Source organism: Schistocerca piceifrons, chromosome 1, assembly GCF_021461385.2.
Source record: "Schistocerca piceifrons isolate TAMUIC-IGC-003096 chromosome 1, iqSchPice1.1, whole genome shotgun sequence".
Classification (NCBI taxonomy): domain Eukaryota; kingdom Metazoa; phylum Arthropoda; class Insecta; order Orthoptera; family Acrididae; genus Schistocerca; species Schistocerca piceifrons.
In genome coordinates this window covers 749,333,106-749,405,194 of record NC_060138.1, presented here as the reverse complement: position 1 = coordinate 749,405,194, position 72,089 = coordinate 749,333,106, and the positions used below count along the sequence as shown (strand labels likewise).

Genomic DNA, 72,089 nt, shown 5'->3' with positions numbered 1-72,089 from the left:
TGCTATTCTGCCTTCAATGGTAAAGACAAATGGCGCCTCTCGAATATGAGACTGGCTTGAATGTGCTTTGGAATGCTATGACAGTATAACAGTGACTGTATAGAGGCATGCAACTTTCACCAGTGTTCGACGACGCCGGCTCGGGGACTGTGAGGGAGCACGCAGGATCCGAACTGCGGCTGCATCACATCACAGGGGTTATGGTGTGCATGGCCCTAAATGGAGGTCTGTGAGTGCTGTGACAGCTGACGGCCGTGTCGACTGTACATGCGATCGCGTCATCATCGGTGTCTAGCGGATAGGAATTTCTCAGGTGTTACATATGAATGGGGGTGCCGCCACCTCATGCTTGCGGAAGCTGAGCAGGGGCCTCTGCGCGGTTTGACATCTGACTAATGCGTCACTTATCGCTACCTCCTGTGTACTCTACTGGACAGGGGGCAGTGGACTGTGCTTGCGCGTGTTGATTGCATTATTTCACGAGCGGCTCTGTAGGCTGTGCTGTGCACTATTTGGACAGTTTACGAGTACTGAGCGTGTCTACACATCAGTGTGAAGAATTATTTAGGAGCAGTTTGCTATTGTGTACTGAAATTACGAGTTGGTTGCGTGTCTGTGGCTGTGTAACATGGCCCCAGGCACATCAGGGTGGATCTTTTGTATCAGTGTGATAGATATAGGCTATCGTTAAATAAGGTGTTTGCAGATAAATAGAGTGCAGTCCATCCTTACTCCCCCCCCCCCCCCCCAGCAGCCCAGAGCAGGCTGAGTCGTCTTGCCACCATTTTCCTTAACCATCTTGGTTTACATCAGAAAACGGACGACAGAATCCTCTGCTGGTGGTACTGAGTACTAGACCTCGTGGAGAACACACCGTTTGCCGCCATCATGGATAACCGTACTTGCGTCATCAGCTGGTGGCACGGTGGTGTCCTCTGGTGACGACGAAATATACTAAGCCAGTTGGGGTCTGAAGCTAGTGGTGAAGCCACTAGGTGGCGCTATCTTAGATTATGGGACTTGCGTCGTCACCTGACGTCACTACAGCGTCCTCTAGTGGCATCGATATGAACTAAGTCAGTTGGTCTATGGACTCAGTGACAAATACACTTGGTGGCGGTGCTAGCTGTAATTGCTTAAATAAAGAGTGGTGTATGATTTAGACAGTTGACCATTAGGAAGAGGAGTCTTTTAGATGGATTATTATTTTGACAATTTAAGAGTTGTTTGACTGTCTGGACATAAATGTATTGCATTATTTACGAGTGGTTCACTTGTCTGTAGGCTGTGCAATGCGTTATTTTTGACGGTTTAAAAATTAGCAAGCATGTGTGTAGGGCCTTATACATGAGTTATATAGTAGTTTGCAGGTCTGTATGCTGTGGGGCACGTCAGAGCGTGTGTTCTGTGATACATATACTCCATCGCTAAATAAATTGCGCCCAAATAAATAAAGTACATTCCTTCCTCTCTCCATCAGCCTAATGCGAGCTGAGTCCTTTCACCAGCGATCATAGGAAGAGGTTTCGCCCTGGAGGCTTAGGTTAGTGGTGGTGAGCTTGGTTTGCAACAGTTTTGTTAGGTTGGTGGCACAAGTGCAAGTGACCTTTCTTTACTGCCAGAATTCAAGCTCGGCGGCAGTTCCTAGGAAGAGGTGGCGGTCTGGACCTTGAAAAGTAGTCGAAACTAGGTAGTTGAAAGTATAGTAAACCCTTTTTGTTCCCTATATGAAGTCGAATGACGTGACTAATGCAGTAGCCAAAAGGACAGCAGCATTCTATTGGTGGGGGAGTGATACATCATGGAGGACCACTGCGCCCCTAGTGGGAAAAATCTGAAAATTTTAATTAGTTCATTGAATATAGATGTAGTACATTAAAATTGAAATGGAATTAAGTACTTGGGTAATTAATAAGTTATATGTACATTGTGAGTGTTAGACCATTTACGAGAGACTATGCCCAGAATGTGTACGGAGGGAGCACTCGGATGCACGCGGAGATGACTCGAGATCGTCAGCTTTCTCTCTCTCACTGCATCACAGTGGCATCCTCTGCTGGCACTGATATGAACTAAGCCAGTTGGAGTCCAGGCCCAGAGGGGAACACATCTGCTTGAAATTTGTTAAATAATAATGAAAATCCTTTTTCGTGCCATTTTCCTAGGTGTGACGCATTATCCTGCTGGAATTTGAGATTCCCGCCATTTTGTTGGTGGGAGGGGGTTAGGTTAGTGGAGATAGCCCAATTGACCTTCTTCCCACCAAAATGCGCCATCTTGATTGACATTATGACCCCCATCTGGGGTGACCTACTTTGGGGTGACGTCATGTGGCGTCACAGCCGCCTTCTTGGATGACATCATGCACTGTTGCCAAGTCTATGTGACGCCATCTTGGATGACGTCATCGCCGCCATCTTGAATACATCTGGCAACAATGGAATGTGGGGCCATACATACTTTGTTCTACCACTCACCTCACAGGGTTGCTGAAATATCACAAGAAAAAAACTGTAGCAGTCTGAGAGACAACCCATAGTAGTCAAGGGTTAAATTTCGCAATGCTTATCAAGAAAATACTTACGTGTGAACTACACATTCGCTGTAAATGATTAACAAAACTGCATTGCAAGTGTGCTCTTCCTGCAGGTAATCAACTGCATCTCACCACAACACTGCACCGCAAAGAGCTGACGGCGCCTTGAAACTGCAGACAAGACCCTCCACTAAGCTCACCAGAATACAAGTGCCTCTTCAAACATGCGACACAGAATTAAAAGCGGGGAGGGGTGTGAACTGATTGGTCAGCTCAGCAAGAACTGAAAGAATACTTCCTGAACAATTCACAGATTGTACCAAAAATAAACTACGCTATATAGTAAAAGTTGCTAATCTAACAGCCAACTTGCAAGTCCTTGCTAAATGATGGATAACGGACGGAAGAAGATAGTTTTTGATAAAAATAAAATCCTGATTTTAACAGTACAGGAGCTCCGATTTCTTGATAAAATATACCATAAACAAAAAATCACAGAATAACACCTAAACCTACGAATTGGCAAGAGCTATCTAGGCAAATTAACATTGCAGCATTCAAAAAAGAAATAAAAAGAGAGTATACTGGAATGAAGAGTATGAAAAAGCGCTAACAGCAAGGTGAGAAAGACGGAGAAAATGGAAAATTTCCGAAAATATTGCACACTGTGTGCAATTTAAACAACAAAGGAAAGAAATATGTGGAGCAATGCAGAAAATTAAAAGATCATTCGAAATATCACACCTTGGTACAATGCTACAAAACTTAACAAAAATTTCCAGAGATTTTATCAGTCCTCCAAGAATAAATTACAGGATACCAAGCACCATGGATTTGTTCCAGTAGCGAGTGAAGTAGAACTGGCTTAAATAACGCTAAAAAATTGTGAGATGCTAGCAAAATAGTTTGATAAACTCTCCAGAACAAGTCGTAAATTAGCATCCTTAGACTTTCGTTAAAACTGACAAGAAAATATGCAGCCGTTGAAGAAATCTGAGAAATAATTCAAATCGTGAAAAATTACAGTGTAACAACAGCTGAATTTCTCAAATGGTCGCTAACAAATATTATGAAACATCTGTAAATGGATTTAGAAGAAATATAGGATACAGAAAGTATTCCAGAAGCATAGTAAATTGAACTAATCAAGGGCGCCAGTACGACAGTAAGTAGATATGGGTGAGGGGAGCGGGGAAGGGGGGAGGGGCTAGTTTTGGCAGTATGAAGTAGTTTTAATATTCTAGAAGACAAATGGCGACTTGTAGGTAGCCTTGAGAAAGTTACAGTTCGTACTCCGTTAAAAACCTACGTAATACCGCCGATTATATCATTTCCTTGAAAGAGAAACAACTGACTACACTATTTTTTTTTTTCCTTTCTCTGGGAGGGAAAGGAGAGGGGGGTGGCAGGGGAGGGGGGTCAAGAGAGGCGGCGTCCTTGGCACTAATACATCCTTTTCGTAAGGAAGGTGATAAAAGACGTAAGTACCTACAGAGGAATAGTTCTTCTACCAGCTGTCTACAAAATATATTCAAAAATGCTGCTGAGCAGAATTGAAGAACTCTCGAGTGGTAATTAAACGAACATCAGTGGGTCTGCTGAATACAAATATTCAATTTGAAATGACAAACTACTGATCTCAAAACACACATTTGCAACATTTGTGGATTTCAAGAAGGCATTTGGCCCTGTTAATAGCTAATGGCCTTGCCTCGATGAATATATCGATTGCCGACGGAGCACAGAAGTTAAGCAACGTCGGGCGTAGCCGGTACTTGGATGAGTAACTGTCCTGGTAGCTCATGTTCTGTTGGCAGTTTACCCTTTGCCTGTCCGGAAAAGGGGAGGAAAAGTGTTGGCGTAAAGTTCTAGACCACCAGACTTTGTGCCAACGACCTGGATTAAGTTCCAAAGCTCTCCGCGGTGCCTCATGGAGTCAGTGCATGCGACACTGTTGATCAGGAACCGACCATCTGCTGGAGACGTTAAGCTGAGAGGCCCCTTTGGTGCTCTTCGACAGCCTTAAGCTATGTGGTGGAACCGCGTTCCAGCCTCTCCCTTCTATCTAATCATCATACAACGCAGACGTGAAACCACACTACACACACACAAGCACACACACACACATACACACGCACACACACACACACACACACACACACACACACACACACACACACACACACACTCATTACACCCATCAGATACACTGAACTCACTTCACGAAGCAAAGTTGTCAGTGCGTGTGTAAAGGACAGGAAAAACCTTTCCAATTAGGCGGCTCACCCTACCCCTCGTGGCCTCGCAGCGAGTCATGCCATACGACTTACTTTTATCCTATTAGGGAAACTCTATACGAGATAATCTGAGAATTCGCTGTCAAAACCAAGTTGGTAGATCTGACCCATGAATTGCATAGACACAGTCTCAAGAACAAAGTTAATGATCAAAATTTCTAAGCTGTGAAAATAAACACACGTATAAGACACAATGCTGGCTTATCTCCATTCCTCTGAGCGGTGTTTCAGGAGAACAATAAGAATTTGGAATGAAAAATTAAAGGATTACTAATCATGACCAATAACAATGGGAAGAAAGAAACAGAGTATTGAAATAAACTGCCTGGCTTTTGCAGACGATTTTTCTGTTCTTTCTGAAAATCTAGCAGATGCAGATATACAACTCAATTTATTGAAACAGACAGGCGGTAGAAACGACATAAAAATGTCTGCAGAGAAAACCAAATTTATCACTAACAACGCATTCCTTCAAAATTTCTACATATAGACATTAATGAAAAATTAAGTATATAAGGGAGTTAATTTAATAAAATAGCTTATAAAGGTTTGGCATAAATTAAAGGATACACAAAATTCAAAGGGCATTTGGAATAAAAAGAAAGTGCTTACCACGGCATATTAAAGTATGCTAAAATAATGCGCTACATCACGGTAGTGAAACCAGAATGCCTCTACGTAAATCAATGCCTATCAGTGATAATGAGACAATAATAAATATTAGAGAAAAGAATTATGAGGAAAAATTTAGATACAATAGGAAGCAAAGAATCCAGGAAATTAAGACGAAGTGATGAAATATTTCCAAACATTGAAAAAATAACAGAAACTACACTGAAGAGCCAAAGAAACTGGTAGACCTGCCTAATATCGCTTAGGCCCCCGCGAGAAGTGCCGCAACACGGCGTGACATGCACTCGACTAATGTCTGAAGAACTGCTAGAGGAAATTGACACCTTCAATCCAGCACGGCTGTGCATAAATCCGTAAGAGTATGAAAGGGTGGAGACCTCTTCTGAACAGCACGTTACGAAGCAATCCAGATATGCTGAATAATGTTCATGTCTGGGCAGTATTGTGGCCAGCGGAAGTGTTTAACCTGAAAAGAATATTCCGAGAGCCACTCTGCAGCAATTCTGGGGTCCCATATCACTCCAACTGCACACGCCCCACACCATTACAGAGGCTCCACCAGCTTGAACAGTTCCCTGCTGAGATGCAGGCTCCATACCCGTACTCGTCCATCAGCCCGATACAATTTGAAACGAGAGTCGTCTGACCGGGCAACATGTTTCCAGTCATCAGCAGTCCAGTGTCGGTGCTGACAGCCTCAGACGAAGCGTAAAGCTTTGTGTCGTGCAGTCATCAAGGATACACAAGTAAGCTTTCGGCTCCGAAAGCCCACACCGTTGATGTTTTGTTGAATGGTTCGCACGTTGACAACTGTTGATGGCCCAGCATTGAAACCTGCAGCTTTGCTGAAGGGTTGCACATGTGTCACGTTGAATGATTCTCTTCAATCGTCGTTGGCCCCGTTCTTGCAAGATCTTTTTCCGGCCGCAGCGATATCAGCGATTTGATGTTTTACCGTATTTCTGATATTCACGGCATACTCGTGAAATGGTCGTATGGAAAAATCCTTCTTCATCGCTACCCTGGAGATGCTGTGTCCCATCGCTCGTGCACCGACTATAAAGACCACGTTCAAACTCACTTAAATCTTGATAACCTGTCATTGTAGCAGCAGTAACCGATCTAACAGCTGCGCCAGACACTTGCTGTCTTATGTAGGCGTTGTCGACCACAGCGTCGTCTTCTGTCTGTTAACATATCTCTGTATTTGAGTACGCGTGCTTGTACTAGTTTCTTTGGCATTTTAGTGTAAAAGGAAAAGAGGACTGATATTTTTTGGACATACCTGCAGGATGAATGTCGATAGTGTGACGAAATATGCTAACATATACACTACCTGACAATAAAAACGTGATGCTCCCAGAGCACATGGGCGGATGACAATGTAACTTCGGGTATGTACACACCATCGTTGTGAATGTAGCCTGTAAATGATTACATTCGCGATTCTCTGTGACAGATAGAACAGCTAGCACAGCACAGTAGTGGGTTAGTGTTGTTAACAGGCCTGATTGGGTGTAAAAGGGACCTCAACTGCGTCAGATGTTGAACGTTCACTGCAGAACACGGAGATATAGCATACTTGAGTGAGACAACTTTAGCAGCACCTGACAGTGTTTGAAAGGGCCTCATTGTTGGCCTCAGTTTGGCCAGCTGGTCGAATCGTGCAATATCCAGATTTGTGGGACATCGAATATGACAGCGGCTCGGTGTTGGACTGGATGGGAACGTGGGGGCAGACATACTCGTCGTCAAATTTCCAGCCGACTACGTCTGACCATCACAGAAGAAGATCGGCATATTGTGCACTAAGCACATTACCTTTTCTCATCTGCGCCTGCCGTGCGAGAACAAGTAATGGACTGCCAACAACAGTCTGTGTCAGCCGCGCCGTCGGTCGGAGACCAGCAGCAGCCGGGCTGGTTTGGAGAGGTGCCGTGACCGTGGAACATGGACTTCTGATGAACGGCGTCACATTGTGTTCAACGACGTATCGCGGTTCTGGACTACCCTAGATGACCATCATCGGCGAGCATAGCAGCTACCTCGGGAGACGTAAAAATAACTCTTCCACTCTTCCAATGTTTTGGGCAAGCACAGTGGTGTTACTCCTGACGTCATGATGTTGGGAGCATCGTCAGGTCACGACTGGTAGTGATAGAGGTAACTTTGTTGGCACAACGGTACGTCGCGGACATCCTGCGCTCTTATGTCTTACCTGTCATGCGATAGTAACGAGTTGCCATTTTTAACAGGACAATGCTCTTTCGCACGTGGCACGTGTCTGTATGAACTGTCTGCGTGGGGCTCAGTGTATCCTGTGGCTAGCAAGATCCTCGGTCTGTCCCCGAGAGAACATGTGTGGACCAACTTAGACGTCAAATTCGACTCAGTGTCTGCACCCAGGATATAAAGGAAGAGTTTCAATAGTTGTGGGCCAGCTTGCCGCAGTAAAGAACAAAAAAAAATGTTCAAATGTGTGTGAATTCCTAACGAACCAAACTGCTTAGGTCATCGGTCCCATTGTCAGCTGTCGGCTGCCGTCTCAAGTGGTCTGAGCGTGTGAAACAACCTGTTGTACACCAGCGCAGGTGCGAGACACCTTCCTTCCAAAGCAAATACCTGATTGGGAATCGATCCTGAAATACTGCTGAAGTTAATAAATAATTAATTTCTGGCCACAATATCGTGATGTAGGGAATATAAGGCGGACACGGTAGCTACTTAACACACACACACAAATTGACGATGACACAAAACTAGTAGCAGGGTGACTCGAAATAACATTAAAAAAAAAAAAAGGTGGATGCATACAGAGAGAGAGAGTGAGCATTAGTTTGCTTTGCAGATGACATGGGAACTAGCATGAGATATTTCATTCCGCTATGGGCTAACTAAACTGACCCAGCTTTCCCGGCGCATTTCCTTGTCGTGCATTTCACGGACTGCTTCAGAAGTTTTTAAATCTGGTGTGGAATACACATCTTGTAGATGTGACAAATGTTGCTTCACAAGATGTGCCACAGGAAATACATATTAATTAAAACGTTCACATAATGTTTACACAATTTGCTTCATACAGTTTAAAACTACTCGAAATAAAAAAAAGGTCGACGCTGCACAGTAGTTTGCGTGCATAAAAAACAGTGTCTCGTTTTTGACGAGAAATTTCATTAAATAATACAAACCTATTACTATTTGACATCACGATTGGGAGCAGTGATGTATGAAATGACACTTGGAATTTCAAATTTCGACGTAAATTTATGTGGTCATGGTTATAGAGTTCCCAACCACTACAAGTTTGCTAAGTATATTTTCTTTTTTAAAGCGCTATAGAATTCCCTAGTTCAATGGTTGTCTCCATTACACCAGGACGAAAAAGGAGGGAGGAAAGGGTCTACCACGTGATGGGATAGTAGCAAAAACAATTACCTATCCAAGACAGAGTCCAAAAATAACGTTAAAATGTGTGTGAATTCTTAAGGGACCAAACTGCTGAGGACATCGGTCCCTAGACTTACACACTACTTTAACTTACGTTAATAACAACACACACACCCATGCCCGAGGGAGGACTCGAACCTCTGGCGGGAAGGAGAACACAATGACCACGTGACAGCCTTCCCAACCGGATCAGTGCTTGCATCCAGGTCAGAGAGGATGGAACGTCATACGAGTACTTGGGCTCATACTCCCAGATTCTTTGTAAACTTTGCTCGGTTTTGTAATCACTGAAATAACATCACATGTCCTCTCAACTAGTGAAGCTTCGTTTCATTTCCTCCTCCCATCCTGGGAGCTTTACTTTTTTGTCGGGCAGCGTATCTCTGGGAAAAAAAGTGATAGCAAGTTGGATCCGTGCAGTTAAAAAAAACTGAGAAATTCACGACATTAAGCCACAAGAAGTAGCAGAAAGATGTTTTAGAAACGAAAACCTTAAATGTGGATTACTGGATAGAGGTGTGACTACTAGTAGTAGCAGCTTTATTCATTCGTAGATCTCTTTTTACAAGGATATAGGACATGTCAAAGTATTTACAACTTTGGAACAATTTAAAATAAGCTAATTCGTATACACATACATTTACAGACTTCTAGTTAGAGAAAATCATTAGATTTGCTCCTGGTATACAACATTTTTTTACAAATATCTTATTAAATAATGTAATGCCACACTTTTCACTCATATCTCACTTTATCAGTCACTGCACACACTATATACACATTGTTTCATAACAGTGATAGCACTATACACACAGCCGGCCGCGGTGGTCTCGCGGTTCTAGGCGCGCGACTGCTACGGTCGCAGGTTCGAATCCTGCCTCGGGCATGGATGTGTGTGATGTCCTTAGGTTAGTTAGGTTTAAGTAGTTCTAAGTTCTAGGGGACTGATGACCACAGCTGTTAAGTCCCATAGTGCTCAGAGCCATTTGAACTATACACACAAACACGCACACACCGGCGATCTCTGGGCCATTTTCTGAACCGCAACTTCCCATTTGCTATCCTGAAAAGCTGAGTCAGCATCCCTCTACAATGAGTGAGATGTTGAGTTCAGAAAGAGGAAGAGGTGTTAGTGTTGAGCTATGCATAGCTTGGGGGGTAAGTTTTCTTAGAAAAGGGGAAAAGAAGGGAAAAAACATAGTGTGAATGAGTTATTTGGAATGTTGGATGTTTTATAATCATTACTATTATTTATTTGTATAAATTTTTTTACCAAACACCTACTCTGTTTTGTCTAAGTAGCCCTTCAATGTAAAAAATGTATTGCATAACAGGTACTTTTTAGCTGCGTTTCTAAATATGTGTGGTTTTGCAATTTCTTTAATCTCTTTTGGTAATTTATTGTACAGTTTTATTCCTTGGTAGAAAATGTTGTTTTGAGTTTTATGTTTATTTTTTCTTGGTAAATGTTAAGTCGAGTCTAGCTCTTGTTCTATGGTCATGGACAGAGCTGTTTGTGCAGTAATTACCAATGCTATTTTTTATGTGTACAACTGACTGGTAAATGTATTCACACGGAGCAGTTAAAATCCACAGTGTTTTGGACAGATCTTTACAATGAGCTCGACTACTATTTTTGGTTATTATTCTTATGACTCTTTTCTGGAGTTTGTTAATTGTGTTCATATTTTGTGCTTTTGTCCCCCAAAAAAGAATGCCGTAGCTAAGAACTGTGTGTACATATGAATAGTATGTAACTAAAAGACCCTGCATATTACACACTGATGATAGGATTCTAAGGGCATAAAATGCTGATGACATTCTGTTTGCAAGTACCTTTGTGTGTTCACACCACTTCAACTGAGAATCAGTATTCATTCATAGAAATTTTGCATTTGTTACACAGTCTATAGAGGTGCCATCTACATTTAATTTAACATTGTCATTTTCCCTCTTCAATCTGAAATGAATGGCATTAGTTTTCTTTGTGTCACTGTCACTTTATTGTTTATTGACCAATCGTTAACTTCCTTGGGAGTTTCATTTGCTTTCTCTGAAAGGAGCTCTCTTGTTTTCTCAGTGACTATAATATTTCTGTCATCAGCGAAGAGAATTTTTTCACCACGAGTAACACCGCTGGTTTGAAGAAAGAAATAAGCGACATGGTGGAAAAATGAAAGAACATTGGAGGAAAAGAATAGAGCAAATGAGCAGGAACTTAAATTGTCACGTGGTCCCTAGTCCACCAAAATGGAAGGGAAAAAGTTGCAAAGTCAATCGAGCATGAAAACTCCGTTCGGCTTTTTCTCTGTCATTGTGAATCTAGAGGACGCAGACATACGCTTATTCCTTGACGTCAGTTGTTAACCACCACTTGAGTTTCTGTGATGTGTAGCCCTGGTGTGCGACATGCGAGCGATGCGCTGTTCCGGAACGGCGAGGGAGCAATGCTCGCGCAAACCCAGCAGTAGCGGGTCGCGATTCTGGAAGCCTCTCCGATAACCGTGCTTGCCGCACCCGCATACAACGCCGCTCTGCGGGTCTTTGCCCTGTTGCCACCATCAGGATTCCATGATACTCTTCATTCAGCGAAGCTGGTATTCGCTTAATGGCCGGTAAATCCAAATGGCAGATGGCGACACTCATTTCTCAGACTTAACTATAGATACCTACGACCAGTCCCTGTGTTTCTTTACATCTCATATTTCGAGCTTAACCTTCCTCACGTAAGTATGACGCGCTCTTATCTGAAGACGGACGACAGTTGTTGAGCAATAAGGTGAAGCAACTGTCAACATGACCCACTGAGCAGTTACGCTTAACTGATTTTGAAGTTCCGCATCTTAGTCTGTAAAAACAGAACCGTTGCAGGATCACTTTGTTCATCGACTGCTTGCCTATCTGTCTGTCTGACTGTTAAAAACAGCCCGCATCTCGTGGTCGTGCGGTAGCGTTCTCGCTTCCCACGCCCGGGTTCCCGGCTATTGGCGGTGACAAACATTGAAGCTTCTATGTTAATGTAATCAAAAGATAAGGCTAATTATGTCGCATATTTTGACACCCGTACACTCACTCATCAAAATCTATAGGGTACTTCACGTTGGTCTAGAATGATGAAATTTGTAAGAAGCAAGTTTGACAGTAAAGGTGGAGGAAATAAATATGAAAATTGCAAATTTGTAATTAGATGCATGAAAAAAATTTGGTATGTCATTTGTTATAGCTACGACTTTAAACTTGAAATTAAAATATTCGCGAAAGTCTTGGAATTCTCGGAACCGATATCTTTTCAGTGTCTATGTCGATAACATGCAAAACTCGTCGAGATTCTCGATTCCCGAGATGAATGAACTGCCTAAGTACATATTTAAGTTTGTACTGAACCTCAGAGCGCGAACCCTACTCGCACATGGTCCATTTTTAAAGTGTGTAGTGAGTCTCATTCAGAAGATAAACAGGTATATTGTGCCGACATTAGCTTCTTTGTTTTAGGCGATTCATTGCCAGCTGAAATTTGATCGAAGTTGGTGACATGTTATTCCAACATGTCTTTCTATATCTACATCAATACTCTACAAACCGCTGTGAAAAGTTCGGCAGAGCATACATCCCTTTGTATTACTTAGACCTTCTTCGCATTAAACTTGCGCAAGAAGGGCAAAAGAATGACGTTTTTACCAGTAAATGCTCCGATGTGTGCTGTAATTAATCTAATCTTGTCTTGATGGTCCCCATGCGTGCGAAACGTAGGAGGTCGCATCATCCCTAGATTCCTCACTTAATGCTGGTTCTTCACCCTTTGTAAGTAGGCTTTCACGAGATTGTTGACTTCTTCTTAAAGCGTCAGTCAGTTTAGGTTTCTCGGCAACTTCGTATAACGGTCTCCCGTGAGTCAAATTTACGCGGTGCCCTTATTCGTGTAAGACGAATATCTCCGACGTTACTTCTCTCGAGAACGACCACGAGTGAGAATACACACTGTGGAATTGGTTGCCCGATGATTAAATAGCTCCTGCCTTGGGGCATAACAGAACAAAGAGTTAACCATGAAGGAGCGAAGTGTAAATGAACAAGAGCAAGTGCGAGAAAAAAACAGCAATTTTTACACCGTTTTAGAAATGAGTTAGAGCGGTGATATGTAGCTGTTAGTGAGACCTGGGTCCACAATATCAAGTCAGGAATGAAATAGTAGTAATTACATTACATTAACACTTGCTCCATAGATCGTCAATACGACATTTCTTAATGATGTGGAACGTGTCAGTTTGACATAAGACTTCATTACACAAAATATACATATAATTTCTTTTCTACAGTTACTACTTCATATCTAAAAATTCATCTTTTGAGTAGAAGGAGTTCTCATTCAGAAATTCTTTTAGTTTGTTTTTAAATGTCGGCTGGCTATCTGTTAGACTTTTAATGCTATTTGACAAATGACCAAAGATTTTTGTGGCAGCATAGTTCACCCTTTTCTGTACCGAATTCAGATTTAATCTAGAATACTGAAGATCATCTTTCTTCTAGTGTTGTAGCTATGCACTTCGCTATTATATTTGAACTGGGATGGGTTATTAACAACAAATTTCATAAGTGATTATATGTATTGTAAAGGTACTGCGAATATCCCGAGTTTCTTAAATAAATGTATCCAAGGTGATCTTGGGTGGCCTCCAGCTATTATTCTGATTACATGCATTTGTGCAATGAATACTTTTTCTCTTAATGATGACACCTTGTGAAACCAGTGAATGAAAATAAGCTTAGTAGGCTAATTTACTGATACGTTTATCACCTAAATTTGCAATAAAACTAATAGCATAAGTAGTTGAATCTAACCTTTTCAGCAGATCTTCAACGTGTTTCGTCCAGTTCAATTTCTCATCAATGCACACACCCACAAATTTAAAATATACCTGCCATAGCAACAGACTTCTGTTCAAAGTCTATATTTATCAATGGTGATATGCCATTTACTACACAGAATTCTATGTCTTGTATTTTTTCAAAATTTAGTGAGAGCTCGTCTGTAGAGACCCATTTAATAATTTTCTAAAGGACATTATTTACAGTTTCCTCAGCTAATTTTTGATGGTTGGGTGTGATTACTGTACTCGTATCATCAGAAGAAAGAACTAGCTTAATGATTAATGGAAAATCTCATATGAGATGTGAAACAAATACTAACAAAGAGATAGAGGGGCTGGCCAGTACTTACCTCAGCTCAGTACAGCCGATAGATACACATAAAACACATAAAGCAGAACCGAAAATTTACGTTCCTAGCTTTCGGAACAAATGTTCCTTCATCGGGGAGGAGAGAGGGGAAAGAAGGGGAAGAAGGGAAAGGAGATTCAGTTACTCACAACCCAGGTTACGAAGCAACAGGGAAAGGAAAATAGGGAGGGTAGCAAAGATGGAGGCATGGTTGTCAGAGGGAAGCCAAAGATATTCTACTGTAAGTACTGTGCCAGCTTAAAACCAAAGAGGATGCATCCAGAAGCAAATAGGTATATAGTATAAAGATAAACACAACTATGTAGGATGAAAAGATGCGTGAATGGCTAAAGAGGAAAGGGAAAGAGGAGAAGACTGAAGAGTAAATGGGATTGAGGTTGTTTAACGTAGGTTCAGTCCAGGGGGATGGCGGGATGAAAGGATGTGTTGGAGTGCAAGTTCCCATCTCCGCAGTTCAGAGGGACTGGTGTTGGGTGGGAGAAGCCAAATGGCACATACGGTGTAGCAGGTTCCCAGGTCCCTAGAATTATGCTGGAGGGCATGCTCCGCTACTGGGTATTGGGCATCTCCTAGGCGGACAGTTCGTCTGTGTCCGTTCTTGCGCTCAGCCAGTTTAGTTGTTGTCATGCTGATGTAAAAGGCTGTGCAGTGCAGGCATGTCAGTTGATAAATGACATGTGTAGTTTCACACGTGGCCCTGCCTTGAATTGTGTATGTTTTACCAGTAGCGGGGCTGGAGTAGGTGGTTGTGGGGGGATGCATGGGGCAGGTTTTGCAGCGGGGTCGGTTACAGGGGTAGGAACCGCTGGGTGGAGAAGGTAGTTTGGGAATATTGTAGGGTTTAACAAGGATGTTACGGAGGTTAGGGGGGCGACGAAAGGCAACTGTGGGTGGTGTGGGTAGAATTTTGTCAAGGGATGATCTCATTTCAGGGGTTGACTTGAGAAAGTCATATCCCTGGCGGAGTAATTTGTTGATGTTTTCGAGGCCAGGATAATATTGGGTGACAAGGGGGATGCTTCTGTGTGGTCTGGGGGTAGGAACATTGTTGTTGGATGGGGAGGAATGTATTGCTCGGGAAATCTGTTTGTGGACAAGGTCTGCAGGATAGTTGCGGGAGAGGAAAGCATTGGTCAGGTTATTGGTGTAATTGTTGAGGGATTCGTCACTGGAGCAGATACGTTTGCCACGAATACCTAGGCTGTAGGGAAGAGAGCATTTGATGTGGAAAAGATGGCAGCTATCAAAGTGAAGGTACTGTTGTTTGTTTGTGGGTTTGATATGGACAGAGGTGTGGATGTGAGCTTCAACAAGATGAAGGTCAACATCCAGGAAGGTGGCTTGGGTTTTGGAGAAGGACCAGGTGAAATTCAGATTCGAAAAGGAGTTGAGGCTATGGAGGAAATTAAGGAGTGTTTCTTCACCATGAGTCCAGACCACAAAGATATCATCTGTAAACCTATACCAGGCCAGGGGAAGCAGCTGTTGGGTCTTCAGGAAAGCCTCCTCCATGCGGCCCATGAAGAGGTTGGCATAGGACGGAGCCATCCTGGTTCCCATGGCCGTTCCCCTGATTTGTTTGTAGGTCTGGCCTTCAAAAGTGAAGTAATTATGGGTGAGGATGAAGTTGGTAAGTGTGATAAGGAACGAGGTTTTTGGAAGATCTTCAGGTGGGCGTTGGGAGAGGTAGTGCTCAAGGGCAGAGAGACCATGGGTATGTGGGAACTAGCTTTTCATCTTCATGAATATAGAGTGATAAGTCATTAACATATATTGAGAACAACAAGGAACCCAAGACTGAAACCTGTGGGACATCATTCTTGATACCTTCCCAGTTAGAGGACTATGCTGATTTTTGCAGATTATCTGTACTGTTAATTTCAACCTTCTGCATTCTTCCATTTAAATATGAATTAAACTATTTGTGCATTGTTCCACTCATACCACAATAATTAAGCTTATCTCGAAGAATTTCATGATTCACAGTCAGAAGCCTTTGAGAGATAACATAATATCACAATTGGTGATGTTCAGTTATTCAGAGCATTCAATATGTGATCATTTTCCGTTGAAAAGCCTTTCTGAAAACCAAACTGACATTTTGTTAGTACTTCATTTTTACAAATATATGAAGCTACTCTTGAATACATTACTTTTTCTAGAATTTTGGCTGTCAGAAGTGAGATAGGGTGGTAGTTGTTAGCATCAGACTTTCCCCTTTTTTATGCAATGGTTTAAAAATAGCATACTTCAGTCTATCTGGAAAAATGGCTTGTTTTAGTGAGCTACTACATATGTAGCTGAGAATCCAATTTATGTGTTGGGAACAGATTTCTAATACTCTGTTGGAAATTCCATCAGTTCCATGCAAGCTTTTACTTGCATGGAATTTCAGTAGGAGAGGTGGGCTGAATTTCAGTTTTATCAAATTGCATAGGTATTGCCTCTTCCGTGTATAGCCTTGCATTTTCTGATGAATTGCTGGATCCTACTTTATTTTCTCTATGATACTTAAAAAAGGATTATTAAAAATATTTTCTACTTCCGACTGTGTTAACAAACTTTTCATTGAGTTTGATAGAAATACAGTCTTCCTTTGATCTCATTTGCCCTGTTTCCCTTTTGACACTGTTCCAAATTGTTTTAATTTTATTATCAGGTGGGCTAATCTCAGACATAATGTACGAACTTCTGGACTTTTTAATAACTTTTCTTAATATGGTGTACTAGTTTTCATATGTTTGACTGTTCCTGGATCATTACTCTGTCTAGCTGTAAGATACATTGCCCTTTTCTGTTTACAAGATATTTTCATCCCTTTAGTATGCCATAGCTTTAATAATGGTTTCTTACAATTACATTTCACTGTCTTATAAGGCAAACTGTTTTCAAATATACTCACAAAGGTATGATGAAATAGGTTAAATTTTAAATTAGCATAAAGTTTCCTGTGTACCTCATCCCACTCTAACTGTTCCAAGCTTTCCCTAATACTTGCAATTGTTAAATCGTGAACTGAATGGAGGACTGTTTTACGTTACTGAATGGAGCTCTATCATATACTGTACTTCACTGTGCATCATGATCAGACAGACCATTCTTAACAGGAAAAGTTTTTATTTGACTAAATGTATCTTGGTCTATAAAAACAATATCTATCAGTGTGCTGCTTTCCTGTACCACCTGAATAGGAAAATCAATAACTGATGTCAAATTAAAAGAACCAAGTAATACTTCAAGGTCCAGCTTTTTATTGGACTTTTGTGGAAAATCTACATTGAAATCGCCACAAACAAAAATTTGGTTCCCTCTGTCTGACAAATAGCACAACAAAGACTCCAAGGTTTTCAAAAATAACTGAAATTTCCCAATGGCGACCTACACACAGCTACAGTTATAAAAATACCGTTATTTAGTTTAAGCTCACACATACATGCTTGTATATGTTGATCTACACAAAATGTTTTAGTTTTTAAATTTTTCACACTATGTTAAATTTTAACATATATGGCAACTCCTCCTCTCCCGTTAGCATCTCTACTTACATGTGCTGAAACCTTATATCCACCTACATTAATCTTTTCCATATCTGTGATAATGTGGTGTTCAGACAGGCATAGTACAGCTGTTCCACCCCCAGTTTCTAAATCTTCTAAACAAACAAGAAGCTCATCTACTTTGTTTTTTAATCATCTAGTATTCTGATGCAATATACTAACATTATTTTTCACTGTGTTTTTATGAGAGTCTTATGACATGCTAACATTATTTATCACTGTACTTTTATGAGAATCTTGTGATATTTACACATCTCTAGTACCTGCCTGTCTGAGTTTCTCATTAAGCTTAATTTCATTCAGTGTTGAATCATTGGACACCGTTCTTAACCTAAAAAATATGTACTCCCATCAGTTTGTGCCTCTCCTTCTTAAAGACTTTGTGATAATCCCAACCGATTTACCCTTCCCTTTCCTACTGAGATGCAGACCATTCCTTGGGAAGTTTCACCTACCAAGAGCATAAACAGGAACAAAATCTATGCCTGTGAAAGTAGCCACCCAAAGCAGCTGCTCTAGTATCATATTGACCCTTCTGACAGAGCTGTTCAATTGGGGCTAATCACACTGCATGAAAGCAGGAACCAAGCCAACATTTGTATGGTTTGTTGCAGATTCTATTTTTACCACCAGGAGTAAAAAATGCAAAGTCATTGACAACTGCAAACAGCACTCCTTGTGATGCAAAATGCATTTTTCTGATTGATTAGGCCTAACTTCCTTATGGTAAAACAGTAACTGATAACTGAAGATATGATATCTTAACAAAACTGGACCAAAATTGGTATAATGGAAGAAAACATTACCTTGGTAACAACATTCATTGTACAGTATTAATTACTGATTTTAGTCTACTGAAAAGATCATCTTCAGACACAAAGCTAAATATACTGTTACATGCTGACTCTTTCAGGGTAAGTGAGCTTTGCCACAATAAATTTAGATCTGGTCTGTTCATCAGATCAAACTCGTAATCAAAGTAGTGGATATATTAATACAGACAATGTTATCTTTCATTAAAACCATAATTACCAAATGCTTCCCAAGATTTCTGATCCAACACTGTGAAAACACATGTCAGAGTAAACATTGTCATTTATTTGTCATTTATTGGAACAGTGCGCATGCCCACAAAGATACTCCAGCAGTGGGAAATTCAAGGGATTTCAAGTAGAAAATGTTGGAACACCCACTATTTTCAAGCCTCATTATTTCCTGCGTAGCTACTGCTAATGAAATCCATTAGAATTTGCTTGCTGTAGTCAACTTCAACTACAATTTCAACACATTACCCTCCCCCTCGCCCACTGCTCCATTAACAAATGGGTGTGTCCTTTCAACTGATCTTTTCTTTTAATCGCCGGCCGCGGTGGTCTAGTGGTTCCAGGCGCGCAGTCCGGAACCGCGGGACTGCTACGGTCGCAGGTTCGAATCCTGCCTCGGGCATGGATGTATGTGACGTCCTTAGGTTGGTTAGGTTTAAGTAGTTCTAAGTTCTAGGGGACTGATGACCACAGAAGTTGAGTCCCATAGTGCTCAGAGCCATTTTTTTTTCTTTTAATCAAGCTGGGCCATAACACTTATTTCCTCCCAATTTGATTCAGTAGCTCTTTGTTTGCCTTTCAATCCACACATACAATCTTTCACATTCTTTAGTAGCACCACTTTCAAAAACTTCTGTTCTCTCCTGTCCTAACTGTTGAAACTGTTTATTTTCCATTTTTCACACCTGTACAAGGCTACATGCCACATAAATGTCTTCAGAAAAGACTTCCTTGTTTTTTTTTTTCTGTTAAGAGATTGCAAAATGTGATCAGTGAAGAAGATGAAAGCATCATCTGTGGACAGAGCTTGCTAGAAATTGAACTGACATTGACTGAAAATGGACCTTGCTGGAAATTGAACTGACATTGACTGAAAATGTGGTGGCTGTTCAGGTGATCAACAATTAAAATGTGTTAGCTTTTGGCTGGGAGACTAGACGGTAGTTTATTGCAATGATCTTTTTAAAGTGGTTCCACACTTGCATAATTTAATTGCAGTGGTATAGTTCCTTACGTAGATTCATTAAATATGTGACACTGGACTGCACTTACATATATGTGGCAGTGCCTAAGTATCCTTGTGAAGATATTATCAACCCCAGAAGAACTTTCTATTTTTGTTTCTTTGATTGTCTCCTTGATCTCATTAACTGTGATGGGGGTGACATTCATCTGACTGACTTCAGTGTTGCTAACTTTATGCAGGAGGGCTATCATGTCACTCACTGAGCTTTTAGAGCATTTTCTAAGTGGCTGTTAAAATATCTATTGAAGACAGCAATTTCCTCAGCAGTGTTTACTGTATTTTTACTATGACTTATTTCTACATCAGACATGCACTCTACTTTTTTTCTGAGGATGCCTTTTTTATAACTTGGCAGATGGGTTTTGCTTTGTTGTTGGAGTTGTCAGTCTCAGATGTAGTTCTTTTTTATGGGATCCTCAGATATCTTTAGTGCTGCTCAAGACTTCCTTTTTATTCTACAGGAAATTCTGATCCCTCTAGTAATCCAGGGGATTTTTTCCTTTTTTTCAAATGCAGCTCAAACACTGACACAAACTAATTATTCATTATAAAACTGGTTCAATTCATCTATACAATTCCTTCCCAAGAGTACAGCCATGTATACAAAGCATTAGTCAATCTGCTGCAAGTAAAGGTTGAAGGTTTCTAGGGTATAATTATTGACTGGACTCAATAATATAATGGAATGTTTATTTCACACAGGTTGTGTAATTTACTGTAAGCAGTTCTCCATCAGGATTTGACAGTCCATTGAGACTTTGGCTTACAATGATACAGTTGTCCTCACCTCTGTCAATGAATCAATGAATGTATTGTCAATTAGGCTCTTACAATTACTTCTTACTCTAGTGATAAAGTTAACTACAGCAATTAGGTTGAATGATTCCATCAGGTACTCTTATTCTTCCTACTGTCATTTTCAGTTAAGAAACTTGTGAATAAGCAAGCTGGTATATTTTTAATTCACCTTTTTTTCCATCTGCTGTCTTAAAATTCATTTTTTCATGTCTGACTAATTACCATAAATATACGTGAATATAATCTGCATTTTCATAAAAGAGAAAGATTGGCCCTCAGTTTTAAAGAATATAACACCAGATCTAATTTTGTACTTAGTTTTATGTATGTAATTGATTTTCTAATTTATTTCAACTATTCCTAGTTAATGTCTTTTGTTATAGGGTGAAATCAGTAATTGTTTTTAACATAAATTCTATTATAAACAAATATAAATTATGTACTAATTTTAAAAACACTTGGAGGAACAACTAATAGTATTCTTAAAGGATCTATTTGGCTCTATTTGAAAACACGTTAGTAAAACCAGTCCTTAATTAATTCCAAAGTAATTACCAGTTTTGTGAAAAGTATTGTTTGTATAACTATCTGTTAATTTCATTATTTAAACACATAATTCAGCTACAACCTTGTAGTAGAAGAAACTGTTAAAAATACGGAATTTTTTGATGTATTCAGTTAATTTAATGAGTATATGTATAGTTTCAGTGCCTATTATTGTGATGATATATAAAAGCCCAATTTTTTGTCCCAACACAGTCAGTCCATGCCCAAGTTTCAGACAAGAAACCTGTGTTGGTTAGAACAACAACAATGTGTCAACTTAACGGTGAAATAAATGTTGCACCAATAGGCCATGTGTTAAACCAATAACAGTGTCTGTTCAATTTATTTGAAAAACTGTGAAATTTGTAGATAGGTTTTTACTGCTCATAGATGTACAACTGTAAACTATTGTAGCAGTATGTTGATGCTTGCCTGCAAACTATTAATGAGGCTTATCGAATTTTGACCAATAGTGAACTGGTCATATTAACTATGTATTTTTGTGAACAATGGAAGTAAAGATCTGTGAAACACAACTGTGCACCTGTCGGCTACATCATTTACAGTAGTCAGTATTGAACTTCCGCCCCCCCATTTTTCAGCCAGTATCACAACTTAGTATGTCGATACGGAGGACTATCAATGAAGAAATAAAACAGGTTAATGTCATAAACTGACACTGAAATCACCCATTATATTTAAATCCTTGGTTATGAAACATGTTGGACTCAAAAGCTGTTACATCTGCTCTAGAAAAACACACATTTCCCTGCAGGAGTGCTGTTAACTGCCAACACACCATCTGACATATCACCTGTGGTGATGTCAGTTATCTGTTTCAAAATGAAAATCTACACAGTAAGTACATAAGTTTAGGTTTTTAAATATTACATAAATTGCAGTTCCATCTATCTCTTTAATAGAGTTCTATGATGGGTTGTTGCTAATACATACCCATCAATTTGAGGCATTTTAGCTCCACCCCTCACATGGTATTCCATGGAACATAATACATGGGCATGACATAAATGACCAGAATCAATAAGCCAAGATTTAAAAGCTCCAATTTCGTCTGAGATTCCAGATATTTTGATGAAACATACACAGTTTTCCATTACTCGAATTTATTATCTTCTTCTTGTTCTTTGGTGGCTTAACATCATCTAAAAACTTGAACTGTGTTTAATTCTGCTAGTAGGTACACTGATGCACAAACAATTTAACATGTTATTACTTCTCAGAACTGTGCCACTTAAATGTTACAGTAGGTTAAAGAGAAAGGGCAGCTCTTTGGGTTACTATACTGTTTCACATTCTTCTATATGGATGTTTGGTGGAATGATAGCATCTTTTGTAGCTGTTATGAATCCGGAGCAGTTACATGCAAAAATATCTGAAATAACAGAAAATGCTCTAAACAACATTGAAAATATGACATTCATCCCAGCAACAAGCAACCCCAGCTAAACTCAGTTTCACTCTTTTCTCCTTTTTCAGGATGGCATTGGAATCACTAACCATATCAACAAATTTGTCAGGGAAGAAAAATGCTTAAAAATAAATTGTGTGGGGATACAATCATTATGTTACACTCCTGTTGTATCATTCAAACAAAACATTAACACATTCAGCATATTAACACCACTTACTGCTGACAGCAACAGAAGCTGTTGTTTGTCTGCAGCTTTTGATAAACTTGCTAATGCTGACAGTGCTCTCTAATGGTAACTGCAAAATGCCAGGCAATCAAAAATACAGACTTCATCCTAAAACAAAAGTCCATATGAGAAGGAATGATCACATTGACTCAGTCATAGGTGAAGTTGGGAGTAGAACTTAGGTGAAGCTGGTGGTAGAACTTGATCCATTGGTAGGATGCCAGAAAAATGTAGTCAATTTACAATGCAGATTGTTTACAAACCACTCATGCAACCCATTATAGAGTACTGCTTAAATGTGCGATATCCAAATAGGAATAACAGGGGATATTGATAATGTACAAAGAAGAACATCATGAATAGTAACAGGTTGTTTGACTCAGGGGAGAGCATTACAGATGTGTTAAAAAACCTGAATTGGCAGACATTTGATGATAGGCATCAAATAACCTACAAAAGTCTACTTACAAAGTTTCATGAACCAATATTGAGGAATCCAAGAATGTACTATAGTCCTATGTGTATCACTACCATAACCATTCCAGAGACAACATTATACTAATTACTGTAATCACAGAGGCAATTAAGTAGTCATTCCTCCCATGTTCCATATGTGAATAAAATGAGAAAAGAAACTCTAAAATATGGAACATAGGTAAATACTGTGTACTATTCACATCACAGAGACTTACAGAATACATTTGCTTGCAGATGTAGATATATGACATATGTCTCAATGCTCCACTAGGTTCAGTATGACATGCTACATAGTGGCTGGGAATGAACAAGGACTCTGTATGATCTGTATTGGGGTTTACACAACTCTAAAGAGGAATGCAAATAGTTCTGCTCATTGTACAAATTAAAAGTAACGGTTCAAAACTCAACTGATTTTCAGTCTGCTAAAGGTAGTCTATGCACCTCTTTCTCAAATTGATCTTGATAGTGCTATTAGCACTCACCTCACAACACTGTCCTTTAGAATGACAACTTTGTATTATTTTCCAGAGTGAGAAGTCTGTCAGAGGCAGTATCTGCAGTATCAATTCACTATAAATGATGCTGCAAAAATGTTGCTTGCACTGATAAGTGTCAAAACCAGTAGCTGTCCCTTGCTTTCCTGCTAGGTGATAACTGCCAGGAACAACATACTGTTGAAATGTTCTGAAAATAACTGGTTGTGGAAGAACTTCCTAATGACACTCTTTTTCTCTCCATAATAAAGCGGAAAGGCCCAACTCCAGAGGTTTAGAAAATGGAAAACTTTATCCCACAACTGAATGTTAGCATTATGGCAAAGATGCTGCTTGATGAAGACTGGAATCATTGGATCATTATTATTTATTTGACCAAGTACTGGTCACATCACTGCTGCTTTCAAATATGTTACAGAAGACAGAGTACCACCAGGTCTAACATGTGTCATGTAAAGATACAAGAATTCATGTATATCAACCCCAGTGCAATGAATACAATGACTTTGGAGATAATAGTCCTTGTTTATCATTGATGCATTACACTATACAGTGAACTGTGTTTGACGTACACCTTCAAAATAAAATAAATGTATCCTATGGAAAAAAAGTGACATTTCATGTTAAGTATTCTTACAGCTTCTTCCACATAAAATGTCTCACAGTGTTCTTCCTTCACAGGGTAAAAAGCAGGCTGTATACAAAAATCAATACAAAAATTCCTAAAAGTTACACTAAATTTCTGTTGTACTGGACTGTAACCCTTTCAGCATCAATGTAACTTCAGAAAAAGAGAAGAAAGTGATGAGGATGAATGGAAGGAAGATGGTTAGTGACTGGGATTTTTTTTATTTTTATTTATTTATTTGTTTATTATTACAGTGACCTGAAGAAGGCAATTGTAGTGATGCAGAAACATTGCTCTTCTCAACTGAAGAAACATCTGTGGGACATATACAGAATGATGAATAGAAGTATCTTTTTCATGGTCTCATGTAGTAGCAGGTAAAGGAACATGCTGTTCTACCAGTAACACACACCTTCACTGTAACAGGATGCTCACAGGCAGTCTAGATGGGAAAGAAAGAAGAGACTGGAGAGTCCAACAAGTATGTTTACTGTCAGACAGGATCAGAGTTGTAATTGCTGATTTCAGCTTCCGAATTTTCACAGGTTTTACTAATTCAGAATCAGAATTTTAACCGTGGCGCTCAGGCTATCCACAAGTATGTTTGCTGTAATTTCAGTTATGCAGTGGGTAAGTAAACACACAACATTGCCGGCCGGTGTGGCCGTGCGGTTCTAAGCGCGTCAGTTTGGAACCGCGTGACCGCTACGGTCGCAGTTTCGAATCCTGCCTTAAGCATGGACGTGTGTGATGTCCTTAGGTTAGTTAGGTTTAAGTAGTTCTAAGTTCTAGGGGACTGATGACCTCAGTAGTTAAGTCAAATAGTGCTCAGAGCCATTTGAACCACACAACAGAAAATACTGACAGCCTAAACCAAATGCCAATAAGACTGTCTTACTTAAATTGCAGGGTTATTATTTTTTGAAGTGGAAGTATGGGGAAGGGTCATGTATCCCCCTTTTTTATAGTTGAGACAGTATGTGCACAACAGGATGATTGGCAGCACTGTTACTGAAGTGTCAGAATTAAAACAAGTCTGCACACTTTTAAGCAGTTTAGAGACAAAAAAATTCTTTGGAATGTCCTCAGAGGTACCTGTTGTCTCCATAAAGGAATGACAGTTAGTTAGTTAGTTGTATTTTCATCAATAGGTCATTTGCTGAAAGGAAATTTTCTTTAAAGTCTTATTTATGCATACAGTAATTTTATCTTATCAAAAAGTACTTCAGCAATATTCATTTGTATCATATCACTGGTCATTGCCCACAATATACACAAAATACACAAACACACACTACCCCACCCCCCACCCCCCCCCACACACACAAAGAAAGTTGTTTATTATAAAATAATGTTAATTTATATCATTCCCCTACTTTGTGTTAACTAAAAATTCCTTAACTTTGTAGTAAGAATTATTGAAAAGGTATGCTTCAACTAACTTTATAAATATTTTTATTTTAGTTGTCTCCTTGAGCAGTTTATTATATATTTATATATATTTATTATATATTTATATATTTATTTTATATATTTTATATAATATATATATATATATATATATATATATATATATATATATATATATATATATATATATATATTATACAGTTTTATACATTTGTAAAAAATGATGTTCTGTGTTTCTGTGCTTTAACTCTTAATGACCCTCTGCAGTCATAATAAGGCAAACATGAAAAACATCTTCACCTTACAAAAACGAGCTGTTAGAATAATTTCAAACAGTACTGGGCTAACACCTTTCAAATGGTTATTTCAACACCTAAATTTTCTACCATTACCATGCCTCTATATAAAAAAATGTTGTTCATATAAAAATGCACATTGATCGTTATAAAACCAACTCAGATCTTCATTCCTACAATACAAGAATGTGCAATGACATCCACATAAAAAGAGTAAACAAGGCTTTAACACAAAAACAAACCAACATTCAGGGTACCATTTTGTACAACAAACTTTTAACTTAGCTAAAAGAAATAAAAACATTGTCTACATTCAAGGAAGCAATATTTAAATGATTAATGATGAACTGCTATTATAGTATAAATGAATATCTGCAGTAACCTTGTAGTAAGCAACTACATTAATTTACTATATGTTAATAGTATCATAAATCAGATGCTTGTCACAGCCTCAAGGTTAATTTTACTGAACGGAAGTGTTAAACCAAATTTTTTACTTCTAATGTATTTCATGTGAAAGATCCTTCTCATACTTTTATATTATTACAGTAATCAAAGTTGTATTGCCCAAAAATATTGTGATGGGTACAATGAACCATTGTATTATGTAGGAAACTGTACATCTTTACCTTATTTTTGTTATACTATGTTCTTTGATGATGTACATTGTCACTGGATGAATATACTACTACTACTACTACTACTACTACTACTTGCTCTCATTCCTTGATCATGAGTGCTGCCATTTGTGAGATAACTGCTGACATTCTTCTTGATGTGCATAACATATCAGTAAATTTACTTATAAGGTGCAGTTTGAATCATCAGCTGTTTAAATATATCTTTACATGGAGCTCATTTATTATTTTTAGTTTCTGTTCTAATGGCCTCTTTTTGTAGTTTGAAGAATGTGTGCATGTTTTGTGTGTGGGACACCAAAAAATGGTTCTATAGCTAAAGATGGCGTGCATATAGGCATAGCATGAAACATAAGGCATTGACAATACCTTATATTTATGTATCATTCCTGTTATCATTATGGATAAAATGCAGTTCATGATTGTACCATGATGAGTTTTCATTTATCTCAAAATAGTTGCAGATGTGCTCAGTTTTGTCAATTTTTATTGTAAATGTAGTCATATATCTTTTTTAAAGACTATCCTGATGAAGTTTCCTGTAAGTTGTAGCAGTTATGTATATATTCTTCAGTGTACTTACACAGTTTTAATAAATGCCTTATCTGTTTAGGGCTCTTGATACAGATTCTGTGCAAACTGAATGAAAAGGTTTGTCAGAATCTGTGACTTACAGATAAATTGATGTTTCATATTCATGCCTTCTATAATTCCTTCTATAATGCCTTCAGGAATGAAAATGGTTCATTGTGCTGTCTGCATTACTAAATGTGACTTGTAATTTTGTACAAATAAAACCTGAGTTTTTTCTACACACATCAAAAAAATTTTTTGCATCACCCCAATTCCCAGAACTCCTGAAGATGGACATTGACTGTGGATATTGTATCACAGACACAGTCCCTATGACTGTTCAGAGATGTCACTAAACCTGCCCAAAAATGTAAACAACCATGCATGAGCAGCACCTATTAGATGGAGGTGGTCCGACAGCTGATCATTCCACTCATTCCATCAGGAAGGAGGTACCAGGCTCATGTTGTCTGTAGTTCAACCATGCTTAGACTGTCAATACCATCGTTTCATCATGTCTGCATTGTTACTTTGTACCACGAAGGGCTCTCAACAACGGAAGTGTTCAGGCATCTCAGTGTGAACCAAAGAAATGTTTTTGGACATGGAGGAGATACAGAGAGACAGGAAGCTGTCGATGACAATGGCTCACTCAGGCCTCCCAAGGGCTACTGCTGGAGAGGACGACTGCTACCAACAGATTATGGCTCAAAGGAACCCTGACAGCAGTGCCACCATGTTGAATAATGCTTTTTGTGCAGCCACAGGATGTCGTGTTATGACTCAAACTGTGTGCAATAGGCTACATGTGGCGCAACTTCACTCCGACGTTCATGGTGAAGTCCATCTTTGCAACCACGACACCATGCAGCACTATACAGATGGGCCCAAGAACATGCCAAATGGACTGCGCAGGATTGGCGTCACGTTCTCTTCACTGATGAATAATTAAATTGCTTCCCATCTATATATATATATATATATATATATATATATATATATATATATATATATATATATATATATATATAATAGAGGGAAACATTCCACGTGGGAAAAATATATCTAAAAAGAAAGATGATGAAACTTACCAAACAAAAGCGCTGGCAGGTCGATAGACACACAAACAAACACAAACATACACACAAAATTCTAGCTTTCGCAACCAATGGTTGCCTCGTCAGGAAAGAGGGAAGGAGAAGGAAAGACAAAAGGATATGGGTTTTAAGGGAGAGGGTAAGGAGTCATTCCAATCCCGGGAGCGGAAAGACTTACCTTAGGGGGAAAAAAGGACAGGTATACACTCGCACACACACACATATCCATCCACACATACACTTTACAAATGTCTGCTTGTGTCTGTTATACATCATTACAAGGAGTATTTAAAAAGGTTTTTTTCACTCAAAAACAAGTTCAAAGATGTTCAATATGGCCCCCTCCAGACACTCGAGCAATATCAACCCGATACTCCAACTCGTTCCACACTCTCTATAGCATATCAGGCATAACAGTTTGGATAGCTGCTGTTATTTCTCGTTTCAGATCATTAATGGTGGCTGGGAGAGGTGGCCGAAACACCATATCCTTAACATACCCCCATAAGAAAAAATCGCAGGGGGTAATATCAGGGCTTCTTGGACGCCAGTGATGAAGTGCTCTGTCACCGGCTGGCTGGCGGCCGATCCATCGCCTCGGGTAGTTGACGTTCAGGTTTCATAACTAACCTTTTTCGTAGGACTCTCCATACAGTTGATTGTGGAATTTGCAGCTCTCTGCTAGCTCTGCGAGTCGATTTTCCTGGGCTGCGAACAAATGCTTGCTGGATGCGTGCTACATTTTCATCACTCGTTCTCGGCCGTCCAGAACTTTTCCCTTTGCACAAACACCCATTCTCTGTAAACTGTTTATACCAACGTTTAATACACCACCTATCAGGAGGTTTAACACCATACTTCATTCGAAATGCACGCTGAACAACTGTCGTCGATTCACTTCTGCCGTACTCAATAACACAAAAAGCTTTCTGTTGAGCGGTCGCCATCTTAGCATCAACTGACGCTGACGCCTAGTCAACAGCGCCCCAAGCGAACAAATGTACAACTAAATGAAACTTTATAGCTCCCTTAATTCGCCGACAGATAGTGCTTAGCTCTGCCTTTTGTCGTTGCAGAGTTTTAAATTCCTAAAGTTGTGGTATTCTTTTTGAATCACCCTGTATGTATATATATATATGGTTATAATAGAGGGAAACATTCCACGTAGGAAAAATATATCTAAAAACAAAGATGTAGTGACTTACCAAATGAAAGTGCTGGCAGGTCGACAGGCACACAAACATACACACAAAATTCAAGCTTTCGCAACAGACTGTTGCCTCATCAGGAAAGAGGGAAGGAGAGGGAAAGACGAAAGGATGTGGATTTTAAGGGAGAGGGTAAGGAGTCATTCCAATCCCGGGAGCGGAAAGACTTACCTTAGGGGGAAAAAAGGACGGGTATACACTCGCACACACACACATATCCATCCACACATATACAGACACAAGCAGACATATTTAAAGACAAAGAGTTTGGGCAGAGATGTCAGTCGAGGCAGAGGTGCAGAGGCAAAGATGTTGTTGAATGACAGGTGAGGTATGCGTGGCGGCAACTTGAAATTAGCGGAGATTGAGGCCTGGTGGATAACGGGAAGAGAGGATGTATTGAAGAGCAAGTTCCCATCTCTGGAGTTCGGAATAGGTTGGTGTTGGTGGGAAGTATCCAGATAACCCGGACGGTGTAACACTGTGCCAAGATGTGCTGGCCGTGCACCAAGGCATGTTTAGCCACAGGGTGATACTCAACCACCTCTCATTGCACACAAACCCAGTCTCTCCCATCTACTCAGTCTCCCACTTCCAGCTCCACTCCCTCCAAAACCTCAAAATTCCAATCAACACAATCTGGCACCACAACACCCTAATTCAGTAGTTAACCTTTCCTCCAAACCTCTCTCCCAATCCGAAACCTCTGTCCTATCCAAAGGCCTCACCTTCAGCCCCACTCCCAGATTCAACCAAACAGCCCTCGTCAAAGATTTACTGTCCTACACTCGTACTCTCTGCTGGAAGTATCACTTTGCCACAAAGAAAAATGATCCTAATCCTACCCCTAATGATCCAACTCCCCAAGAAACTATCCAAATTGAACCCTGCCTGGAACAGTTCTGTCCTCCCTCACAGCGGGACCCAGCTCCTCTTCCTCAAAATTACCCTCTCCAAACCTTCCAGGAATTTCTGACTTCCAGCCTTGCCTCTCAATCCTTCTTAAAAAAACCTTAATCCTACTCTCAACATCACCACTGCAGAAGCCCAGGCTATCCGTGATCTGAAGGCTGACCGGTCCATCGTCATTCTTCCGGTGGACAAGGGTTCCACGACCGTGGTACTTGATCATCGGGAGTATGTGGCTGAAGGACTGCGTCAGCTTTCAGACAACACCACATACAAAGTTTGCCAAGGTAATCCCATTCCTGATGTCCAGGCGGAGCTTCAAGCAATCCTCAGAACCTTAGGCCCCCTACAAAACCTTTCACCTGACTCCATCCACCTCCTGACCCCACCGACACCCCGCACCCCTACCTTCTACCTTCTTCCTAAAATTCACAAACCCAATCATCCCGGCCGCCCCATTGTAGCTGCTTACCAAGCCCCCACAGAACGTATCTCTGCCTACGTAGACCAACACCTTCAACCCATTATGTGCAGTCTCCCATCCTTCATCAAAGACACCAACCACTTTCTCGAACGCCTGGAATCCTTACCCAGTCCGTTACCCCCAGAAACCATCCTTGTAACCATTGATGCCACTTCCTTATACACAAATATCCCGCACGTCCAGGGCCTCACTGCGATGGAGCACTTCCTTTCACGCCGATCACCTGCCACCCTACCTAAAACCTCTTTCCTCATTACCTTAGCCAGCTTCATCCTGACCCACAACTTCTTCACTTTTGAAGGCCAGACATACCAACAATTAAAGGGTACCAGGATGGCCCCTTCGTACACCAACCCATTCATGGGTCGCTTAGAGGAAGCCTTCTTAGTTACCCAGGCCTGCCAACCCAAAGTTTGGTACAGATTTATTGATGACATCTTCATGATCTGGACTCACAGTGAAGAAGAACTCCAGAATTTCCTCTCCAACCTCAACTCCTTTGGTTCCATCAGATTCACCTGGTCCTACTCCAAATCCCATGCCACTTTCCTTGATGTTGACCTTCACCTGTCCAATGGCCAGCTTCACATGTCCGTCCACATCAAACCCACCAACAAGCAACAGTACCTCCATTACGACAGCTGCCACCCATTCCACATCAAACGGTCCCTTCCCTACAGCCTAGGTCTTCGTGGCAAATGAATCTGCTCCAGTCCGGAATCCCTGAAGCATTACACCAACAACCTGACAACAGCTTTCGCATCCCACAACTACCCTCCCGACCTGGTACAGAAGCAAATAACCAGAGCCACTTCCTCATCCTCTCAAACCCAGAACCTCCCACAGAAGAACCACAAAAGTGCCCCACTTGTGACAGGATACTTTCCGGGACTGGATCAGATTCTGAATGTGGCTCTCCAGCAGGGATACAACTTCCTCAAATCCTGCCCTGAAATGAGATCCATCCTTCATGAATCCCCACTCCACCAAGAGTGTCTTTCCGCCATCCACCTAACCTTCGTAACCTGTTAGTTCATCCCTATGAAATCCTCAAACCACCTTCCCTACCCTCTGGCTCCTACCCTTGTAACCGCCCCCGGTGTAAAACCTGTCCCATGCACCCTCCCACCACCACCTACCCCAGTCCTGTAACCAGAAGGTGTACACGATCAAAGGCAGAGCCACGTGTGAAAGCACCCACGTGATCTACCAACTGACCTGCCTACACTGTGACGCATCCTATGTGGGAATGACCAGCAACAAACTGTCCATTTGCATGAATGGACACAGGCAGACAGTGTTTGTTGGTAATGAGGATCACCCTGTGGCTAAACATGCCTTGGTGCACGGCCAGCACATCTTGGCACAGTGTTACACCGTCCGGGTTATCTGGATACTTCCCACCAACACCAACCTATCCGAACTCCGGAGATGGGAACTTGCTCTTCAATACATCCTCTCTTCCCGTTATCCACCAGGCCTCAATCTCCGCTAATTTCAAGTTGCCGCCACGCATACCTCACCTGTCATTCAGCAACATCTTTGTTTCTGCACCTCTGCCTCGACTGACATCTCTGCCCAAACTCTTTGTCTTTAAATATGTCTGCTTGTGTCTGTATATGTGTGGATGGATATGTGTGTGTGTGCGAGTGTATACCCGTCCTTTTTTCCCCCTAAGGTAAGTCTTTCCACTCCCGGGACTGGAATGACTCCTTACCCTCTCCCTTAAAATCCACATCCTTTCGTCTTTCCCTCTCCTTCCCTCTTTCCTGATGAGGCAACAGTCTGTTGCGAAAGCTTGAATTTTGTGTGTATGTTTGTGTTTGTTTGTGTGTCTGTCGACCTGCCAGCACTTTCATTTGGTAAGTCACTACATCTTTGTTTTTATATATATACACCTTAGGGGGAAAAAAAGGACGGGTATACACTCCCACACACACACATATCCATCCACACATATACAGACACAAGCAGACATATTTAAAGGTAAGTCTTTCCGCTCCCGGGATTGGAATGACTCCTTACCCTCTCCCTTAAAACCCACTTCCTTTCGTCTTTCCCTCTCCTTCCCTCTTTCCTGATGAGGCAACAGTTTGTTGCGAAAGCTTGAATTTTGTGTGTATGTATGTGTCTGTTTGTGTTCCTATCGACCTGCCAGCGCTTTCGTATGGTAAGAATTTTGTGTGTATGTATGTGTCTGTTTGTGTTCCTATCGACCGCCAGCGCTTTCGTATGGTAAGAATTTTGTGTGTATGTATGTGTCTGTTTGTGTTCCTATCGACCTGCCAGCGCTTTCGTATGGTAAGTCACATCATCTTTGTTTATATATATATATATATATATATATATATATATATATATAGGGAAACATTCCACGTGAGAAAAATATATCTAAAAACACAGATGATGTGACTTACCGAACGAAAGTGCTGGCAGGTCGATAGACACACAAACAAACACAAACATACACATGAAATTCAAGCTTTCGCAACCAACTGTTGCCTCATCAGGAAAGAGGGAAGGAGAGGGAAAGACGAAAGGATGTGGAAGAGGGAAACATTCGACGTGGGAAAAATATATCTAAAAACAAAGACTGCTTGTGTCTGTATATGTGCGGATGGATATGTGTGTGTGTGTGTGTGTGTGTGTGTGTGCGAGTGTATACCTGTCCCTTTTTCCCCCTAAGGTAAGTCTTTCCGCTCCCGGGATTGGAATGACTCCTTACCCTCTCCCTTAAAACCCACATCCTTTCGTCCTTCCCTCTCCTTCCCTCTTTCCTGATGAAGCAACCATGGGTTGTGAAAGCTCGAACTTTGTGTATGTGTTTGTTAGTGTCTCTATCAACATACCAAGGCTTTCGTTTAGTAAGTTACATCATCCCTATATATAAATTTGTTATGATTTCAGAGTGTGATATAATATTGGTATGTGCTTCTGGCAGTAGTGTCTGTCAACACTGTGTAGCACTTATGTGTAGTCTGGATGCTGCTGCTATCTATAGGGAAATTTACCAATTTTGTACTTGTCTGCAAAATTCCTCATTTTCTGTATAGTGAAAGTCAAAAGCTAATACTTGATACTGAAAAATGACAAATGTGGTAGAAAATCTGAACATGGAAATACTTCACAATAATTGTTTAAAACATGTAAAATAATGTATTTGCATGAGGATCAGAATATATTATCTGTTTAAGGACACAAATTCTGTGTGCACTGTTTGGATCAGTGCCATATGTTTCTTATGGGTTCAAATGGCTCTGAGCACTATGGGACTCAACTGCTGAGGTCATTAGTCCCCTAGAACTTAGAACTAGTTAAACCTAACTAACCTAAGGACATCACAAACATCCATGCCCGAGGCAGGATTCGAACCTGCGACCGTAGCGGTCTTGCGGTTCCAGACTGCAGCACCTTTAACCGCACGGCCACTTCGGCCGGCTGTTTCTCATGGGAACGTCTGGTTAAAACCATAATAAGTGTCTCATATTAATATATAGTTTAATTATCAATTTCTTTAATACAGTGGTTACACCAAATAGAATAATGGTCACAGAATAGATAAATCTAAAGTTTGGAGCATTGCTGGCTACTGGATGCCCAATTGGCCAGCTATGTAATCATTTTGCACCTTTCCTCATTTCCTTTTCGACAATGCCGTATCTCCCATTTTCATTCAGCTCTAGACATTTTAGACTTTATGGATTCTTTACAATGTGAGCTGTCTTCTGACATGAGTTTTCTATATTTCTGAACATATTAATTATGGGTCAAGTGATATGAAATCTTTCATTATTTTGTAATTTTCAGTTTCATAACCATTTTTGCTTATATTCTGATGAATATTTTTATGTGTTTGCTTTGGGTCCTAGTAGTGTTCCGCAAGCTCATCACAGTGATACCCAAATTAATATTCTACATGCAGATCTACATCTATACTCTGCATGCTTCATTGTGGTGTGTGGCAGAGGGCCCTGTGTTTACCACTCCCACTTCTTCCTCTTTCCCATTCCCATTGCGAATGGTTCTCAAGGAAAAAAAAATTACTAGTATACCTCCATGTGGGCTTGAATCTCTCTAATCTGATCTTCACAGTCTTTTTATGAAGCAATATATCTGTTGATTCTTCTAGGAACATATGCTCTCAGAACTTTTTTAACAGTTACTCACATCATGATGTAGAATGCCCCTCATGCAGCAGCTGACACTCGATTTGGTTATCATCTCTGTGGTACCTTTGTGCTTACTAAATGAACCAGTAAAGAAATGTACACTTCAAGATCTTCACTCTTTCCTCCATCAATCCTATCTGGTATGAATCCCATACTGACGAACAATAGTGAATGAGGCTTTTGTGAGCTACCTCATTTAGTGGACTATGTTTCCTGAGTATTCTTCTATTGGATCTCACTCTGGCATCTGCCTTTCTTACAATTAATTTTATATGGTCATTCCACATTAAATTGCTCCTACACGTACTCTTAGATATTTTGTGGAAGCAACTGCTTCCAGTGATTGTACTGTAATCGTGTAGTCAACAAAATGGGTCTTTGTCATATATACACAATACATGACATTTGTTTATGTTGACTGTCAATTGCCATTCCCTGCACCAAGTGTCGATCCTCTGCTGGTCTTCTTGCATTTCACTACAATTTTGTAGCTCTGGGACTTATCTGTATACAACAGCACAACATGCACATAATGTGAAATCTGTTTCTTGTGACTCTTGCTATCTAAACAACAGTCTGCAGTGGGATGTGTAACAGAATGATGTTCTTGTGGACCTCTGAACTGCCGGCTCCCTCCAACAATTGAACTCTTCTCTATGAACTTGCAGGGCTGCAACTCCATTGAACATGATTCACCCCCTTGGAGCATAATGTGACTGCAACGTTTTGTTATGGTATACAGAGTGCAACCACTAGGGACCATTTAATACCTTTTGACAGAATCTGGACATCATCCAAAGCCAAAAAGGGTATTTATGCTTATTTATCCCTTCTTTTTCGCATTCTCCTGTGGCATGTGCATGTTGGGTGTCACGTTTACATGCACATGAATTAAATGGCAGAGGATCGCCTAACCCCCCCCCCCCCCTCCTCACTGTTTGGCAATAGCCTTGGTGCCACCTGCACTCCTTTGTTGGGCTCTTTAAAAATGTCCCTGTACAATGACACCCTTGCACCTATTCTTACATGCTAGTGGGTGGTTGGATTGGCAGTACTTTCGACACCAAGGAGATATCGCATGCAGCCAGCAACTGTTAGTGCATTGGTGTAGTGCCACTAAGCTGTTTCAATGCATGATCAAATCATTTTCAAAGCAAAGAAAGGTAGATACTCTGATTTTAATGACTATTTTAATTATTTGAATAGATTTTCAGTTACAAGTGTCACCACCTTTAACATTAATGACAGCCTGGCATCGGCGACTACAGTTGTGGCAAAGAATTGATGCAGGTTTGAGGGACATTTTTCCAGATATTTTGTAACACATTGACCAATACCTCAACTGTTCCTCACTGGGAGTTTATGCACCATAGCCTGTACCATGAAATCCCCGAACATGTTAAATCAGGTTTAAGTCAGCACTGTTGACAGGCCATTCTATCACTTGGGGAACTGATCTCAAGGGACTTGCTCAATGTGAGGCAAAGTGTTGTCCTTCATCAGTGTGAAGTGTGGTACAAACTGCAACTTCTGGAATGACATACAGCTCCACTATCTTGTCCCAGTAGTGCTAGGCATTCAATGCTGGAGGCGGCACAATGACAAGGGATGTTTTCCTGTTTAGCTTGATGCCTCCTGGAATCATGACATCCACTCCCAAAGGCATGACATCCAGAAATTCCTGGCCTCCACATTGTGATGTCAAATGGATCCTGCTATCATGGCCCACCCTAAAATTCATGACTCTTGTGTGAAGAGCACATGAGCAATGTGATGCAGTGGTTTGCACACTGGACTTGCATTCAGGAGGATGATGATTCAAACTCACATCCGGCCATCCCGGTTTACGTGTTCTGTGATTTCCCTAAATTGTTCCTCACAAATGCTGGGATGGTTCTTTGAAAGGTCACAACTGCTCTCCTTTCCCATCTTTGCCACAATCTGAGCTTATGCTGCATCTCCAATGACCTCAATGTCGATGGGACGTTAAAACGTATCTTCCTTCCTTTCTTCCTTGTGAATGGCACCTAACCTCAACACACCTTACCCCACCGCACATTGTTCCTGTCTAACTGCAGCCTTGCCATCTGAGTGCATTTGTCAAGTTGGGACACCTTCAATGACTTGTGTGAATGAATCTGCAGCTCTTGATACCATCACCGAAAAACTTTTCTGTGCCAGATTTGTCTCAATCCTATGTGTGAAGTAACTGTTATTCAGATTGTAAGAGGCTACCTTGGAATTCTTATATTTAAGGAACAATATATTAAAGTTTTTACCACATCTGACTCCTGATCTGTAGTATTCCTCTGTTGCCTCATAGAGAGCTCAGTTAAGCTACCTGAAACACCTGCCAGAATAAATGGAGCCCAGTGTCGCAACAGTGCATTAATGGGTCAGACTTTTCTATTCTAGCTAACAGAGATTCAGGAGCAGACAACCTAATGAATTCCATCACCATATTTCTTATGTACAGGGTTACTACAAATGACTGAATCGATTTCACAGCTCTACAATAACTTTATTATTTGAGATATTTTCACAATGCTTTGCACGCACATACAAAAACTCAAAAAGTTTTTTTAGGCATTCACAAATGTTCAATATGTGCCCCTTTAGTGATTCGGCAGACATCAAGCCGATAATCAAGTTCCTGCCACACTCGGCGCAGCATGTCCCCATCAATGAGTTCGAAAGCATCGTTGATGCAAGCTCGCAGTTCTGGCACGTTTCTTGGTAGAGGAGGTTTGAACACTGAATCTTTCACATAACCCCACAGAAAGAAATCACGTGGGGTTAAGTCGGGAGAGCGTGGAGGCCATGACATGAATTGCTTATCATGATCTCCGCCACGACCAATCCATCGGTTTTCCATTCTCCTGTTTAAGAAATGGCGAACATCATGATGGAAGTGCGGTGGAGCACCATCCTATGGTACGTTTAGCTCCCTGCTTGCTTTATTCGTCGACTTCCGCGGGCTACGCGTGAAATTTGCCCGCACGCGTTCAACCGTTTCTTCGCTCACTGCAGGCCGACCCGTTGATTTCCCCTTACAAAGGCATCCAGAAGCTTTAAACTGCGCGTACCACCGCCGAATGGAGTTAGCAGTTGGTGGATCTTTGTTGAACTTCGTCCTGAAGTGTCGTTGCACTGTTATGACTGACTGATGTGAGTGCATTTCAAGCACGACATATGCTTTCTCGGCTCCTGTCGCCATTTTGTCTCATTGCGCTCTCGAGCGCTCTGGCGGCAGAAACCTGAAGTGCGGCTTCAGCTGAACAAAACTTTATGAGTTTTTCTACATATCTGTAGTGTGTCGTGACCATATGTCAATGAATGGAGCAACAGGGAATTTATGAAATCGCTTCAATCATTTGTAATAGCCCTGTATATATGTTTATCTTCATTTCATTTGAAAACTTAAGTCTCTGGTTTTTGAATTGCTTTGGAGAAAATTGATTATCATATGTGCCTAATTGTATTCTCATTTATCAGTCACCAAGAGACAATTTTGATCTTAACAACATATAAAACTGTTTAAAAAATATTATAATTCATTGTTTTCAAAACTAATTGATTGTCCAAATTTTAAAAAAAGTGCAATATTATTCAATGTAAACTATTCTACATATATGCATCTGTGAACAAATGCCAATATTTACCATATTCTATGAGTCATCATTGTAAAACTTTTGTATCTTTGGTTTATGTTACCCTTTTCTGTATGGAGTTGATAGTGTGCTGCTGAGATGGGTCAAAATGTAATTAATTTGCATTATACTCCTGTGGGATATATTGTCAATGAATCAAGAAATGTGGAAACAGTGTTTGTAGTTATTTGAAAGTGAAGAATAGGTACATATTATAATTACTTCAACTGGTGTTTCAGTTTAAAGTGGTTACATTTATGTCTGATTAGATAATTTTGAGAATGCAACTGATCTGCATTACTGATATTTTGTTGGAGGAATTATGACCGAACCTTGAGAACAAGAGAAAGATTAACATATTGCTCTTAAACACTTTCAAGATCCAGGCACCCTCTCAGCAACATCATACCCCATTATTTTCAAGAGAACAAGAAGCAACAATAACCACAGTAGCAACTACTACTACAAATACAGTAAGAATCAAAGTATGAATATTACTTTCAGCTACTGACTTTTCAAAATGTTCAGTGTTAATGAAGTAGTTTTTGCATACTCACCCTGCAGTCTATCTTAGTCAATTATGTGTCTGGTGTCCACTAACAGAATTGTTACTGTTATTTCATCACATCAGTTACTCAACACTATTTCAGTTATAGGCAGGACAAGGTAGCATTAGACTCTCATAGCTCCAAGTGAGTAGCTGAACTGAATGTCACCCTTGGGAACAATGGATAAGCATTAGGACAGTCACATACAAAATGAATCTTTCATTTTGCAGCAGAGTGTGCACTGTTGTGGAACATCCAGTTGCAGGTCTGGATTTACATGCAGTCTACCTACACTGCAGCCTAGTGGAGTGCACCACAAACATTTAAAACAAAGAGCTCCTAGTTTTACTACTGCAACATAGGCCCACTTATAATCGTAAAGTACATGGAAGTAGGTAATAACTTTGCTTATTTGTCTGATAATGCTGGGTGCCCAACAGTGCCAGATGCTGCCAGTCATGTGATGGACTGGGGTTCACTTCCTGGATGTTTATGTACCCATCACCTGCCACAGCTGGGATAGGCTGGCATCCATCCCGCACTCGAGCTGGTTGTGACAGTCTGAGGCATCAGCTCCTAACATAGCTCAGCCACCATCCAGGACTGTCCATCTCCCAAGGTCACACTATGATTGAACTGCACTGGGCATAGCAGCTGCAGACGTCTTCATTATAACACTTCACCACCAAGGTCCATATATCCATGACCACTGTCCCATACTCGCCAGATATGAGTTTGAGCTAATAATACAAAATTTTGGAAAATAATAAAGGGATCTAGCAACGTTTGACTCATTCCAACACATCATCATCCACTAAAGCACATCCTCATCTCTACCTTCAGTACTGAAAGTGATATTTTACAACAAAATTGTAAATATATTATTAGTATGTTCATTAGTATGAACTATACACACAAACCATTTATCCAATATGATTATTTAAAACATTAATTTTAGTGATGATTTTTTGGGAAAGTATTTTTTTTAATTAAATGCAGGTACAATTATCTCCTCTTATTATCTTTTATTTCCCAAATAAACGTATTTGCTCATAGTTACATTATTTTTAAAACTGAAATACTAACTTTTAGAGAGACTTGACACTCAACTTCTTCTTGTTCTTTGAGGAAAGTATAGTTTTTCGTAATAGCATTAACAAACGGTGTTGTATCCCTAAATGATTTCAATTCTTTTCATGTTTTTAATCTCATCAGTTCATTTAATTATGAATCATATATTAAAATTTTATACAGTTAAATAATGAACCTTACATGCTGCGTTGCAAGCCTTTATTTCGAAAATTCCTCTTAAATATTATTTTTGTGAGTTGGTTATCATAAAATTTTCCCAGGTATGGCCCACATTAGAGTTTTGTCCAAAGTATCTACATATATTAAATAATACTGCCCTGATCCAGCGTGTTCCCAGTAGGAGCACTCCCTGTGAAAGGATTTATGAAAGGAGAGGTTACTGGGATTTTACCTATGTCGTTATAAAAGGTCTAGTGCCCTTTCCACCGGATTTGATTTTTATGAGTCATTTGTCTTCTCACTGGTTTGATGTCTCCTGCGGTAACCTCTTCATCTTAGAGTACCAGTTGCATCATATGCCCTCAGTTATTTGTTGGATGTATTACAGACTCTGTCTACCCCTACAGTTTTCCCCCCACAGCTCCCTCTAATACCATGGATATTATTCCCTGATGTCTTAACACATATCTTATCATCCTGTCCCTATTTCTTGTCAGTGTTTTCCATATGTTCCTTTCTTCACCAATTCTGTGAAAAACCACCACATTCCTTATCTTATCAGTCCACCTAATATTTAAAATTCTTTTGTAGCACCACTTCTCAAATGCTTCGATTCTCTTCTGTTCCGGTTTTCCCACTGTGCATGATTCGCTACCATACAATGCTGTGCTCCAAACGTACTTTCTCGGAAATCAAGGCCTATGTTGGATACCAGTAGACTTCTCTTGGCCAGTAATGCCCTCACCGCCTGTCCTAGTCTAGTTTTTGTATCTTTGCTTCATCCATCATGGGTTATTCTGCTTCCAAGGTAGCAGAATCCCTTAACTTTGTCTGTTTTGAAGGTGGAGCTGTTCTGGGCACGCCATCTTTCACCACTCAATTACGTAGTCCCTCTAGCAGCACTGCAGCTATCTCAGCTACTGGCGAGCATCAGGACGAGTAACTGTGAGTATGACAGGGAATGACAGAGTTTGTTTGCTACTAACAATAATAGTTGTGGCACTAGAGTTTTTCTGTGTCAGCAAGGATGGCAGGCAGACGTGATCAGGGCGGCAGAAGTCAAAGAAACAGTCGTAGGCTCTTCCAGGTAAGCATCTGTGCTTCCACAAACGAGTGGGAGCAGGCGGTGGCCTCTTGTCATGAAGTAGGCCCACAAGGGCAGCCCACTCTTCAACAGGACAATGGCCAGCGACCTGCATTCTGGAGGCGTATCCTCGGGCGTGAGATCGACAGGCGGGCACCGAGCTTTATGATTGCTCTGGGACAGAGAGCGCTGTCCACCGCAAGGGTGGAATGCATGTGCGTTTTGCTGGTGCCAAGTTTAACAGGGGAGAGCATAGCTTCTGGCGGAAAACTTTCTCATTGGAAGATTAATGCTAGGCCGTGTCTAGGCAGGAGATGTGTGACTGGCCACTGGCGCAATTTGCATCATGGGCAGCTTTCCCGTTCGAGGGAACAATTTTTGGCGACTCCATGTGGATTTGGTGTCGAGGAGGGAAGAGTGGAGAGATTTTCGTGCATTTGGTGAATTTCCACAGTACTGAACAGATTGGGAAGTTCGGCCAAGGTACGCTGTACGCGCTCGGCAAACTGGCGGAGCGCCACCACAGAGGACAGCACCCCCCCCTCCCCCCCCCCCCCCCCCCCCTCCCCGGTGCGCCAGCCATGATTCTCTGCACAGCTCGGCGCTGGGGTACGTCGCCCACTGCCTTCACTGCCTTACATTTGCACATTGTGACAGATCTTATTTTGGCTTAACCACAAAGTATACGTCATTTAGTAAGTACTGGAACACTGTGCGTGGCGAAGATGCAATAAAAACATGCCTGTGCCAAAAAGAGTTTTGTACGAAAAGAAAGATGAACATAAATCTGTATTCTAATGGTTCCTTAAGCCGATGTCAAACTTTTCACTCTTCAACTATCCGTCTCTTCTCGTCCATGATTCTGGGGGTGGTTTTATTGCGTGAATGTCAGATAACTATGTTTGTGTAAGGTTTTCACAATATATCTTCTGGAAACGGAGGCAGCATCTTTCATTTCTAAATTGCTCAGCCTTTTGTTTTCTTTATTACATGAAACGAATAATATTGCCAAGAGAAAGAGAGGAAGGATCACGAGAGAAGGATATGCATGGACGGAAAATAAAATTTCTAAACATTACCACAAAAAATTGTGAAATTCCTCGAGAATAAAAAAAAATTCTTACTTACAGCTTGCATGGCTGCACCTGGTAGTGCCTCACTCGTATCTAATAGTAGTAGTAGTAGTAGTAGTAGTAATACCTCTCCCCTCCTATCCTGAAAAACTGGAGTGTTTTAAATTGTAGTAAAATAGTGTATTTAGTAAAAATCATTTTCTGGCTGATAATTTTGAGTAAATGTAACTGTGACATCAATGAGTAGCAGTATACATTCGCTACACGTCACAGGATAATGTAGAAAATTTTCTCTGAGTAATTAAGAAAGGGATATTCATTTTAAAATTTTGCGGTTAGTAAATCACAAGGACGCAAATGGATACAGCAGATAAAACCATCTCTGCCTATTCAATAATTAATATATAACCACAAAATGACGCCGCAACTAACTAACGACAAATGATAGTGAGTGTGAACATGGCGGTGAGTCAGACGACAACCATGAGTATTATTCAAGCTCAGCTTTAATTGGGGATAGCAATATTGCGATTAATGACATGACTTTACTTATGGTAGACGAAATAAATTAAAAAATAACACCAGGAAGCATTTTTTTGACATGAAGGTAGTGAAAGGCGCGATAGCGCAGATTCTAATGTATCTTTAAGTTTCCTCATCAGGCGAAACGAATCCGAATGGAATCAGATACGACTCAAAATGGTACCCCAACATTGATACAACCTTTGCAAGGGATGATGAAAATTGTCAATGATTTGGGGAATGAAAAAATACAAAAATTTAATGAACAAACACAACACTTTAATGATATAGCAACAATTAAATAATTTAACACAAAACACGAAGATTCTTCAAAACAACAAACAAAAACATTTAATGATTTTAGAAGTCATGTGACACAAAAGTTTGAGGAATTTTCAAATGAACAAATGCAAAAATTTGATGACCTAAGTAAAATGTTGTGCACTGGCCTGTCAAATGATTTAACATCTAAGTAGTCCGAAATGGGAGATGTGGATGTATTCACATACCTGTCTCAGGAAACAGATAAGCTAGGTAAAAAGGTATCGGATGTTGTCAGGGCACAGATCGAAGTGGCAGATAAGCTGAAAAACATGAGCGACACACAGATTAAAATGCAGGGAACTCAGTCACAAATTAACAAAAGTGTAAAGGGGATGCAAGATACTATTACCGAGATGAAAACTATATATAAAGGTTTGCATGAGGAAGTGCAGGATCTATCTGTTGAATTGACTAATTTAAAACTGTGCAGTAATTTCGTAAAGAAAACCAAGAAAGAATTGATAAGGACGTAAAGAAGTTAATGGAGAGAGCGAAATGAGGATTACTGGATAAGGGTACTACAATGGCACAAAAGGTAGTGCAAGAGCATAATATCTATGTATAAGAGGCCGAGGAGGTAGTCAAGGAGAAGGAAAATGAACTAATTGCCAGGCCTGAATCAGGCATAAAGACAATGGAAGAAAAATTGCAGAACAGTTTAACTAGTGGTACTGATATCACAAAGGAGCCACAAGTAGTCAGCAATCAGGTATAGTCAGGCAGAATAGAGAGTTGCAATATGTATCCACTGTTTAAATGGCTCAAATGGCTCTGAGCACTATGGGACTTAACAGCTGTGGTCATCAGTCCCCTAGAACTTAGAACTACTTAAACCTAACTAACCTAAGGACATCACACACATCCATGCCCGAGGCAGGATTCGAACCTGCGACCGTAGCAGTTGCGCGGTTCCGGACTGCGCGCCTAGAACCGCGAGACCGCCGCGGCCGGCTATCCACTGTTTACATTTGTCATTCAGGCAAAAGAGGAAGGGGAGTATAAAATGCAACATTCACTGCCAATGTCAATACCAGTTGCACAGACATATGAAGAGTATATCCCTATATGGCGGAACAATGCAATGGCAGTAGCAAACGGTACCTCCTGCCTGTCTACTCTTCTAGCTGACGAAGGGTTACTCTGGCATAGGCATTTTCCATAAAAAGAAAGGTAAAAGAACGAACCCCATGGTATTCATCAGACCCTTCTGTAATATGTTACCACGCAACTGGACCGAGGCACAGAACATCAGTTTCATTATGGAGTACAGCCAAGGTGATGCTTTACTATGGGCAACCGACATGGTTGATCGGTGCCTTACTTATGAACAGTTTGAGGGTGCCTTCTTGGATACAGTCTGGTCCATAGCAGTCAAAAAGAGGCTCTGGCGAGAGGTATTTCACCCAGCACCATTCAGTACTAAACACGGGGGGATACGGAAGTATTTTGAAAAACACCTAAACCAGGTATTTGACAAAAACAATCTCTCACATGGATGTACTAAAGATACTCAAAAGTCACTTACCAGTACATTATCAAGGAAAAATTAACCACTGTACCCGAGAATGATATAGAGTACTTTTTATCCGTTCTGGATTCGACTGGCCTGATTCATGAAGAGGGGCAGTCGCAACCCCAGAACAATAATGTGCAAAGTGAATTTCCGCGAAATAGTGATCTATAAAATAGTAACATTGCAAGCAATCAACACGGTAGGCACCTGTATCACCCACGTAATAACAATCACACAAGAGGTAACTATGGTAACCGGGGAAATCACGATACAAGCAAGGCTTTAAAGGAAACCACAACCCTAATACAATAGACTAGCATATACCAAACAGAGGGTTTTTGGACAACAGATTCAAAATGTAACCCCAGCGGGCGGTAATAACCAATACAATAACTGGCAGTGGCTGACTGCTGGTACATGGTCAGACAGTTTCCTCCTGGTAGCTACAATTGATAGAACAACAATTATGTACTGGGCAGAGGTCAAGGTCAAAGAGAATTTAATTTACAGGCATCATAAGACACACATTGGCGAAGTCAAGATCACACTGAGCATGTAGTGGAGGTTACCCGGAATGAGGAATTACCCTTCATCCCACCCCAGCCACAACGAATCGGGAAAACCGAAACAGGTCTGACAGGTTCGCATTCACAGACTGAGGAAGGGGATGACGGCATACAATTGATTCCTAATTATTTTCTGAGATATGACAAAGAAGTAGATATCAAGGACTTGTGTCAGGAAAATGTGGACAGTTTGAAAGGGAACAGAAGGGAGTGTGCACAGGCCTTAATAACTGCCAGGATAGCTGATTTAGATGTGCAAATTGTACTGGATACAGGTGCATCGTTAAATGTAACTCACAAGGTTTATTTAATGAGTTACAAAAGCGAAAACACATACCAATCTTCCCTGGGCAGAATTATCGAATCATGATTGCAGTAGGGAGCAAATCTAAAGGGGTGAAACTTCAAGCATTAATATCCATCAGTATCAAAAAGCTTGTAGTTAACTTTCTTATTGGTATGGATACCTACTGACAGTACAAGGTACTGATTGACATAGAATACAGGAAGTTCCACAATGCACGAAAAGACAAACAGCTAGATGAAAGAAGAACGGATCTAGCACTATTTCAAACAAAGGTAAGTGAATCAATTTGTGTCGGAAGACCAGGACGAGGAGCTACAGCCCAGGAGTAATAAAAGGTTACTCATATAAAATGGACGTTTACCCATATGAAACGTTCTATTTTTCATCATACCCCACACCCTGATCCAAGAAGAAGGCAGTAAGGAAGGAAACTGAAAGGATGATAGATTGGTATGTCACGCACCACTCATATTCACCATATTGTAATCCAATTTAGCTCTCGTCAAACCTCACAGTAGCATCAGGCTTGTAATCGACGCATGGAATATAGACAAGATCATTGTTCCTCTCAGGACACGTCCCGACAACTTAGAAGAACAGTTACTAAAGTGCCATTAAGTCAAATACCCTACCACCATCGATTTAATGACATCATATTGGCAGACAGCTCTCCATGAACACAGTAGGAAGTACGTAGCCTTTGTACATAGGGGCAGAAACTATGAATTTTGTGTCTTGCCTTTCGGCTTAAATGTAAGTGCAGATGTCTTCATTTCCGCGTTAGACAAAGTTTAAGATCCAGAACTACTTAATAAAGTCACTGTCTATGTGGATTTCTTGTTAATATCAACGCCTACCCGGGAAGAGCAACTGCGACATTTGGCGCAAGTACTACACCAATTCTCAGAGTATGATGTTACAGCAAATTTAAAGAAGTCTGAATTTGGGAAAGAAAAGGTCAAATTCCTAGGACACATCATATCACCTCAAAGTATTTTGCCAGAGATGGGGAAACTAGATGCAATCAGGCATTTTCTCCTACCTCAGAACGAAAAACAGCTCGAAGCCTGCCTGGGCTTCGTGTTTTTCTTTAGAAGATTTTTTCCTAACCAGTTGATGAACATCGATGCCCTGTTAAATTTGTGATGGGTGAATAAACTGTGTATATGGACTAATCAATGTCAAACCGACTTTTAAAACATAAAAGAAGCTCTACTCAATGCAATTGTATTTCATCACCCATACATGTCACAAGAGTTTGATTTAGGCACTGATGCATCTTTGCATGACCCGGGGGCATGCCTATTCGAAATCAGCAAAACATATGGACAGCAAACACCCAAGGAAATTAGTTTTGCAAGCAGAACTCTTACTGAATGTGAGTGATCACACCGAAGCCTACTGTGACCAACAGGTGCTTTCTTTCCTCTTGAGGCGCAAATTACTCCATAGATGAATAGCCAGATGGTGTCTCTACTTGCAGGAATTCATTTGAGAGGTGGTGTACATCAAAGATAAACAAAACATAATTGCTGAAGTCTCGTTGAGGCTACCCCAAGGGATAAATGAATTTTTAGAACACACCAAACAGAATTTTGAAATCCGTGTCATACTTGTGCAAGACAAAACACATCAAACCCTATTATGTAAAAATGTGTAATAGCCTGGAGCAATTACAAGATGAAGATCCACGCTGGAAAAACGTTAGATTCAAATTATGTGAAAGAGGTGATAGTAATAATTAAAAAAAATTATACTATATCTAAAGGAGTACTGTTTCACTGACATATACTTAACCAAGAACGGTGGTGCATATGTCTACCTGAAAAGTTGATAGATGGATTTATTCTTCACACTAAGTCCGCCTGCTTAGCTGGGTGGCGACGTGCTCACATCCCAGGCAAGCGGGCCCGGGTTCGATTCCTGGCTGGGTTGGAGATTTTCTCCTGCGCCCAAGTCACCCAATGTGGCGTCGACTGGAATAAGACTTGCACTTGGCGGCCGAACTTCCCCGAATGGGGCCTCCCCGGCCAACGATGCCATACGCTCATTTCATTTTTTTCTTTACGCTCAAAACGTATGGGGTCATGGTGTTTTTAAATGCACTGATAAGATAAACACTTACTGGTACTTCTTCAATGTGCAGCGCCGAATTCTCCAAGTAATTCGAAAATGTATTACTTGTCAGAAGACCAAAAACTACAATAAATCAAAATTAACTGAACTGTAAGCAATGGTCTCCACAAAACTTTTAGAAACTTTTAGTATAATTGGATGCTGACGGTCCTTATCCAAAAGGAAAAGGGGATGTAAAGTATGTAATTGCCTTACATGTTATGTTGTATGTAGTGAGCTCAGTGACTACTGATTCTACTATTAGAAGGATTACAGACGACTATCTCCTGAGAGCAGGGAAGTCGCAGATACTGTTAGCTGATATTGCATCATACTTCAAAGGTAACAGACGGAAGGAATTCAAAACCACAAATAAAATAAAACACATACTGCTATCACGATTCCACCCCAACGTGAGCACCATAGCAAGGGTGTCTAACGAATTTAATAGATTTATACGCTGCTACACACCACAGAAACATACAAAATGGATCGAGTTCGTCTTGCCCTTTCAGAAAATCATTATGAACTTGCCACATACTTCAACTGGTTTTAAGCCAACTGAATTAATATTTAAGAAACGAGAAATGTACGAGTGGGATAAAAATACTGCCTAATGAACCCAAGAGAGATATGTTATTTGAAGAAAAAATACGTCAAGCTTTGATTAACCTAGGAGATAAGGCCAAATGGAGAAAGAAGCCTTATGACAAAAGATTAGGGTGCACTGTACAGTTCCATATACGACAAGAAGTATTGTTGCTAATGCACCCAAAGTCTACCAAACATAGAAAACCATTTGTAATTGCACAAGTCCCTCATCAACGATCATACAGACTAGCTTACCCCATAAGTGGAAAAAGGTCTGTGTCCACACAAGAATCTAAAGGAATTTATAAGCTGAATGGGTATGACAAAAGGTTAAAACAACTCATGAAGTTATTGTGCTTAAGTACAGTGAAAATATTTCACAATAAATTATGAAAGATGTTTACTTACAAGGGAAACGGCCCACCGCCCTCCCTTCACATGTAGTGGTTAGATGGCCCAGTGGATTATCCGTCAAAAGCTGAACGCAGATCAAGGATGACAACAGGAAGAAGGTGTACTGGACTGTTCCCCGATCCTCCCCCTCCCACTCCCCCTTCCCGTCCCCCTCCTCCTCGCCAGCCCTCAGGGAAATCCGATCAGCTGATAAAAGCACACTTTCATATCAATTGATTGATTATTTAATTAAATCGATCAATTACTTAACCTCCTCTCCTGAGAAAACCTTCAGCCCTCCTCCCCTCCTCTACCCAGAAATTGGGAGGCAAATGACTCATTTGATTGGCCATTTGGAGGGAAATCGATTGTTGTGATGCAATATTGTTACAACGATTTAGACAATGTGTGGAGTATTCTTTATTTAAACAAATTAAGGTATTCAAGAATATGTGTGGAATATTTAAACAATTGCGATGCTTTTTCATTTCGATCGCATAAGGAAACACGTATTTACACTGTCACAGACCGCTTAAACATATCAGAAAAGCTTTCTCGCGTCTTGCCATGCGCGCCGGCTACCCAGAGTCAAAATGCACTGGAGGGGTTTTGGAAACGCCAGTAAGGTTGCCGCACCGTTGTCAACTGTCAGCTACCGTCTCAAGTGGTCTGTACGTATGAAACAATCTGTCGGATACCAGCGCACGGGGAAGATGGTTTTTATCCAAACCAAATACTTGATTGGGAATTGATCCTGAAATACTGCAGAAGTTAACAAATAATTAAAATCTGGTCACATGATCGCGCTTTAGGGAATACAAGGTGGATACGGTAGCTATTTCACACACACACAAATTGACGATGTCACAAAACTAGTAGGAGGCTAACACGAATTACACTTAAAAAAGCAAAAAAAAAAAAAAAAAAAAGAGCACTGCACACACACAAACACACACACACACACACACACACACACACACACACACACACAGAGAGAGAGAGAGAGAGAGATGGAGCTGTGGTTTCCTTTGCAGATGACTTGGGAACTACCATGAGATATTTCATTCTACCATGGACTCTAAACTGCCCCATTCTTCCTGGCGCAATTCCACTGCCCCATTCTTCCTGGCGCAATTCCTTGTCGTACATTTAACGAACTGCTTCAGGAGTTATTAAATCTGGTGTGGAATACCCAACTTGTAGATATCACAATTGTTGGTTCAAAGATGTGCCATGGGAAAGACATATTAATTAAATCGTTCATATAGTGTTTAAAAAATTTACTTCACACAGTTTCAAACTACTCGAATTAAAAAAAAAAAGGTCGACACTGCACGGTAGTTAGCATTCATAAATAACAGTGTCATGTTTTTATCGAGAAATTTCATTAAACAATGCAAACCTATTACTATTTGACATCACGATTGGAAGCAGTTATGTATGAAATGACAGTTGGAATTTTAAATTTCGACGTAAATTTATATGATCATGGTTATAGAGTTCCCAACCACTACACTAAAGCGCTATAGAATTCCCAAGTTCAATGGTTCTCTCCGTTACACCAGGACGAAGGAGGAGGGAGGAAAGGGTCTACCACGTGATGGGATAGTTGCAAGAACAACTACCTATTCAAGACAGAGTCCACTGCAGTGTGTTGAGAAGCACTAAACACGAAACACTTAAACCGCGATCCAATTTGTAGCAATATGTTGTCATGACAAGACGTCAGAGATCGCTATCAATCGGGAATTTGACGTCGTGATTAGGTTTTTAAAGCACTATAGAATTCCTAAATTGGTTCGGAAGAAGGAGGAGCTACTGCGCGATAATATAGAGACAACAGGAAATACCATGCAAGACAGAGTCAACGTACTGAGAAGCACTAATCACGTCACACTTAAACTGTGATCCATTCTGTAGCAGTAGCTGTCATGGCTAGATGTCAGAGATCACTGAAATACTCGCACATCCCACGCACTCATGTTCCAATGTCCACACGACGCCCTCCCCTGGCACCAATGCTCATAGGTCGGGGAAAACCACTGCCGCGAAGAGCTGCGCCAGACTTGGATGCGCTTGTGCGCCAGTGTGCACTATTCCTACCCATGGAGAGTATCTGGGGATGATTGGAGTGGTGCCAGTTCGGACGCTATCAATACATCCAGCGCAAACACATGCCCATATTGAATCTTCTCTCACGCAACGCAAGTGTCCGCTTTTGTCACCCTCACCCAGAAAGCTGGCCACTACGCCAGCCCTCGTTGCCGTGGGCAAGATCAGACAGGTCGGCGCATTCTTCGTACGCATCACAAGCTGAGCTAATCTGAAACTTTCGGTCGCCGAAGCCTCGTGACCGCCGTTGGAGCAGATCCCTATGCACTGTGCAACAAGCAGCTGCAGCTTGGACGTGTACGGTAGTTCTGAACAATTCCAAGCCGACGTAGATCCACAAGTTTAAAAAATCCACTGAACCCCATCTGAGGCAGTGATGTTGTTGACCACACACTGAACTTCCCATGTGATATGTAGGTTTCTCCCTTTTGTATGAGATTTTCGAAGGCAGATGTTCTCACATGGCTGAAGTATCGTTATTGTTGTGAAACTCCTCTAACAGTATGACATAGTCTACATTTCCTCTAAATGTCTTCTCAGCAAGGGGGAAAATCTATTGTTGCCTGTTACATCATGCATCACAGGACTACAATATTAAACTCATTTTTGACTTATGACAGGGTGCCTGGAGCTACTCTATCGCAGGACACCTCCTCACTTTCGAACTCCCTCAAAGTAGCCAAATGCCTCGCCACATACCAAGTCTCTTAAGGTAACAGCACAGAGAAGTTGTAAATATCAGGTTTATACTGTATAATTCGGTAGTACATCTTGTTTTATTACGATGCTCTTCTCTTCTTGTATAACTTAGAGATTGAAATATTGTTAAAAGATATCGCTATAACAAAAAAGACGCCTATTTACCCCCCCCCCCCCCCATGTCGAGAATCGTATTGTGGTACCATAGCCATCACTTTCTCCCACTAGGAGGCACATCACTGATATCAGATTGATGAGCTAATTAATTAAATTGAAAATGTGAGTCAGTTTGCATGGCGCGTAATTTTTATTTTTCAGCAGTCGGATTACACTCATCAGATAGCTCAAATGGGAATCCCCGGAGAGAAGACGATGCTCTTTTCGAGGAACACTATTGAGAACTGACATTTGAAGCTGATCACAGAAGATTTCTACCAACAAAAACACACATTTCGCATAATGACCGCACTATTAAAAACACGATCACAATGACTATGTTGCTGTCTCTCTGCATAAAAAGCTGTATTGATCCTACAGTCACACACAAGAGTCGCTGATAGCGTTATCCCTTCTGGTGGAAACGCTGTCTGTGATATGAAATAAAATCTATCCATTCAACCACATACTTGCGTTGGATCCTATGGAGATATCTTTTAATGATTATGGCCATCAATAAATCACGTTCGCAAAACGAATCACTCTTTTTCTAACCTATCTGCTACAGCAAAACGCTAGCATTGTTTTTTAGACACTCCCTCTGCATCTTGTAACTCTTCCTCAGTCTCTGCCCCACCCTCCCTGCAGCTTTGTGCATGTGGTCATTCCATTTAAGTCAGAACTGAGCAGAAGTCAGAAAGAACTATTTCTACCACCTTCTGCAACCTGTGGAGAAGCACAGTGAGCTAATAGTGGACCATGTTTTGACTACTCGGTGGAAATGGTAACGTGTTGTCGTAGGTCCGCCAACTGTGTGCAATGTGTAAGGGCAGCATCAAGCGAAGCTTTCTCCTGCAATACGAGGTAGTAGAAAAGACAGTACGAACAGTTACGGTCGTGTCTCTTATTGGGAAAATTAGGAAGACTCCACATCATACAGGAACTGGAAGAAGGAAGAGGATTTTGCTACTGCATTCCGATGTGCCTCTAAACTACATATAGGTACTGCAGTCCAAAAAGATCTGCGTCCCGCAGAGAGCATTCATGTCTGTCACACAAAATTTCTCTATATCATCATTACTTTATACCATCCAACAGAAATAAACTAGTAACTATAAAAATTCCGCTAACATCACCATGTAGAGATGTGATAAACAAATAGTGATTGCTGGCATCGAGCATATGTAGCGATCCTATTAAATATACAGTTATTGGTTCATTGGAGCAGGTGGCTAGCGTTTAAAGTCACTTCCACAGACCAGTATAAAGTTTCGTCACATGTACTGTAGGAGGACTCAGTCGCAATAGAGGGTCCCTGTGTTGTTGTTTTATATAGGGTTTCTTTCTGCTGTAACACATTCAAGCAGTGTATAATTACAGCTACATACATTGCCATGATTTCGTTTTATCCCACCATGACGCACGCACATGCTTGCAGAAAACAGACTAAACGCATTGCAAGTGACGAATATCTGGCTGGAGGCGACTGGTTGCATTAGAGTACAGTACTACACTATGGCATCTAACGACAAAAATAGTGTATTTCCGCTAGGTGCTGAAACCTCCACTACGTTTACAAGCAATTTTAGTATACGGAGAGAGAAGTGATGTTATGATCACATCGGCAGAGATGACATAAAATCTATAAAATTACAAAAAATGACGGAAGATAAGTAAAAATTGAGGGAAAATACAACGAAATGTGGAGAAATTGAGGGATTACTTACTGCGCTAAAGGACTACGAGGTGCAGTAGAATTCTTGTACATGGGAACGATTATGTGACGCAAGAGGAATACGAGAAAAAGTTGGCTTGGAAGCACCGGAAATCAAGGAATTAACCTTTTTTTTCAGCATCAATATAATAGTTGGAATAGAATGTTTAACGTGTTTGACCACCAAATATAAAATAATAAATTTACATATATCGGATCACAAGCCTAGGTGTGACCCCAGAGTTATCAGCAACCACCTTATAGATTTTTATAAAGTGTCCTCAGCTAAAGAAATTTGTATTACAAGCTGGGATGACTGCAATATAAAATTACAGAATGGTTCGCCTGTCTGAGCCTGTGTCGGACTGTTTAGGTGTTTTAAACCGTAACAAACAGTATTTACAATGTGCTTGTCTGTACTCTCCATCAATCACAATCTTGCAGTGTCAGCTAACAAACAGTTTCATTATTGCTTTTTAACAACATTCTACTGTTTGTCTGTTGAGGGGACAGTGACACATGCGCATTGACTGCTGTTTTTTATGCTTTCCTGGAAAAGAGAGCCATCTGCCCCTAAACTGACATGGATCTGCGCTAAAGGACTATAGAAAGTAGATGGTGTGATCGGTAGAGAGGGAGACAGGGACACGTTGTTGCTGGCCATTTATCATCCATTAAACCATTTTTTCCAATGTTCTCTTGCGGTGAGTCAGTTGTGTGGTGTCACCTGCGATCGACAAGTATAGACTGCAACTTCTGTGTGTGACTTAGAACGTTATCTACCTGCGATCATTAACACCAAATCTGTCCAAACCACAGTCATCAGAGGACTTCCAACTCATGTGTCATGAAACATGTCCATCTTGTTCCAGTACTTTCCTCTAGATAAACGAAGATATATGTGAAGTAGTCCATTCCTCTGCCCATCTTGAACGTAAATTAAGTCATCAGTTTCATTTAGACATTAAGCAACCATTACTATATTTTCCATGTTCTTCCTATCCTAAATGCATGTAAAAGGGCCATCGGAGAGAGGGAAGTCAGGATTTTTTTGTAGTTTGGTGTATAAGATATGCAAACATTCTCATATAAAATCAAACAGCACATGGGTATGTCAGCAATATGACCATATACATATGGAAAACTGTGGAAAAACACGGAAAATGACATAAAATCCGTAAAATTCGAGGAAAACCTGGTATAATCATGAAAAATTTATGTGAGATACGTAAAAATTGAAGGAAACACATGAAATATACAAAATCGTGAAAATCCAGTAAAATTATGGACATTGACTGAGAATACGTAAAATTAGACACGAATACCATGGCAAGGATACTGAGCACAATCAATAAAACGGCATTCTGGAGGAGGAGAGTAGACTGATGCTACATATACACACCTTAATAGTGGATAGAGGGGACATGCAAGGGAGTGGAATCAAGGCAAAATAGCAATAATATCCGCAAATGAGCGATACAGTCTAATATCGGACCATGACTTCTGTGTAGGAATGGAAGGTTACCAGGGGCAGTGGTAAACTGCGGTAAGACTGTTACATCGCCTCTTGCTACCGATGATGGTGTTTATTTCCTCATAAGATTTCACTGTTTCTTCGTATCCATTTTCATCTGTCAACTATCACGTGAACTTATCATAATTTCTGAACCGTAATCAGGCTCGAACTTCGTAAACTGCAGGTGTCATACACCTCTGAAAACCTATCTAGTGTTTGGGTTACAAAGAATCAATGTTTTCTTTGGTGTGCACAGTAGTAGTTTTATCACTTTACAGTTCGTTACCACAGATTATCATAGGGAAACTTGCAGGACGAATACCTGTCAAGCACTGGAACTATATGTCTTGCATTGGAATATCAACAGCGTTGCATTCCTCATGACTAATAGGTCGGAAACCTCACCACTCTAGCATTATAGCCTGTTTTAGGTAGAAAACCGTGTAGCCTCAGGAATGCAGGTGTTTTTGTTCTACGATCATTTGATCATTCCTCTCTTACCAATAACTTCTTGGTACTGACCACAGACACGAGAACAAAACTTTAGGATTGATAGCTGAGTTGATTTACGTAAAATGCTTCAAAGAACATCTGTGTGGAGCTCCATCACGCACAAAAACCACATGTTTCTTCTTAAACGTCTGTTATATCATCTCAACATGTTCATATCTACTATATACCGATAAGGAGTGCAAACCTCCTCCACACGCGTGCATCTGAAGAAATCTTGTGCACTTGGATGGGTGCCGTGAGTAACATTGGTGTGGACAGCAGTTACGGACTCGGCTTACTGCGTTCCCTTATGAGATATGGAATGTAGCCTCCTACTTCTGGTCAGCTGCAAATTAAGTGGTTGACAGTGTTGCATGAAGGATTGGTCAAAGGCAATGTGGGGATATCTTTTAATCTCTAACTTTATCCTAAGAATGTGAGAATGCACTGTGACTCCCATCCATATAGGGAAAGAGGGCAATCGTAATCATAAATTATGCACTATCATCGTAGTGCTAGAAATATGTAGATCGGTATAGGACACTGTCTGGTATACTTTGGTATATATATGACCGAAAATTAATAATGAATGGACGTATTGCACAGTCATCTATCTACATTCGCAATCTAGTATATGCTGCTCGCAAAGCAGTGGCGGGTTGGTTTAGCGATGATACAGGAATTGGGAAGCATGCTACCATGTCATTGTTGGCACTGAAGTTATGGAAAAACTGGTGAAATTGCTAAAAGTGATTGCACTATCAACTGTGATGCTTATCACAGTACATCGTCTGCCACTGGTATCTGAGTGGTCAGCGCGATATAATGCCATACCTAACGGCCTGGGTTCGATTCCCGGCTAAGTCGGAGATTTTCTCCCCTCAGGAACTGGGTGTTGTCCTTATCATCGTCATTTCGTCCCCATCGACACACAAGTCGCCAAAGTGGCGTCAACTCGAAAGACTTGCACCAGGCGAGCGGCCTCCCGACGGGAGGCCCTCGCCACACAGCATTTCCATTTCCATTACAGTACATCGACTGTGTCTTTTCCATCCCATCCGTCCACTGGTGTGCTGTTGATTACCACATAATGATTGACTGACATCACTTGTTTGAGATCGAGAGAGAGTCTTGGTGGTGGGGCAACACCTTCCGGGGATGGCCTGCACCGAAACAGTGAACACGTACATGATTGCAGCATGGGGGATCAATCGAAATGGGGCACCTAGATATCTGCTACCATGGAACTGTGAAAGATAACTTTAAATGTAGAGGTGATCCATGAGGGATCAATCGAAACGGGAGCCCTAGACATCTGCCATCACAGCACTGTGAAAGGTAACTTTTAATGTAGAGGTCATCAGTCACCCTCAGACAGATGTTTAGAAGGGTCCCACAATACCACAAAACTCCTCCAGCTTCCATGTGTCACGATGTCTTCTGCATTTTTTTGTCAAGAAGAACACCGCTTCTGTCTTTTATTTGAGTCATACTGCCTGTGTTGTGAAAGCAGCAGCAGCAGAATTTACACCATGCAATGTCCAATGTCGGCTTCGCAAATGACACAGATCCCAAAGTCGTGATGGAAGAAAACAAAATGATGTCGATGTATGTAGCTGTAATCATACACTGCTTGTGTGTTGCACCATAAAAAAAAAAAACATGTATCAAACAACAACACAGTGACCCTCTCTTGTGACTGACACTCTGTGATATATGATCCTCCTACAGTACAGGTGACGAAACTTCACAGTGGTCTGTGGGAGCAACTTCGAACACTGGCCACCTGCTCCCATGAACCAACAGCAGTACCTGTACGATTAATAGGATCAGCACACTTGCTCGAAGTTAGCACTCAGACTGTATTTGTTTTCGATATCTCTAAAGAGAGGGACGCAGAAACATCTTATCGATTTATCTACCAGGTGATGTTAGCGGAGTTTTTATACTTCCTATTTTGGTTGGATGGTACAAAATAGCGACGACAAACAGAATGTTTGGGTGTCAGACATGAATGGACCATCAGGGAGCCAGATGTCCTTTGGACTGCAGTACCTAAATGTAGTTTAGAGGTGTACCACAATGTAGTAGCAAAATGCTCTACCTTCTTCCAGTTCCTGTATGATGTGGAGTGTTCCTAAATTTCTACTAGCTCGTATTGAGGGAGAAAGCTTCGTTTGATGCTGCCCTTACAGATTGCACACAGTTGGCGGACCTACGACAACACGTTACCATTTCCACCGAGTAGTCAAAACATGGTCCACTATTAGCTCACTGTGCTTCTCCACAGGTTGCAGAAGGTGGTAGAAATAGTTCTTTCTGACTTCTGCTCAGTTCTGCCTTAAATGGAATGACCACATGCACAAAGTTGCAGGGAGGGTGGGGCAGAGACTGAGGAAGAGTTACAAGATGCAGAGGGAGTGTCTAAAAAACAATAGTAGCGTTTTGCTGTAGCAGATAGGTTAGAAAAAGAGTGATTCGTTTCGCGAACGTGATTTATTGATGGCCATAATCATTAAAAGATATCTCCATAGGATCCAACGCAAGTATGTGGTTGAATGGATAGATTTTATTTCAAATCACAGACAGCGTTTCCACCAGAAGGGATAACGCTATCAGCGACTCTTGTGTGTGACTGTAGGATCAATACAGCTTTTTATGCAGAGAGACAGCAACATAGTCACTGTGATCGTGTTTTTAATAGTGCGGTCATTATGCCAAATGTGTGTTTTTGTTGGTAGAAATCTTCTGTGATCAGCTTCAAATGTCGGTTCTCAATAGTGTTCCTCGAAAAGAGCATCGTCTTCCCTCTGGGGATTCCCATTTGAGCTATCTGATGAGTGTAATCCGACTGCTGAAAAATAAAAATTACGCGCCATGCAAACTGACTCACATTTTCAATTTAATTAATTAGCTCATCAATTTGATATCAGTGATGTGCCTCCTAGTGGGAGAAAGTGATGGCTATGGTACCACAATATGATTCTCGACTTGGGGGGGGGGGGTAAATAGGCGTCTTTTTTTTTGTTATAGCGATATCAATCTCCAAGTTATACAAGAAGAGAAGAGCATCGTAATAAAACAAGATGTACTATCGAATTAGACAGTATAAACCTGATATTTACAACTTCTCTGTGCTGTTACCTTAAGAGACTTGGTATGTGGCGAGGCATTTGGCTACTTTGAGGGAGTTCGAAAGTGAGGAGGTGTCCTGCGATAGAGTAGCTCCAGGCACCCTGTCATAAGTCAAAAATGAGTTTAATATTGTAGTTCTGTGATGCATGATGTAACAGGCAACAATAGATTTTCCCCCTTGCTGAGAAGACATTTAGAGGAAATGTAGACTATGTCATACTGTTAGAGGAGTTTCACAACAATAACGATACTTCAGCCATGTGAGAACATCTGCCTTCGAAAATCTCATACAAAAGGGAGAAACCTACATATCACATGGGAAGTTCAGTGTGTGGTCAACAACATCACTGCCTCAGATGGGGTTCAGTGGATTTTTTAAACTTGTGGATCTACGTCGGCTTGGAATTGTTCAGAACTACCGTACACGTCCAAGCTGCAGCTGCTTGTTGCACAGTGCATAGGGATCTGCTCCATCGGCGGTCACGAGGTTTCGGCGACCGGAAGTTTCAGATTAGCTCAGCTTGTGATGCGTACGAAGAATGCGCCGACCTGTCTGATCTTGCCCACGGCAACGAGGGCTGGCGTAGTGGCCAGCTTTCTGGGTGGCAAAAGCGGACACTTGCGTTGCGTGAGAGAAGATTCAATATGGGCATGTGTTTGCGCTGGATGTATTGATAGTGTCCGAACTGGCACCACTCCAATCATCCCCAGATACCCTCCATGGGTAGGAGTAGTGCACACTGGCGCACAAGCGCATCCAAGTCTGGCGCAGCTCTTCGCGGCAGTGGTTTTCCCCGACCTATGAGCATTGGTGCCAGGGGAGGGCGTCGTGTGGACATTGGAACATGAGTGCGTGGGATGTGCGAGTATTTCAGTGATCTCTGACATCTAGCCATGACAGCTACTGCTACAGAATGGATCACAGTTTAAGTGTGACGTGATTAGTGCTTCTCAGTACATTGACTCTGTCTTGCATGGTATTTCCTGTTGTCTCTATATTATCGCGCAGTAGCTCCTCCTTCTTCCGAACCAATTTAGGAATTCTATAGTGCTTTAAAAACCTAATCACGACGTCAAATTCCCGATTGATAGCGATCTCTGACGTCTTGTCATGACAACATATTGCTACAGATTGGATCGCGGTTTAAGTGTTTCTTGTTTGGTGCTTCTCAACACACTGCAGTGGACTCTGTCTTGAATAGGTAGTTGTTCTTGCTACTATCCCATCACGTGGTAGACCCTTTCCTCCCTCCTCCTTCATCCTGGTGTAACGGAGAGAACCATTGAACTTGGGAATTCTATAGCGCTTTAAAAAAGAAGACACACTCAGCAGACCTGTAGTGGTTGGGAACTCTACGAGGTGCATTCAAGTTCTAAGGCCTCCGATTCTTTTTCTCTGGACTGGAAAGAGATAGAAACATGCGCATTGCTTTAAAATGAGGCCGCGTTCATTGTCAATACGTCCCAGAGATGGCAGCACCGTCGGCAGATGGAATTTTACCGCCAGCGGCGAGAATGAGAACTGTTTTAAATACTTAAAATGGCGACGTTTTCCTTACTTGAACAGCGGGCAATTATTCGTTTTCTGAATTTTCGTGGCGTGAAACCAATTGAAATTCATCGACAGTTGAAGGAGACATGTGGTGATGGAGTTATGGATGTGTCGAAAGTGCGTACGTGGGTGCGACAGTTTAATGAAGGCAGAACATTGTGTGACAACAAACCAAAACAACCTCGGGCTCGCACAAGCAGGTCTGACGACATGATCGAGAAAGTGGAGAGAATTGTTTTGGGGGATCGCCGAATGACTGTTGAACAGATCGCCTCCAGAGTTGGCATTTCTGTGGGTTCTGTGCACACAATCCTGCATGACGACATGAAAATGCGAAAAGTGTCATTCAGGTGGGTGCCACGAATGCTGACGTACGACCACATGGCTGCCCGTGTGGCGTGGCGCCAAGCAATATTGACGCACAACGACAGCACGAATGGGACTTTCTTTTCGTCGGTTGTGACCATGGATGAGACGTGGATGCCACTTTTCAATCCAGAAACAAAGCGCCAGTCAGCTCAATGGAAGCACACAGATTCACCGCCACCAAAAAAATTTCTGGTAACCGCCAGTGCTGAAAAAATGATGGTGTCAATGTTCTGGGACAGCGAGGGCGTAATCCTTACCCATTGCGTTCCAAAGGGCACTACGGTAACAGGTGCATCCTACGAAAATGTTTTGAAGAACAAATTCCTTCCTGCACTGCAACAAAAAGGTCCAGGAAGGGCTACGCGTGTGCTGTTTCACAAAGACAACGCACCCGAACATCGAACTAATGTTACGCAACAGTTTCTTCGTGATAACAACTTTGAAGTGATTCCTCATGCTCCCTACTCACCTGACCTGGCTCCTAGTCACTTTTGGCTTTTTCCAACAATGAAAGACACTCTCCGTGGCCGCACATTCACCAGCCGTGCTGCTATTGCCTCAGCGATTTTCCAGTGGTCAAAATAGACTCCTAAAGAAGCCTTCGCCGCTGCCATGGAATCATGGCGTCAGTGTTGTGAAAAATGTGTACGTCTGCAGGGCGATTACGTCGAGAAGTAACGCCAGTTTCATCGATTTCGGGTGAGTAGTTAATTAGAAAAAAAATCGGAGGCCTTAGAACTCGAATGCACCTCGTATAACCATGACCATATAAATTTACGTCGAAATTTAAAATTCCAACTGTCATTTCATACATAACTGCTTCCAATCGTGATGTCAAATAGTAATAGGTTTGCATTGTTTAATGAAATTTCTCGATAAAAACATGACACTGTTATTTATGCACGCAAACTACTGTGCAGTGTCGACCCTTTTTTTTTAATTCGAGTAGTTTTAAACTGTATGAAGTAAATTGTTTAAACACTGTATGAACGATTTAATTAATACGTCTTTCCCATGGCACATCTTTGAACCACCAGTTGTGACATCTACAAGTTGAGTATTCCACAGCAGATTTAATAACTCCTGAAGCAATTCGTGAAATGTACGACAAGGAATTGCGCCAGGAAGAATGGGGCAGTTTAGAGCCCATGGCAGAATGAAATATCTCATGCTAGTTCCCAAGTCATCTGCAAAGGAAACCACAGCTCCATCTCTCTCTCTCTCTCTCTCTCTCTCTCTCTCTCTCTCTCTCTCTGTGTGCAGTGCTCTTTTTTTTTTATTTTTTAAGTGTAATTCGTGTTAGCCTCCTACTAGTTTTGTGACATCGTCAATTTGTGTGTGTGTGAAATAGCTACCGTATCCGCCTTATATTCCCTACAGCGCGATCATGTGACCAGATTTTAATTATTTATTAACTTCAGCAGTATTTCAGGATCAATTCCCAATCAAGTATTTGGTTTGGATAAAAACCATCTTCCGCGTGCTCTGGTATCTGACTGGTTGTTTCAGACGTTCAGACCACTTGAGACAGCAGTTGACAGTTGACAATGGTGCGACGAGCCTGCTGTCGTTTCGAAAATCCCTTCAGTGCTTCCCGGCTCTGGGCAGCCTGCGTGCATGGTGGGACACGTGAAAGTTTTTTGGGTATGTTTAAGCGGTTATCGCAATGTAAATACATATTTTCTTTCGTGATAGGACTGAAAAAGCATCCCAATTGTTTAAATATTTCATACATCATATTATATCCCATAAATTGTTTAAATAAACAATATTCCAGCCATTGTCTAAATTTTGATTGAAATTAAAAAGTATCACAATTGTTTGGATATCGATACATCACCTTGTATCCCTTAAATTGTTTAAATTAACAATATTCCACACATTGTCTAAATGGTTTAAACAACCTTCCATACACTGCAACTGATTTCCGACCAAATTCATTAAACAAATAAATCAACTATATTGTCTAAGTTGTTTAAAAAATATTCCGTACTCTGTAATCGATTTCCCACCAAATTCATTAAATAAATAAGCTATTTTCATAAACATTTTTGCATTCCAGGAATTGTTTAAGTAAACAATGTTCCACATGTTATATAAATTGTCTAAACAATATTCCATACACAGCAATCGTTTTCTCTTCAAGTGGCCAATCAACTGAGTCCTATTCCCCCCATTTCTGGATGGGGGAGGGGAGGACAGCTGGGGGTTTTCCCAGAGGGGGAGTTTAATTAATTTATCGACTTAATTAAACAATGAATCAACTGATGTCAAAAGTGTGCTTTTATTGGTTCTGGGGAGTCCACAGAGTGATGGGGAGGAGGAATGGGAGGGAAAGGGATAGAGGAACAATAGATTAAAGACCTGACAATCAAAAGGAAGGATTGTCCCCAGGGGGTCGTAATGCTCTTCGCAGAACAATAGGTTAAGGACCTGGCAGTCCAAAGAGAACAATAGGTATGCCCCTGAATGTATACTTGCCCCTGATGTAGGCAATCCGCAACGTGCATCAGTAATGTCTTTGTCCCCTTACTAATCGAAAGAGTAAAGGCCATTCCACACTGCACATGGTGTGCATGTCTGGATGTACGCTAGCTACTTTAAAAAATATCGCTTCCCTTGTTATCAAATGAGACCGTTGACACTGCAGGGGCACGGCCACGCGCTACGCCGGCTATACTGGATACGCGTGGCTTCCGTTCGCTCCCTGAGCGATCTTTTTAAACGTGTTGGACACGTTTTCAGTCCGCGCATATGCAGAGCTAAGGCTAGACCTCGTGCAAGCCAAGCCTCATGCACTACACAGCGCACCATCATTGTTGTCTGAGCTGTTGTGTTTATTGTGGATCATTTGCAAGTAGCAAGTGTGAGATGTGCTTTCAGTAACTTTCGTGGGTGTCAAGATGGAGCAATTGATTGAAGAAGTACGTACTCATCCAGTGATTTGGGACTCTACATTAGAAGTCTACAGAGATGTGACATTGAAGGAAAAAGCATGAGATGAAATTGCCGAATCATTATCAAAAGACAGTAAGTACATACATATTCTGCAGTAATATTATGAAATATCTTATAAATACATTTGTATAATATTTTATTAAAACGCGCAAAATTGTTAAATGTAGTGTCCAACCACCATAATTGTTCACTGTATTTATTAATGATATTTGTATTTTTAATTTTTTATTAAATTTTGAAAGAAACTAATATTTCAATAAACTGAAATAATCATAAGAAAATTTTAAAATCAGCTACTGTTATACTCTGCACAAATAATAGCGGAGAAAATGCAGTAATTATAAATAAAATGCAGTATTAACATTCAGTGCTCATTGTGTTTACGGACAGGGAATACCCATAACAGGGAACTGGAATATCCAGTGTTTTCATAATATAATGGTGCGTTTTTGAAATTAAATAACAAACAAACCAAAAAAGGAACAACCAAAATATTTAGTTTATTGAAATCCCCACAGAAAACAGTTAAACTGTCTCTTAAATGAACCACATTGCAAATTTGTTGTGAGTAAATTATCTTTTTCAGCTATTTCTATGTGAACAGGATATTTAAATTATCTTTGCAATGGAAAATTGCAATATGTTTCTTTTAGGAGCAATAATGAGGCAGTATCCTCAGTAACAAAAGTCATGTTGCACCATGTGTGATGAACTAGACCGTCATTTAGATATTTGCACAGCTGTAAATGATGGGCACATTGAAATGTACTAGTCTTGCATATGCAATTGTATTTTATGAGGATTTCAATAAAATAAATGTTTTTGTTGATCTTTTTTGGTTCATTCTTTATTTCATGTGAAAACTGTATCATTATTTTATGAAAATCCTATATAATGTTTCTAATGTCCTACATCAGCTACAATAGCAAGTTAAAAGAGAGAGAAAAAAAAACAAACGAAAGTTCATCAAAGTAATAACATTGTTAATCTATAAACATTACATTTAAAAAATATGTAAAATAAAACAGTATATAATGAAAGTATGAAACTAGCCCTTGTAATTTATTACTTTTACATAAGTTGGTCTTGCCATGGCACTTCGCCCTCCTCAGAATTAAAGTAAGCCACAAACTCATCGCGAATGTTTTTTGTTTCATTGGAGGCTTGCGATCCAAATCAAGATACAGGCTTCCAGCAATTCTTGTAGGATTCTACGAAGGCCTCTAAAGAGGCCATAGGTACTGGGTCTCCTCTGCTTTGAAGGTAGTTGTGCAGGAATGCTGTAGCTCATTGGAAGAATGCCGCTATGCCATGTCTAGGCGGGAGTTCTGGCATGGTGTTATAAGTACCTCACTGGCGCAGTTTGTGCGGGCAGCTTGGTCACTGAAGAGGACAACTTTGGCGACTCCAGGCTGTACGCTCAGCAAACTGACGGAGAGCCGCTCCAGAGGACAGTCTTGGCTTTTTCTGCACGCTAACCGTGATTCATTGCACATCTCGTCAGATGGGTACGACGGCCTCGGCCTTTGCAAAAAAAATGGTTCAAATGGCTCTGAGCACTATGGGACTTAACTTCTGAGGTCATCAGTCCCGTAGAACTTAGAACTACTTAAACCTAACTAACCTAAGGACATCACACACATCCATGCCCGAGGCAGGATTCGAACCTGCGACCGTAGCGGTCGCGCGGTTCCCGACTGTAGCGCCTAGAACCGCTCGGCCAATCCGGCCGGCCCGGCCTTTGCAATTGCGCATCTACGGTCAGTAGCCACATCACTCGTTGGGCAGTTCAGTGGTAAGCATATCGGCAGATCTCACCTACAGCCCTGTATTTCAACCAACCACTGACATTCAGCAAGCAGTTCACAGTCTCAGTCAGTACCTCACATACAGTCAGAAAGCGTTGTTGCTATTACCTTGAGGGAAGCATCGTTTTAGCTTGACTCCCTTCCTCTTTAACAACTTCGACAGCCATCAGCGTCATCTGTCACCGTGTATTCTTGTTTTTTGTGTTTGTCTTTTTCTTTGTAATATGATCTGTAAGATAATTCTGGGAATTCCCTTGTTGACTTTGTAGTAAACTAAGTCTGAAAGGAGCAGTATTTCATTTCAGTACCCTATTCATCCTGACCATTTGAATCATAATACATTTTTGTGAGCTGAGGATACGTAATAAGAGTAGGAAACCTTATAATTTCATGACCACCAATTTCGATATTCAGTTTCTCGCTATCCCCATTTCTGATCCTTCTCATTACTTTCTTCCTTCTTCGGTTTATTCTCAGTCCATAATCTGTACTCAATAAACTGTTCATTCCATTTGACAGATCCTGGTGTTCTTCTTCACTTTCAATGAATGTACCCATGTCATTAACGAATCTTATCATTGATATTCTTCCTTCACGAATTTTAACCCCATACGTGAACCTTTCTTTTATTTCCGTTATTGCTTTTTGACAAACACATTGGACGGTAGGGGCAAGAGGCTGCTTTCCCGCGTCACACCCTTCTTGTTTCTTGTACATACTGTGTATCATCCGCCTTTCCCTACAGCTTATCCCTAACTTTTGTAGAATTTCTAACATCTTAAACCATTTTACATTGCCGATTGCTTTTCCTAGGTCGACAAATTCTGTGAGCATATCTTGATTTTTCTGCAGTCTTGTTTCCATCATCAAGCGCAACGTCAGAACTTCCTCCCTGGTGCCTTCACCTATCCTTAAGCCAAACAGATCGTCGTCTAACACAACCTCTATTTTCTTTTTCGTTCTTCTGTATATTATTTAAGCTGCTGTGCAATATTTTTCGCACTTTTCTGCCCATGCTATCTTCAGAATTGTGCGGATAATATTTTTACGAAAATCTGGTGGTATGTCGCCAATGTCATAGATGGTCCACACCAACTTGAATAGTCTTCCAGAGCGGTTTTAAATTCTAACTCTAATACTGGATCCCATATGTCTTCCGTAAGTCAGGTATTAGAGATAGAAATGTGTCCCAGTACCGTTTCTTTTGTGGGAGGAGCACCACCATGCTTTTAATAGTATGCACTACTCGCCTTGTGATAGATGACAATCAATTGTTGGACTGACACGCCTCATCCTTCTTTGTCATATTGCCATTTGATTCATTTTGTTCAATTGAAACTAGTTGATGTATGCTCAGATTTATACAAAGTAATACTCAATTATTGCGGAGATTAGAACATCAGTTAACATCTTACTTTTTTCTAGCTGTTAGGGGAGGAATTTCCATTCGGAGTTTGTACTGTCCAGAACAGATAGGCCAATCAGGCAAAATCGCCGTGAGCATTGAGGCAACCGTCCCACTTGTGTACCAGATCGAAGATACTCATTTGGTAAAACATTGTGTGCTGGGCGTGAAGAATTCCGTAACTGCCTGCTGCACATCCTCATCCGATAGGAATGGTCGACTTTTAAGGCCTTTTTTAATGGACCAGAGGTGAGATAATCACATGCGGAGAGATCAGGACTTCAGGGCGGGCACTCGAGCATCTCCCACTTGAGTTGGGGTAGCTTCTGCTGGCCTCCTGGATCGAACGGCATCTTGTATCGAATTGCGATCAAGACGGAACTTGGCGCATCATTCCGCAACGTTGGGCTTTGACAGGCATGCTGCCCCATAGACATACTTATTTCTCCCACAGATGTCTAGCGGTGTTTTTCGTTCAACAGCCAAGAAAAGAATAACAGAAAATTTGGTCCTGTTTGAACGCATTTGGTAATAATGTTGCCGTAGTGAGTTTTTCCGCATTTACCACACGCACGTCGGGAAGACACGAACGCCACACTAATCCCTTGTCTACATGTCGGTGCTTTTACACCCGCATCGGAGTCGCGCTACATTGCACATACGCCGCAGCAACGCTCTCAAACGGAAACTTTTTGATCGCCTCCTATATACTCTTATACTTGTAGTTGCATGCAAATCTTTTGGTAATTTTCGTGAATGGAGGATCCCAGACCGAACCGCTGCCTGACCATGTTGTATTCCTCAGCTGAACGAGGTCTTGCTCTGCACTTTTTAGAGACCAGCCCTTGTTGCACCAGAAGGTCCGGTGTGGCGAAGCGTGTAAGCAGTCAGCCAAGCCACAGCAGTGTTCGGGTTTGGTCCCGCCCGCCGTGACTTCCAGAGCAATCGCCATACTGCATTTCACACTAGGTGCAGTCCGGCGGCTTCCCAGTATATCAGATAACGTAGCAGGAGAACAGTTCAGACGTCTCTACGAGAATAAATGGCCGGCGCATCAAGATGTAACTGTTTCACAAAGGAATTTTGCTTACAAGTTGGAAAGTCCTTCCCAGAAGCAAGTGGTGTGCAGTGCCAAGCACCCTGTGGAACCATGAGAAACCACTGGGCCAAAGTCTGCACACGGGACAGCCAGTCACTTTGTTGTAAAGTTAGAACAAGGCTCCGTTCTGGTTAAGAGAAATAATCTAGCAAAGGGAGAGAGCCGAGCACTGGCTTCCAGAAAGCCCAAAATGTGCTGCCGGTGGGTTGGCTAGCATACAGTTCGGTAGCAGAGTGGGGACATCACGTAAACTTGTTCAAAAATGAGTCCTCCGTAGATTAACATTGCAAACTTGGAAACTGTTGATTTATTTACGACCTTCCCTTTGGGCAGAGTTCTGTAAAATCGCCTGTCGGCACACTGAAAGCCGCACAGGCACAGAAGAGAGAGAGTTGGTCTGAAGAACGAAGGGAACATACGACTTCACAACCAAGAATCGAGCAGAACACTTCTTCACCCTGAACCGATGAGGACTGCCATCCTCACCGCCAGCAACACTCAGCAGCACATCACGAATTCTGCTCCGCTACTGGCGGAGTTGCGCTAAGATGGCGCGAACTTAGACAAACGAGTTAGATAACTAACCTTCCGGCGTAATCAAGCAATCAATGGATGGATACAGCGAGTTTGTAATTTTACAGATGATTGATGAGGCGATAACCTCACGCAACCCTTTTATTCCAGTTCTCTGCCTAGACTTAGTATTACTCATCTTCGATAATCATATAGCCTCTTACTTGCGATTTCTGATCTTAAACATATCGCACGATTACACTCATGTCTGTGTCTTCTATCCACCAATTGTAATTAATTTTATATGGAATCCTGTTTCATTGGTAATTAGATGACTTCCTCGGCAATAATTAAATATATTATTACATGGTCAATCGAAGTCTCATGTCCCATTAGCGCCATTTTCATTAAATAAATTTATCTGTTGTACACAATTTAGTCAATCCACAGGAGCACATGGAAGTGTACTCATGTAACATACGACCAACGTCTAGTGCTTGGCAATGGAGGCAGATTACAAGTAATCAAGATTTTAAGTCATCAGTCTTTCGACTGGTTTGATACAGTTCTGCATTTACTGTGCGTTCTGTTAACTTTTTCATCTCTACATAACCAGTACAGGTACACGCAACATAGTCTATAATCTGTCTTGCATATTCTAGCCTTTGACCATATTATTTTCCCCTCTACTGGATTTTCCAGTGAAAAGTTAACCGTCCCAGAACTCCTGTCTCTTCTTCTGGAGACCTGTTTCCTTGTCTGTTCTTTTTAGTACTCCTTCATGTTGTACTTTCCCTACCCACTTAATTTTAACATTATCCGATGCCAGCAACATTTCAAACGAATGCAGTTCTTCGTTCCTCGTATTTCCGATGATCTACGTTTCCCTTTCAATGCAGTGCTATTTTCCAGAAGCACACTTCCAGGAACTCCTTCCTCACATCCTTATCAATATCTAATAATATTAGAGCTCTTTTATTGAAGAAAGGTTTCATCGCCTGTTGCAATCTACTTCTCTGCTTCGGCTACCATGTTATGTGTTGAATGCTATTCACCTTCGTAATTGCCTCGTTAAGCCTCAAGCCATATTCTGTAGTACCAGTAAGCCGTCACCCTCAGTTCTTTAAAGAACGAAACTCCTGTGAATAAAACCACTACAAACGTCTGAGTACTTTGCAAATGAGTTAATGTGTAAAACATATGACGTTAAGAATGTAAAACCTTTATCGTCGAATACGATGTAGCATTTCATTCTTATGTTTATAGCGTCATATCCTCTGATTATGTGTCGTACAGTAACATAATTTTGTAGCTACATTCAGTGCTGCATCTGGACACTGTCTGCAAAATATGTTGGAGTAGGTGAAGCAACAAGAAAGTAACAAATTAAAACGTGGTGCCTGTTGATGAAGGTCTACTGCGTGAACAGAATAAACGGTGGATATCATGATCATGAGAAAAGAAGTAAATATTGTCTTCACAGATATATAAAAAAATCTCAGCATGGTGTGTTATTCAAGCATAAAAGTATACAATACACTTCCATCTCATTTTAAATCAGTCACTGGATATAAGAGTAAATTCAAAAAACTTAATCGTTTGAATAGTTCCTTCTATTCATTACAGGAAATTTTGACAATGTGTAATAATCAGTGAACTGTGTTTAATTTTAGCATTTCTATAAGAAATGATTATATAGCACTGGTACATCAATAGTTAACAGAACACTTTTTATATAACTTAGAATGTAAGCCTTGTAATTAGGTGTGTAACGATTATAACTACTATAATTCGAGTTGTTATCTGAATGCTTGAATCTCTTGTATCTGTTTGCGTGTGATTTAGATTGTAAGTCTCATGACTATTTATATATGGTTATTACAGTAACAATATGACACGTTTTACATCCTAACATTACAATCGCAAAAAATAAAATAAATAAATGTAGTAAGTGATAAACTCCTTTTTTCGTTATTTTGTAGTACGTGTGAGTGAGAAGTAGTTTCAAAACAGCTTGAATTTATTGTAAAGTTTGTAGGAAGTCACTTAGTGCTTTCATTCTCAGATACTGGGTGAATATGGTCCGGATAATTTGCACATAGTGAGTTACATTGCCTCAAGATATACATACAGTTTCTAACCTTAATACTTCTTTTAGTGCGTTAAACCTTTAAGGTAAGATTATACCTCTTAATGTGTAGATTAGGACATCATATTAAATTTTTAAATTCGGTTGGTAATTATATGAGATTCCGAAAATCAACGCTTGTTGCTCATGGAAGCCATTAAATAGGAAACCTGCAACTAGGACTGGATGACATTTTTAGCCGTTTATTAGCATAGATGTTGTTCATTCCCTTCAACAGGTTACTCTTAATCTTCCATTCAGTTTCTCTCAAGAGCCTCTGAACTGCTGTCTATTCTCCTCGTAGTGTTATTCTTCTCCCGAAATGAGGAGCATCGTTTCAGTTCGTATTATACCCCCGCCGGCGAAACATTGCACTTGACAGTTCGCTTTTTGTCTATTTAGGTTGGCTACACTGTAATAGCGATGTTGCAACAGCAGCCTCTATACGCACAGCAGACGATACAGTTTTCCGTCCCGTCTCGTAAATGCAAGCGATTGAGCAATTACAGTGTATATAAAAACTCGTTTTTAGTTGTACTACAATGACAGAAAGTAAACAACCGTATAACAATACATGTAAAAGCATAACAATGCGCACCCTTTCGATAACGGAGGAAAGAAATACAAAAAAGAAGCATCTGACGACTGGTACTTTCAAATCAATAATGTACGTAGTTTACAAAATAAATAATAACCGAGATTGCAATAAATAACCAATATTAGCAATTTTTCACTCACCAATTTACAGCGATAATGGCGCAATTCCATCCAGCTCGCCATCGTCACTGTTGTCCGACTCATCGCCAAAACCGTCTTCATCGTCGTCATCAGCAAGACAAATCATTAATTGTTCATGGCCACTGATAATTCCTTCTATTGTCTGTGCTGCTCGTATAAGCTTCTCGACGTGCTCTACTTTTTTTCTCCATGAGGCTGCATCCACAGTCACAAGAGCTTCACGCAACAGCTTTTCCACCTCTGTTATTGTAAAGGACTTGTTGTTGTTCCTTACATACATTTTTACATCACTCCATATTAACTCAATAGGGTTGAAATGGCAGTGATATGGTGGCAGCCTTATTACAGTATGACCCTGCTCCTTGCCAATTTCGTCTACTACATATGTAGGTGTCATAGGCTTATTTTCTTTAACAAGAGAATACAACAGAACCTTTGTCATACTCATATCCGCTGCAATATTTCGAGCCTGTAACCACTGCACCATAACTTCTTTCCGATCATTTGTGGTTGGGGCTTTGTTCTGTATCACATAATGATATGGAGCATTGTCCATTACAATTGTTGTAGGGACAGGAAATTGTTTTAAAAG

At 40.8% G+C, this 72,089-nt stretch overlaps 1 long non-coding RNA gene across 1 annotated transcript; it reads right to left on the bottom strand.

Moving 5' to 3' along the window:
* Window positions 1-22,095: 22,095 nt before the first annotated feature.
* Window positions 22,096-47,983, bottom strand: LOC124713693. Its single transcript, XR_007005636.1, has 3 exons — window positions 47,827-47,983; window positions 43,804-43,878; window positions 22,096-22,515 (listed from the first exon to the last, which is right to left on the bottom strand). It is a non-coding gene; the product is annotated as an uncharacterized LOC124713693 (long non-coding RNA).
* Between the last annotated feature and the right edge of the window lie 24,106 nt (window positions 47,984-72,089).